General features: G+C 46.9%; 3 protein-coding genes across 3 annotated transcripts; 2 read left to right on the plus strand and 1 right to left on the minus strand.

Moving 5' to 3' along the window:
* Window positions 1–20,380: 20,380 nt before the first annotated feature.
* On the plus strand, window positions 20,381–21,226 carry LOC141027398 (uncharacterized). Its single transcript, XM_073504406.1, has one exon. The coding sequence runs from the start codon at window positions 20,381–20,383 to the stop codon at window positions 21,224–21,226; it is 846 nt and encodes a 281-aa protein (XP_073360507.1).
* A 2,018-nt stretch (window positions 21,227–23,244) lies between these two features.
* LOC109778202 (protein FAR1-RELATED SEQUENCE 5-like) lies at window positions 23,245–28,614 on the plus strand. Its single transcript, XM_040396158.2, has 4 exons — window positions 23,245–23,356; window positions 25,579–25,692; window positions 25,788–25,850; window positions 26,918–28,614. The coding sequence occupies exons 1-4, from the start codon at window positions 23,245–23,247 to the stop codon at window positions 28,612–28,614; spliced, it is 1,986 nt and encodes a 661-aa protein (XP_040252092.2).
* Window positions 28,615–38,094: 9,480 nt separating this feature from the next.
* On the minus strand, window positions 38,095–41,419 carry LOC141027399 (uncharacterized). Its single transcript, XM_073504407.1, has 7 exons — window positions 41,110–41,419; window positions 40,836–40,951; window positions 40,638–40,748; window positions 40,126–40,287; window positions 39,141–39,634; window positions 38,809–38,997; window positions 38,095–38,371 (listed from the first exon to the last, which is right to left on the minus strand). The coding sequence occupies exons 1-7, from the start codon at window positions 41,417–41,419 to the stop codon at window positions 38,095–38,097; spliced, it is 1,659 nt and encodes a 552-aa protein (XP_073360508.1).
* Between the last annotated feature and the right edge of the window lie 30,670 nt (window positions 41,420–72,089).

Here is a 72,089-nt window from a genome sequence, read left to right on the forward strand (position 1 = left end):
CTCCTGGAGCGCGCCGGCATACTTAACTGCAAGCCCGCCGCTACACCTGTTGATACGAAGGCTAAGCTTTCTACCACGGATGGTTCTCCTGCTTTGGATGCTGCTTTCTATCGGTCTATCGTTGGTGCTCTCCAGTACCTCACTTTGACTCGACTGGAGATCCAGTATGCTGTGCAACAGGTGTGTCTTCATATGCATGCTCCTCGAGACATTCACTGGGCTGCCGTCAAGCGGATTCTCTGCTATGTCTGTGGCACTATGGATCTTGGCGTCACGCTTCATGCCTCCACCGACACCGCCCTCACCTCCTATTCCGATACAGACTGGACGGGCTGCCCTGACACTCGTCGCTCCACCTCGGGCTATTGTGTCTACTTTGGACCCTCACTTATCTCGTGGTCGTCCAAGCGGCAGCCTACGGTCTCTCGTTCCAGTGCTGACGCTGAGTATCATGCGGTGGCCAACGCCGTCGCTGAGTGTTTGTGGCTTCACCACCTGCTTCAGGAGCTCCCTTGCCCTGTTGACTGTGCCACGGTGGTCTACTGCGACAACGTCTCGGCGGTCTACCTCTCCGCTAACCCGGTGCATCATCGATGGACCAAGCATATTGAGTTGGATATTCATTTTGTTCGGGAATAGGTGGCTCTTGGCCATATTCGTGTTTTACACGTCCCTACTTCCCAACAATTTGCAGATATTTTGACCACGTCCCTACCGCGTCATTTGAGGAGTTCCGGTCCAATCTTTGTGTCAGCCGCGGTGCCGCTTCGACTGCGGGGGGGGGGGGGGGGTGGGTATATGTGTTGTGCATACTTGTGTATTGGGACCACCTCCTAGTTGCCTTGTATAGTTGAGGTCGTGGCCTACTCATGTACATCATATATACGTGTGTTTGCACCTAGGGAATACAACACGTGATTCCCACATCTTACAGTACCGAGGCAGACGTACGCTTCTCCTCACCGAAGCAACCGCGTCATTCTATCTATTTAAAGTTTAAGAATATGTCACTGACGTTGCGTCTCCCTCGCCTCTGCCACCACCATTTCTCCTCACCCGGGTGTTGCTCACGCCAGCAGCAATCACTCCTCCATAATTTCCTTGTCGCCTTATTTCATGTGTCCTCGTCCTCGTCGTCCAGTGATGCTCACGCCCATTGTTTGGAAGGAAAATGTACTGAAAAAATAGAATCTCTGGGTGGAGAATAACCACAAATTCTCTCGCAGCTAAGCAAAATACATACAAGAGAACCATTACAACCACCTGCAAAAGAAAAGAAACCCATACAACAGATGGAATTTGCGAGGTGTGTGGCACATGTGTTGGGCAAATAAGCCACGGCCATGTACTGGGCATAGTCCGACTTGTGTCTAGGGTTAGTCTGGCTAGTGTCTAGGCTTAGTCCGACTAGTGTATGAGTGCGTGCGTGTGCGGTGAGTGTGCTGGACGAGAGTCCGTGGCCGCGCGCAGTCCGTGGCAAGTGTGCGTGCGTGCGTGAGTCTGTTGACTAGAGTAGCGGGAGGTTGCGTAGCGATGGGGTTGCAGCCGGCCGCGTAGCACTACCAGAATAACAGCTTGCGCCGACGGCCTCATCTATGTCGACGGCCCCCGTCGGCATAGATGGACCTATGCCGACGGCCAAGGACAGGTCGTAGGCGTAGAAAAGCCGTCGGCATACATCCATCTATGCCGACGGGGCCGTCGGGACCGCTCGAGATACGCCTATGGGGACCGTCGGCATAGCCCGGGCTCACCTACCCGGTCAGTGCTGACCTTTTGACGGCGTTGAAATTACGCTGACGGGAAAATATCCGAACATATCTATGGATGATGAATTCAGATGGGTTTCCATGGGTTTTGACCCTGCCGTCATGACATGTAAAAAGTATGATGTGAATGGGTATCACTTCCATACATAGGAGCACCAAAACAGCCGGCCCGAACCCAAAACTATAAATACCGGAGTGTACACCCCCGGTCAAAATTCAGTAGACTACTACGGAAGGGTACAAAATATATACGAGGTTAAATTCCGCCAGGGGCGTGAGACCCTAAGTCTGCCTGTGTTCAAATGCCGATGGTTCGATCCGCGGGAGGGGGTAAAACATATGCCTTCCATTGGTTTGGTCGAAGTTAAACCATCAACCGTCTATGCCGGAGCCGATCTCTTCATTGCGGCTACCCAAGCTACACAAGTATATTATCTGCCTTACCCATGCCAGAAAGAGTATCTAAAGGGTTGGGAAGTTGTGTTCAAGGTGTCGCCACATGGTAAGCTACCGGACCCGAATGAAGACGATTAGTACAACATTAACCCCATGACATACGAGGGAGTGTTCTATCAAGAGCAACCTGATGATGATGATGATGTGGTTAGAAACGATGACGCTAGACCATTGGGTGATGATGATGTGGATCCAAACGTCGACGATGCACGGAATGATATACTTATGCTAGAAAAGTTAAACGAAGACGCTGACGACGAGGAAGAGCCTCCACCTCCGTCAGACAATGAAGATGATATGATTGATAGTGATGATGAGACGGACCAAGAAAGAGGTTACAACAGTGATGATTCATATGGATTCTAGCAGATGCACGTTTCAAGTCTTTTTTTCTATAGTTTTGGAATATGCCTTTTTATGCATTTTTATTAATGTGTTTATTATCATGCCTTTTCCTTCATTTCATTAATTTAGTAATTTCTTATTCTCTTTTCAATGTAGGTTCGTGGAACATGGGCAAGGGGAAGGCCGACGACGTGGGTTTCCTACGCAAGGTCGTCGGCCTGCCTAGTCGGAGTGGTCGAGCACGTAATCCTCCCCCTCGGCTACTTGACGATGACTCCTCACAGGGAGGTCGAGGGAGAGGTTCTCCTAGAGGAGGAGGGGGCGGGGGAGAGCCCCTAGAGGGCGAGGTGGTGGGGGGAGAGCCACTACAGGGGGTCGCGGCCAGAAAGAGCGCACCGTCACCGACTTAGGGGTGTTGTCTTCGAGGCCCTCCTCTAGTGAGGTACCCTCCACTATGTAAGTGCATCTAGTGCTCCTTAGTTATTTTGGTGTATTGAAGACTTATAGGTTAAGGGACTAATGTGTTTTATGAGTGTACACAGGTCTATAAGTCTATGAGGAGTTTGATATTTACAGAGAAAGTCGACCCCTAAAAATGAAGTTCTTCAACTGAAGACTTTGGATTTCTGAAGACTTTTTGAATACTTTGAAAGTGAAGAAATTGGTGTGACCTTGAAGACTTGGTATTCATTTGAGGAACATGAAGCGTGAAGCCTTTTGTTTTCATAGTTTCATTTTCCCTTTCTTGAGTCATAGGAAACACCATACTGTTAAAGGGGGTCGAGGAAATACTAAGGAAAAATTTCCATGTGATGCTCAACTCAAAATCCTACACCTACCAATCCCTTCGAGTGAAGCCATTGGAAATCTCATACAGTTCAGTCATATTCTTCAGTGACCGAGACGAAGTTCTTCTGGTCTCTGAGGAATTTGTTCTGACTGAGGAGTTAGGAATTCGCTAGTGCGAATTGCCTACACAGTGAGGAACATGATAGCCCTGAGGAATTTGATACTCAAATTTCTGACCGTTGCTGTGCTATGCGCCAGCTGTCCCAAAATATCTACTCACCTAACGGTCATATCATTGAAGGGCATTTATGTCTTATCATGACGGGCTGCTCCCTAGGCTATAAATAGCCGCCCCCTACAACCACTAGCTGGTTGGCTGCTCTGAGAGAAACTGACACTTGTCACATGAGAGCATCCCATCCTCCGAGGACTTTGAGCGAAAATCATCAAGTGAGGAAAACCCAAACCCAAACACCTACAAACCCCAAGTGATTGAGCATCACTGAAGAGATTGATCCTGCGTGGATCCGACCCTTGTTACCTTTGAAGACTGTGCTTCTATCAGACGGTTAGGCGTCATGGTCTAGAGCATCCAAGAGGAAATTGTGGATCGCCGAGTGACCGAGTTTGTGAAGGTTTGGAAGTCACCTGAAGACTTACCACGAGTGATTGGGCGAGGTCTGTGTGACCTTAGCTCAAGGAGAATACGGTGAGGACTGTGTGTCCGGGACTGTGTGTCCTCAGGTTTAAATACCCAGCCGCTCCAACCAGACGTACAACTGAGAGAACAGTTGGGACTGATCTACCAAATCATTATCTTCACCAAGCTTACTGGTTCTATTTCCTCAACTCTTTCATTTCCTTATTACTGTTTTGTATGCTTGTTCATATCTGTGTTTGAAGACTTTGACTGAAGACTTTCTCAATTTCCTCAGTTCAATTTCTTTAGTCTGTTTGTCTTCATCCTGTGTTATCCTGTGTTTACGCTTTCTGTACTCTGTGCTTGTCTTCATTTCATCATGATGACCATGCTTGTGTTCTGCTATGCATACTTTTGAGTACTTATTCCGCTGCAAGTAGTTCTTCGCTAAGGAATTTCCTCACCCACAAATTCCTCAGTGAAGATTTCAGAAAAATCGCCTATTCACCCCCCCCCGCTCTAGTCGATATAATGCACTTTCAATTGGTATCAGAGGAAGGTACTCCCTTGTTCTGTGTGATTTTGGTTTAACTGCCTGGAGTTTTAGTTATGTCGACCGCATGTATGATCAAGGTCTCTGCTGGGTGTCCTACCTTCAATGGGACAGACTACCCCTATTGGAAGAACAAGATGTGAATGCATCTTGAGGCAATTGATAACGATCTCTGGTATGTTGTGGAAAATGGTGTTCCCTCTGTCTCACCCTCACTGAACGCTACCGATGTGAAGAGATTCAAGCAACTCGATTCTCAAGCGAAGAATATCATATGTGGCCATCTGAGCAAAGGACAGTATGGAAGAGTGAGTGCTTTGGAAACTGCTAAGGTTATTTGGGATAGGCTGTCCAAAGTAAATGAAGGAGTCTCAACTCAGCGTGACTCTCGAGTTGATGTTCTTCGCAATCTCTTCAACCGCTTCAAAAGATTCGACAATGAAAATGTTAAACAAACCTTCGATCGCCTCACTGACATCTCAAATGAGCTTCAAGCGCTTGGTGCCACTGACATCACCGACCATGAGGTGGTGAAGAAATTGTTGAGATCGCTTGATTCCTCATTTGATACTCTGGCATTGATGATACAAGAACGTGCTGATTACAAGTCACTTGATCCCGCTGATATCCTCGAGAGGCTAAATACTCATGAGTTCCAGCTTGCTGAAAAGAGAGATCTCTATGGTTCGAGCTATGGCAGATCACGTGCACTGAAGGCCAAGGCAGTTTCTGAGTCTGAAGATGAAGACTCTGATAGCAGCCTTGGTGATCCTGAAGAGCTGAGCCATGATCTAGCGCTGCTCGTGAAGAAATTCCAGAAGTTCTCAAGACGTGGTCGCTTTGGAAGACCCTCAAGGAGCAATGATTCCTCATCCAGTGACTACAAGAAGAGGCTTTGTCACAAATGGAAGAAACCCGGACACTACATTCAAGATTGTCCTCAGTGGGAATAGGAATCAAGGAAGAAGAAATACAAGGATTACAGTTCTGATGATGCGAAGAAAAAGACGAAATCCTCAAAATTGTCGTCATCAAAATCCTCAAAGTCTTTATCTCACAAGAAGAGCAGCTCCAAGAAGGCTCGGGCATTCATTGGCAAGGAAATGGACTCTGAGGCTGAATCACAAGAAAATGAGGAAGAGGAGGCATCTGAAGATTATGAATCCGGTGTGGCGAGCCTAGCCCTCGCTACTACATTCGTCAGCAAGTCTATCTTCAACACTGAAGAAAATGAACTCACCAACAATGCTGATGAAGGCAATGATGACTACACTCCCACCTATTGCTTCATGGCAAAGGATGCCAAGGTACTCAAATATACCTCCTCTGAATCAAGTGAGAATGAATCTGATGAAAACCTCAAGCCCAGCTACTCTAAACTTGCTAAGATTGATGTGAAACAACAAAGGGCTTTTGAAAAGGTTCAAAACATGCTAGACAAAAGTGATGATATGTTGGGTGAAGAAATGGATCGCACTAAAACCTTGACTGAAAATCTTCAGACACTTCAGACTAGGTTTGACAACCTTCAAGTTCATCATAACACTCTCTTATCTGATCATGAGAAGCTTTCTTATGAATTTCTTCAAAGAAAGCAAGATCTTGAAAAGCTAAGAGTGAGTTATGAAGATCTTTAGAAGGAGCACGATTCATTACTTGCTCAACAAATCAGTGCTGCTCAGGAAGAATTTGTTCCTCCATGTTTGAAATGCATTGAACGTGAATCTGCTAATTCTTCACCTGAATGTTCAAATGCTTCTAATGCTACAAATTCTTCAACTGTCTCTGCTATCACTAATTCCTCATCTGAGGACATTGCTAGTATCACTGACGATGCAGGGCTGAAGGAATTGTACATGACAGGCATGTACAAAAGCCTCAAAGGGCATCAGACTCTTTGTAATGTGCTTAAAAAGCAGATTCTCAGCAGGAACCCTAGGAAAGAGGGTATTGCCTTTGAGAGGAAACTCAATGCTGATGGTACATATTGGAAGCCTGAGCAGTACCCCAAAACCTCATGGGTTGCTGCAAAGGGACCTCTAGTTGATCCATCTAATTTATCTGGCTTTACATGTGAATCTTGTCATTCTTCTGATGAGTCATTTGACTCCAACTATAAACTGTTTAAGAATCAGAATGGTGAATTATTTGCTAGATATGTTGGCACTAACTGCAGGAACGGTTCTCCTATGAAGAAAATCTGGGTTCCCAAAAGGTGCCTTGAAAGTCTTCCGGTGAATGTCCTCATGACACCACCTGTGAAGAATAGGAACCCAGATCAAATTCTTCATATGGACCAAATTCTTCATATGGATCCAAGTCCTCAAACGGACCAAATTCCTCACAAGGATCAAAATCCTCATATGAACATCATTGTGCTAACAACTCTGTTTCGCAGGGAAGAGCTAAGGGCTATGGATATTAGCATTATTCTTCTAATCATTATGTTCATAAGTCCTCGAAGAATTTCTCTGCTTATTCATATGCTTACCCTAACTTCTCTTATGTGAAACGAAATGGATTGGCTTCTATGCCACCTTTTTCGCATGGACCTCGTAGAGTGATGAATTCTTTGCCACCCCTTCAGATGTGGGTGGTGAAGAAAAAGAACTAATCTTTTATGCAGGGTCAGGTCTCCAGACGTACTTAAACGTCTGAAGAATTTGCTGGAGACCTGAAAAGTGCCTGAAAGGACGCAGGCTAATCATGAAGAAATGAACTTTCATTTCACACGTCCTCATACTGTTTTAACTGTTGCACTGCTTGATGAAATTGGTCTGATGAATTGTGCTGTCATATTCTTCACTGATGAAGTATATGAAGTTCGCAAGCTGCACTAATTCATCTGCAGGATGATCAACCCAAAGCCACTGAGTGGGTCCTCGATAGTGGATGTACAAATCACATGACTAGTGACAAGAATCTATTGATAGATGCACCCTTATCACCATCGCATCTGAAGCATATCATCTTCGCTGACAAAGGCAAAAGTTAGGTATTGGGTCTAGGTAAGGTTGCAACCACAAAGGATCGACACATGGACAAAGTCATGCTTGTCGAGTCCTTAGGATACAACCTCATGTCTGTCTCAATGCTTTGTGATCTTGATATCGTAGTTGTCTTTGGAAAGTATCGTTGTGTTGTGGTTACGGAAGCTGACAATTCCAAAGTCTTCGAAGGCTTTAGGAGAGGAGACTTGTATATTGTTGATTTCTCTACAGAACCGCAACCAGTCGTGTGCCTACTTGCAAAAGCTTCAGAAGGGTGGCTATGGCATCGACGACTTGGTCATGCAGGCATGAGGAATTTGCACACGCTTGCAAAGAAGAAGCATGTCATTGGCATTGAGAATGTCAAATTCCTCAAGGATCACATGTGTGGAGCTTGTGAAGCTGGAAACATGACCAAGGCTAAGCATCCAGCGAAGACCATCATGACCACTACTCAACCATTCGAATTGCTTCACATGGACCTCTTTGGTCCTAACCATTACTCAGCTAACAAATGTTGCATCTCTCTATGGCTTTGTTATTGTTGATGATTACTCTCGATACACATGGGTACACATTGTTACTTACAAACATGAAGTGCAGGAAGTCTTGAAATGATTTTCCTCAAGGGCTTCGACCAACTTTGGTGTGAAGATCAAGCACCTCAGAAGTGACAATGGAACTGAGTTCAAGAATTCTGGTCTTGATGACTATCTTGATGAACTTGGTATTACTCATGAGTTATCTGCTCCTTACACTCCTCAGCAGAATGGCGTCGTGGAGCGCAAGAACAGAACTCTTGTTGAGATGGCTCGCACTATGCTTGATGAGTACAAGACGCCTCCTCACTTCTGGATTGAGGCAATTTATACTGCGTGCCACATCATCAACAGGGTATATCTTCACAAATTCTTCAAGAAGACTGCCTATGAACTCCTCACTGACAAGAAACCCAATGTGAGTTATTTCAAAGTATTCGCTGCTAAATGTTGGATTAGAGATCCTCATCACAATGCTAAGTTTGCACCGAAAGCACATGAAGGTTTTATGTTTGGTTACGGAAAGGACTCGCACACCTACAGAGTCTTCAACAACGTTCTTCACAAGGTTGTTGAAACTGTAGATGTGCGGTTCGATGAAACTAATGGCTCGCAAAGAGAGCACCTACCCTCGGTGATAGATGAACCAGCACCTGAGGAAACTATCAAGTTCAAGGCTACTGGGGATGTCATTCCTACCAAAGAATCTGCTGAGGAATTCATTCCAGAACGTGAAGAACGTGGAGCTAATGCACCTGAAGAAAATGCTGAAGAAAATGGTGCTAAAGAAAATGCTGATCAAATTCCTCGACGACAACCAACTCATCCTCGCGTTGCAAAAGAAGTGCAAGTTGAAAAGATCATCGGTGACATTGAAGCACCAGGTCCTCCCATACGCTCAAAAGCTTCACATTTATCTAACTTTTGTGGGCACTATGCTTTTGTCTCTATCACAGAGCCCACTAAGGTAGATGAAGCATTTCTGGAGCCTGAGTGGATTCAGGCCATGCAAGAAGAGTTACATCAGTTCGAGCTCAACAACGTCTGGGAACTGGTCAATCGTCCAGATCCTCGCAAACACAATATCATTGGCACAAAGTGGATCTACCGCAACAAGCAAGATGAAAATGGCCTTGTGGTGTGGAATAAGGCACGGCTTGTAGCTCAAGGCTACACACAGGTTGAAGGAATTGATTTCGACGAAACTTTTGCACCTGTTGCTAGACTTGAAGCTATTCGCATATTACTTGCTTATGCTAACCATCATGATATCACTTTATATCAAATGGATGTGAAAAGTGCATTCCTCAATGGTAAGCTTGAGGAAGAAGTATATGTTGCTCAACCCCCAGGTTTTGAAGATCCTAAGCATCCTGACAAAGTCTTCAGACTCAATAAGGCCCTCTATGGCCTCAAGCAGGCCCCTCGGGCGTGGTATGATACTTTGAAGGAATTCCTCATGAAGAAATGCTTCAAACCCGGTTCACTCGACCCTACTCTTTTCACTAAATCATATGATGATGAATTGTTTGCGTGCCAAATATATGTTGATGATACATCTTTGGCTGTACTGACCAACGTTATAGTGATGAATTTGCCTATATGATGAGTGAAGAATATCAAATGTCTATGATGGGAGAGTTGAAATTCTTCTTAGGTCTTCAAATTCGTCAACAGCGCAATGGCATATTCATATCTCAGGAGAAATACCTCAAGGATGTACTGAGGAAATTCGGCATGCAAGATTGCAAAGGCATCAAAATTCCTATGCCCACAAATGGCCATCAGTACACTGATGAAAATGGTATTGACTTCGATCAAAAGGTATACCGCTCCATGATTGGTTCTTTATTGTATTTATGTGCATCTAGGCCAGATATTATGCTTAGTGTTTGCATGTGTGCCCAATTTCAAGCTACACCGAAGGAATCACACCATAATGCTGTGAAACATATTCTTCGATATCTAGCTCACACACCAACACTTGGATTATGGTACCCCAAGGGCTCGGCTTTTGATCTCATTGGATATTCTGACTCTGACTATGCTGGTGATCGTGTGGACCGCAAGTCAACATCTGGTACATGTCATTTCCTCGGACGATCTTTGGTCTGTTGGTCCTCGAAGAAACAGAACTGTGTATCACTGTCCACTGCTGAAGCTGAGTACATTGCTGCTGGTTCTTGCTGTGCTCAATTACTGTGGATGAAGCAAACTCTCAAGGACTACGACGTCAACGTGAAGAATGTGCCTCTCTTCTGTGACAATGAGAGTGCCATCAAGATTGCTCACAACCCAGTTCAGCACTCGAAGACAAAGCACATTCAGATTCGTCATCATTTTCTTCGCGATCATGTGTTGAAGGGCGACATTTCTATTGAGCATGTGAAGACTGAAGAACAACTAGCCGATATCTTCACAAAGCCCTTGGATGAGAAGAGATTTAGCAAGTTGCGGTGTGAGCTAAATATCTTAGAATCTTCGAATGTTCTTTGAAAAGGACACTCATCCTAACACTTATGCAAAATTGATGACTTAGATGTGCAACACATGAAGAAACGTTTTTCTTCAATCAATGAAGAATAACACTCTAAGTGTGAAGAAATTAATGAAGAATTTGATTCTCAGAACCCTACGACAATTGTATGCGGTGTCTGAAATCATCATTCTTATATGGTGGGACACGCCACCACAAAAGTTGAAAATCTTCAATTTGAGTTTTTCCTCAGTTTTTGAAATTCCTCAGTTGTTCATGTTCTTCAACTTTGCATTGTCTTCACTGTTTCCATCGTTTTTCTTCATTGGCTATATATATATATATATATATATATATATATATATATGTGTGTGTGTGTGTGTGTGTGTGTGTGTGTTTATGTCCTCTACAGCATTCACTTATGGCTAATTCTTCAAGTTGGTTTTTCTGCTAAGTGAATGTGATCGGACCCTTCCCCCTCTATGCTATACTCAACCCAGTTTATTCACAAATTCTTCATGTGCGTTCTATTTGAAACTCGTTCAAAATCTTCACTGTGTCCTTGTCAGCTGAAGAATTTGCGAACGGAACTTTTAACTTATCTTATCCAATTTTTCGGCTTTGCCGCTCAAACCGTTCCGCATCCCATGATATACTTATCTATTCACCCACGATCTAACACGATCTCCATTTCTCAGTACGTGGGTGACACATGTCAAGCGAATGAGAAGGGTCAGGGGCACGTTCGTCCAATTTCTTTGGGCGAACAGTTTTTCACCGTGGCTATAAATACCCCCTCTCCCCTTCCTCACTTCTTTTACTCCGCTCGACCTCTCTCCAGCTCGATCTTCTCAAACCCTAGCGCCGCCGCTACTTCATCGTCGCCGTTGAGGAAGAGCTTCACTGCGTCGACCTCGTCGCCGCCGTACTCGCGCCGGCCGCGGAAATCTTCACTCCGCCGCAGCCGTAGCCGTCTTCCTCCGCCAAGTTAGGGCGTGGAAGATCTGCACAGACCAACTTCACTTCTCCACATCCCAGTTCGTCGTGTTCTTCGTCCAGGGTAATTAAAAGTTACTTTTACTGCCATCTTTGATTCAAATGATTCCTACAAAATCTTCAAAGGTGTTTATTCCTCAAATTTTTCACACACTGAACACCTCACATGTCATCTGTTCTTGATTCGTTTCTCTAAGCATCATTTTTCTTCAACATTCCTCAATTGTGTGGATCTTAGATCTATACGACTCTGGAACCTAAGACAAAGAACGCTTAGTGAAATTCTTCAAGACTCATCTGGTCAAATTCCTAAAACTTGTTCTTTTTGAAAAACCTTCTGAGAACGCATATGACCTCTCCAAATTCCTCGCAACTATACTCTGTTCAGAGGTACTCATGTCCGCTGCTGAATCACTAGGTTCTCATCAACTTAACTCATTTGCAGCGTTCCTCGAAGAAAAGTTGCATACTTCTTCAGAGAGTTCAATTGTTCAAATTCCTCAACTGAAGAAAATGGCTGATGGAAAGAAGCCACAGAAAGGAGGAATGAGGCTTGAAATCAATACTGCCTTTGAAATCCCTGAGGACATTTATGCTGGGTACTGCACACCCCTGAGGAAGATAAGAATCAGCGCAAGGTGCGCATTCAGAGGATAGAAAGGAGATGGGCAAAAGAGTGGAGGGAGTACAGGTATGTGACTCCAAAATACATGAAGAAATTCGCTGTTACTCCTCCATGCTCAAGACCACCATTGGCACCTGGCCAAGAAGCAGAACCCACTAGCATCAAGCGCGGTGAGGATTTTCCTGAAAAATGAGCCAAGCGCCAGGCCAAGTTGGCCAAACAGGTAAAAGATGCAGTGAAGAAATTCAACGAAGACTCTACTGCTGCTGCTGCTGAGGCCTCTATAAGGCCGAAGAAATCCATGGCAAAGAAGCCTGCGCAGAAGCCAAGTGCCTCTTCTTCAATGCCCTCATGGCCAATTTCCTCATCTAAGCCCTCACGGCCAATTCCTCAAGCCGCTCCTGCTCCTCCAAAGTCCTCAGCTGCTCCAACCAAATCCTCAGCACCTGTGCATCTTGCCACGTGCCAAAGGACAACAGGCATCTCTATTGCCTCAGGAGCTTCAGCTAGTTCCTCAGCTGCACCTAATTCTTCAACAGGACCCTCTCTACTGAAGACAAAAACCACTGCTGGACGAGGCTCTCGCCCAAGTCCTCACAAGAGGCAGGTCACCTTCCAAGTGTCATCTGAGGAAGACGAAGCTGATGAGGAAGAACTTGCTAAAATCATCAGAGATAGGCAAGTCAGGGCCGCTAGAGCCAAGGGCACAAATGTGCCTCTGCTTTTGGATCCAAAGTTGATCCTCGACTACATTGACCTCTGGCACAAGGACCCAAACACTCCTATGCCTGACTTCAAGCTGACCCCTGGTCAAAGTCATATGCTCACTGCTTTCATCCAAGAAGAAAAATTGAAATTTGAGAAGGCCAGGCAGCTAAAGAAAGCACAGTACAGGAAGGAGAAATTCCTGAAGAACAATGTTGTCTCTATGACAATTGATGAACTTGTGAAGATCCAGTCTGAAATCAAAGTCCTCAGCGATGATTTCAATGCTTACTATGCTGATTGGAAAGGAGCCAAGGTCAGGTTTGTCAAACTGACTAAGATGTTCACCTCAAATGTTGCAGCCCCATCGCAACATGAAATTCCTCAGGCTGAAGCATCTGCTTAGCCAACTGAAGAACATGCCAGCACCGCTAATGACAATCAGGCTGCTGAAGAAAATTTAAGTTCCAGGGCTGATGATTGCATTCCAGCCGCTGATGAAATTGCCAGGGCACCCACTAGTGGTGCGCCTGAAGAAAATGAAGAGGTCAGGGCAACTGCATCAGTTGTGCCTGAAGTAAATCAACCACATTCCTCTGCTCCTTCTGCGCCTACCCCAACTCAAATCCTTCCATCTGCATCAGATGTGAAGAAGACCAAGGCTGCAGAGCGTGCAGCAGTGAAGAAAAGGAAAGCATCAGCTCCTTCAGATTCTTCAGCACCGAAGAAGATGAAGAAATTGACAAGCTCATTTGCTAATCCAATTGATGTTGCTCCAGTTTCCTCCATGCCATCAAAGGAAATTGTCCCTTTTGATGAAGAATATGTGATCCCTAGCGGATCTGATGAAGAAAATCCTTCTGCTGCTTCGTCAGAGCAGATGGATGAAGAAATTGAAGTGGACAAAATCCCTTCAACCCCCACAGTTTCCTCACCTATGCCTCAGTTTACTGCTGAAGAGGCTGGCGTTGAAGAAATGGAAGATGAAGATGTGGACATTGGCTGTACCACACCGGTGATGAATGATGACTTTTGGGAAAGTCAGCACCCCAATTCTCCACTCTTCACTCCATTGCAACAAATTCCTCAGTCCCCAGCAACTACAGTTCAAATGGGATCTGATGAAGCTCATGAAGACATTCTAGCCGCTAGTGCTGAAGAAAATGAAAATGAAAATTTGAAGAACTAGGCTGCCACTGAAGAGGAACCAGAAATTCCTCAGCCTGAAGAACCTGAGATTGCGATTCCTGAGGTCATCATGGAAATGACTAACACTCCACTGCCCAAGCCAAAGGATCCATTCTCAAGGAAGCAAAAATTCAAGGCTGATGATTTCTTCGGCGAGCACGTATTCTTTACTGATTACAACCCCTATGACTCTGCTCGCATTAGGAAGAGGCGTTTCTGGACTGCCAGCCAGGCAAATTTTTATTCCTCAGTGCTGTTCAACAAAGACAAATTCTTCGATCATGAGCACATTCTTCACGTGGATATGGAATCTTGGCCGTGCTTCGGGCCATTCCTCAGTGTTCTTTACGATGCTGGACTGTTAAATTTTTGCACTGATATCTGTGATTGGAATGAGGAGCTCATTCTTCAATTTTATGCAACTCTGCACATCACCGGAGACTCTTAAGATATGAATTCATGGGTGCTGGACTGGATGTCTGAAAACACTCACTACAAGGCACCAGCTACTGAATTGCTTCCTGCTTTGCATCTCAGTCCTCCCCTTGAAGGTGCTTGTTGCATCTACAATGAACCTGAGCTTACAGAACACTATATGCAAGTGCTAATGAAGCCATTGAAGCCAGGTCAGGCCCCAAGAACAAAATTCCTTGTGAAGGAATTGTTGTATGTGCCTCAGACTGTCTATCGCATTCTGACGAAGACATTGAGTCCTATCAAGGGCCACGACTCAAATGAAGAAGAAGTCGTTGGCATCATGAAGAATCTGCTTTTCAATATCATTCATGGCGTTCCCGTTAACTTCCATGATTTCTTCATGAGGACTCTGGCCAATGTCGCAATGTCACCATTTGAGTTGAAGCCTTATGCACCGTGGATTATGAGATTCATCAGAACAAGGTCTTCACTCAACTACAAAGCTGACGCTCCTTCATCACCTTGATATTCTTCAGGGGCGTTAGTCCTCATTTTCGACCCTTTTGGTCATTTGATGACAAAGGGGGAGAAATTTGAGTTAGTCTTCAAGCGGGTCTATCTTATATGGGCATTTTTTTTAAAGTTACAACTCTCGTTCTTCTGATGACTTTGTTGGATCGATTTGTAAACTTAAACTCTATGGTGGCCTGATACTTTTGCTGTTTCTTCTGCATGCTTATTCCTCGTTAATGTTATTGCACGCATGCTGAATTACATCAGTCACCATATTTCATCATGCATTTCAAATTCTTCATATATTATGTCAAATGCGTGTATGAATTACAAGATATAGGGGGAGATCTCCATGATTCAACTCTTCAAGTGTGCATTGCTTCAAAAGCAAATTCCTCACAATGCACATCTTCAGGGGGAGTTCTTCTATATCATGCAATCAAATTCCTCAATATCTGTATTTACACTTCATATGTTTATCCCCGTTGAAAACTTAACCTATATTGTCATCAATCACCAAAAAGGGGGAGATTGTAAGTGCCTCTAGTGCCCCTTAGTGATTTTGGTGTATTGAAGACTTATAGGTTAAGGGACTAATGTGTTTATGAATGTACACAGGCCTATAAGTCTATGAGGAGTTTGATATTTACAGAGAAAGTTGACCCCTAAAAATGAAGTTCTTCAACTGAAGACTTTGAATTTCTGAAGACTTTCTGAAGACTTTGAAAGTGAAGAAATTGGTGTGACCTTGAAGACTTGGTATTCATTTGAGGAACATGAAGCGTGAAGACTTTTGTTTTCGTAGTTTCATTTTCCCTTTCTTGAGTCATAGGAAACACCGTACTGTTAAAGGGGGTAGAGGAAATACTAAGGAAAAATTTCCATGTGATGCTCAACTCAAAATCCTACACCTACCAATCCCTTCGAGTGAAGCCATTGGAAATCTCATACAGTTCAGTCATATTCTTCAGTGATAGAGATGAAGTTCTTCTGGTCTCTGAGGAATTTGTTCTGACTGAGGAGTTAGGAATTCGCAAGTGCGAATTGCCTACACAGTGAGGAACATGATAGCCCTGAGGAATTTGATACTCAAATTTCCGACCGTTGCTGTGCTATGCGACAGCTGTCCCAAAATATCTACCCACCTAACGGTCATATCATTGAAGGTCATTTATGTCTTATCATGACGAGCTGCTCCCTAGGCTATAAATAGCCTCCCCCCTACAACCACTAGCTGGTTGGCTGCTCCGAGAGAAACTAACACTTGTCATTTGAGAGCATCCCATCCTCCGAGGACTTTGAGCGAAAATCATCAAGTGAGGAAAACCCAAACCCAAACCCCTACAAACCCCAAGTGATTGAGCATCACTGAAGAGATTGATCCTGCGTGGATCCGACCCTTGTTACCTTTGAAGACTGTGCTTCTTCCAGACGGTTAGGCGTCATGGTCTAGAGCATCCAAGAGGAAATTGTGTATCGCCGAGTGACCGAGTTTGTGAAGGTTTGGAAGTCACCTGAAGACTTACCACGAGTGATTGGGCGAGGTCTGTGTGACCTTAGCTCAAGGAGAATACGGTGAGGACTGTGTGTCCTCAGGTTTAAATACCTAGCCGCTCCAACTAGACGTACAACTGAGACAGCAGTTGGAAATGGTCTACCAAATCATTGTCTTCACCAAGCTTACTGGTTCTATTTCCTCAACTCTTTCATTTCCTCATTACTGTGTTGTATGCTTGTTCATATCTGTGTTTGAAGACTTTGACTGAAGACTTTCTCATTTTCCTCAGTTCAATTTCTTTAGTCTGTTTGTCTTCATCCTGTGTTATCCTGTGTTTACGCTTTCTGTACTCTGTGCTTGTCTTCATTTCATCATGATGACCACGCTTGTGTTCTGCTATGCATACTTTTGAGTACTTATTCCGCTGCAAGTAGTTCTTCGCTAAGGAATTTCCTCACCCACAAATTCCTCAGTGAAGAATTCATAAAAATCGCCTATTCACCCCCCCTCTAGTCGATATAACGCACTTTCACTCTAGTGAGGTACCCTCCGGCGAGGAGGAGGACGAGGAGGAGGAGGTTCGGGATGGGGCCGAGGAGGAGGTGGAGGAGGAGGCAGGCGAGGAGGAGGAGGACGAGGAGGAGGAGGAGGAGGTTGGGGAGGGGGAGGCAGGCAAGGAGGAGGGTGGTGGCGGGGATGATGGTGGTGAAGGGAAGGGGGTTGACAACAAGGGATGGCTGCATGGTAACGCAAAGCTACCAAAGCAGGTCCTGCTACTGAGGAGCAGAAGTGGCTCATTGAGCCCACGTGGAAAGAGTAAGTGCCACTTTATAATAATTTCATTATTTTGCTTGTCACATGCTTATTCCGGTTGTTATTTATTTTGCTTGTCACATGCTAATAGTTCATTCTTTTGCAGCAACTGGATATATTCTAAAGGGGTCCGTATTCCCAACGGCCTCATCACCGTCTTGCTGAAGTTATACTGGCCGGGGTTGTACTGTCCGGATCCAGTCAGGCACCCGGACCGTCGGGTTTTGGCCACGAGCTGGGACCACTGGGAAGCGGCCCTCCACGCGGACCGTGAGACCCATGCCAAGGCCGTGATCACTACTTTCTGGGTGAGTTCTCTTCAGAAACACAAGTCCATTCTAGTTTCATGAATGATTTAACTCATGGCTTCTTCCAATCTTGTTTCATGCATGATTGTAGAAATTCTATCGAGTTCTTCCGGAGCACAGGGCCAGAGCGGACCAGATCGTTCTGCGCCAATGCAAGAAGAAGGCCCGCCAGATGCAGTACGAGGTGCGCTATGTGGCCATCTCGACATACTACCACGACTATCTTAGTGTGAAGATGACCAAGGAAGAAGCGCGGAGGATGGGCATTACCTTGGAGAGGGACGAGTTCTTGGCGGCAAGTATAAAAGATTTTTCATTATGCTTTCATTATGCTTTCATTACCTTGTGGTACATTTCACCGTTTCGTGTTGACATGCCATTATGCTTTTATTATGTAGGTGTGTCCAAATTGGTGTTATGGAAAAGACGAGTCCTAGGCGGCATTGGTGGATCTTTGGTGTGATGAGGCTGGAGCCTGGGCGGCTATGAGAATAAAAAACAAGGCTAACCGAGGGAAGGAGGGAGTACATGCTCAGGAAAACCGAAACCACTATCTCCACATGGCAGTTAATGTATGACTAACCCCATTAAACATCCTTCTTCTTCTATTTACCATCACTTTCTTATGTATGACTAACCTCTGTTTGGTGGTGCAGGAGGAGAAACTGAAGCGGTCGCTCTCAGACATGCAGGCGTGGGAGATCGCCCATACGCGGAAGGACCCCAAGCCTGGCGAGCCCAAGTACTACGGCAAGAAGACCACGGGGAGGAAGAAGGCCTACTCCGAAGGGTATTTGAAGTTACATCCTGACACACCTGACCCCATTGCGGCGGATCTGGACGAGAGGGTGGTGGTGGGCATGGGGCCCAAGGAGCATGGTCGGGAGGCGGTTCTCGATGCTGTGATCACTCCTACTATCTCCTACACACAGCTCCGTCGGATCGACCCGAGCCTGAGCCAGCGCACGAGCCAGCCAGTGACCAGTGCACAGTCACAGTCCCTCTTTCAGGAGCAACAATCTGTAAGTATTTTCCCTCTTATCTTCATTGCTAACTTTATTTCCGCATTTAGTAGTTTTATGAGTTCCATCATGTCATACCATAGGCCTACCTGGAGTACACACGCCAGGAGACCATGGCATGGCATGAGAGGCTTTATGAACACCAGGTGCAGAGGGATCGCCAGATGTAGCAGGCTTTTCAGGAAATGGCGGCCGGCAGATGTCCTCAGTTGCAGCCAGCACAATGTCCTCCAGCACAACCAGTGCTGCTGACCTTTGAGGAGTTTGTGGCACAGAACGCTGGCCCATCGCCGGTTAGTTCATCCCCAATCTATTCACCCAAAGCATGTCATGCCTTTCAACACAGTCATATATCTCGTTAATATGTATTTTCAACATCCAGGGAACAGGTGGATCTACCGTTGGCGGTGGTCTTCGCAGCACTCCCGAGACACGGAGCCCGACCACTCCGATCCACGGAGGCGGAGGCGGAGGTGGAGGTGGTCTTGGCGGTAGCGCTGCCGCTAGCAGTGACGACCTGGGCTTCGGCGGTCTTGGCGCTGACGACCTCCGCGGTGCTCGACGTCCCGGCGCTTAAGCCTTTGGGTCACATTGTGGCGGTCTTGGTGGTGATGATACTTATATGCTAGTGATGTTTCTTATTGTTGTTTGTGAGATTCTTATATGCTTTGGTGGTGATGATACTTATATGTTTATGCTTTGCGATGCTTCTTATGATGTGTGATGATGAATTTGTTGTGTGATGCTGCTCCTTATTGTTATGTGATGCATATATTGCTGTATGATCCTTATATATGCTGTATATATTCAAATGAATTGAGCTGAAACAAAACAGAAAAAAGAAAAAAAAAACAGTCAGAAACTATGCCGACGGCTAGGCCGTCGGCATAGAGCTGGCGTGAGCTCCCAGTGGGTGACACGTGGCAGGTCTATGCTGACAGCCTAGCCGTCGGCACAGTTTCAAACTAAGCCGACGGCCAGGCCGTCGGCATAGCCCTGACCCAGGAGAGCCCAGTTGCTGCCACGTGGCAGGCCTATGCCGACGGCCTGGCCGTCGGCTTAGTTTGAAACTGTGCCGACGGCTAGGCCATCGGCATAGGCCTGCCACGTGGCGAGCAGGGCCGACGGCCAGGCCGTCGGCATAGGCCTGCCACGTGGTGAGCAGGCGTTGGTCAGCACTTGACGGCGACCGCCGTTAGGAGGTAACGTTGCCGACGGCCAGGGCCGTCGGCATAGATGTACGGACACCATCGGGATAGGTCCTATGCCGACGGCCTTTATAGGCCGACGGCCACCCGGGCTACGCCGACGGATATGTTGCCGGCGGCCCTATGCCGACGAGGGCCGTCAGCATAGGCCTGTCCCGACGGCCAGTTAGGGCTATGCCGACGGCCCTGGCCGTCGGCATTGGGTGCGATTTTGGTAGTGTAGGACGCGTTCGTGCGCGTCATGGGCCGAGCTTGAGGATCGTGGCCATTGGAGAGTGGAGCGCGGCGTCATACGTGCGCGTACGCGTATAAGACTCCCTCCTGTGTACTGGTTCAGCTGTGGGTGCAGTTCGTGCTGCGGGAGAAAAATTTGCCGTTCGTGCGGCGGGCGTTCGAGCACCGAGAAAACCACCACTGTGTCCACTGCAGCTTCTTCTTCCTCCTTTCTTCTTCAGTCTCTGTGAAACAGAGAAGTACAGACAGCTCCGGCGAGCAAGAGAGAAGTATTCAGAGCTTCGGTTCAGGCGACCATGGCGCTCGTCCCACACGGCGTTGGCGCGGGCGGATCGGTGCTGATGGCGATGCCGATGCTCACGCCGGATAACTACACGGTGTGGGTGATCAAGGCGCAGGCGATCCTCGACGCCCACACTCTATGGGAGGCGGTCGCGCCCGGCGACGCGGCGGTGAACGGGAAAAAGTGCAAGACGGCGCGCGTGATGATCCTCGGCGGGCTACCGGAGGACGTGCTGCTGCAGGTGGCAACGAAGCTCACCGCCAGGGAGGTATGGGACTCCCTGAAGGTGAGGTTCGTTGGCGCCGACCTGGTGCGCGCGGCGAGGCGGGCGACGCTGCGCGGGGAGTTCGATCGCCTGAAGATGGCGGACGGCGAGGCGCTAGATGCGTACGCCGGAAGGCTGGCAGGGATGACGGCGCGGTTTGCGAACCTTGAGGAGACGCTGGGCGACGCGGTGCTCGTGAAGAAGCTCCTAGACACGGTGCCCGATCGGTTGTTCCCCGTCGTCGCCGGGATCGAGCAGTTTTGCGTCATCGAGGAGATGGCCTTCGATGAGGTGCTCGGGCGGCTGCGCGCGTTCAACGAGCGGGTTCGGCGCCGTGGACAAGACAGCGGCGAGCGTGGCGGGGAGCAGCTTCTCATGATGGCGGCACAGTGGGCAGCGCGGGAGCGGCGGCACGGCGGAAATCAGGACGACGACAACTACCGGAGCGTGGCGTCGGGCAACCGGCGCGGTCACTGCTACGGCTGCGGCGAGCGCGGCCACTTCAAGAGGGAATGCCCCAAGCTGCGGAGGGCGCCGGCGGCGGAGCAGGCAATGTTGGCGGACGTCGGCATCGAGGACGGCGGACTCCTTTAAGCCGTGGCTTAGGAGGAGTGTGTTGGGCAAATAAGCCACGGCCATGTACTGGTCATAGTCCGACTTGTGTCTAGGGATAGTCTGACTAGTGTCTAGGCTTAGTCCGGCTAGTGTATGCATGCGTGCGTGTGCGGTGAGTGTGTTGGACGCCAGTCCGTGGCCGCGCGCAGTCTGTGGCAAGTGTGTGTGCATGCGTGAGTCTGTTGACTAGAGTAGCGGGAGGTTGCGTAGCGATGGGGTTGCAGCCGGCCGTGTAGGACGCGTTCGTGCGCGTCATGGGCCGAGCTTGTGGATCGTTGCCATTGGAGAGTGGAGCGCGGCATCGTACGTGCGCGTACGCGTATAAGTCTCCCTCCTGTGTACTGGTTCAGTTGTGGGTGCAGTTCGTGCTGCGGGAGAAAAATTTGTCGTTCGTGCGGCGGGCATTCGAGCGCTGGGAAAACCACCACCGTGTCGACTGCAGCTTCTTCTTCCTCCTTTCTTCTTCAGTCTCTGTGAGAGAGAGAAGTACAGAGAGCTCCGGCGAGCGAGGGAGAAGGCCACGGCAACAACAAGGAAACGAGAACAAGTACCATGCCGTGATGAATGCACTAAGAGCGGAGCACTATGTCAAACTATGGGATTCTTCCGACAAAACGAGATTGAATTTAGGTACACAAGGGAGGATTGGTTACACATTCTACTATGCAACAACCCAAAAGAAATGAGAAGTAAATTTGCATTACTCCTGTGGAGATATTGGTTTCTCAAAGACGATTGCGTGGATGAGAATGGAAATGAGTCAATCTCAAGGTCTGTAGCTTTCCTGAACCGGTATATGGAAGAAATAAAGGGCATGTCGGCTGTCTCAAGTGAAGCGAGCGTAGCCTCGACGAATATCCTACTATATTGTGAACCCTTTATGGTCCGCGGGTAGATTTCAAAAAACATAAGGGTCTTTTCTGCAAAATAATGTGACCAACCAAGCATACCTATTTAGTAGGTATATAGATGGGAAACACTACCTTTCAACCGGTTGATGACTCGTGCGTATCCGCCACCACTATAGCCATCCGATATGGTTTGAATGATACATTGTGTAGCGTTGTGCGAGACAGACCAGCAAGTTTGCAACATTGAGCATGTTGCCAACTCAAATGTGTAACACGGGCTATGTTGCAAACTTATGAAGCCCCAATGAGTAACCAACGTATATAGCTTGGTCATTTTTTTCATTGAAAATTTCTGCAACACCATCCTTGTTGCAAAAAATTCCGCAACATCATCCTTGTTGCAAAATGGTGAAAGATAAAAAAAGTTTATGTAACACAACCTATGTTGCGAGTATTTTTTTGCAACATGACCTTTGTTGCAAAAATAACACAAGAAAATAATGCATCACGCTAAAAAAACGCATTTGGGTGGCTTTGCAACGAAATCGTGTTGCAGAGTGAACACAAAAGAACCAGCTTGTTGCAATTCACGGTGCATACATTTGGGGGAGATCCGATAGCTCCTTTTCATCAATGGGTTGGCCCTAGGTGGGGGGGGGGGGCAGAAAAAAATCTGGTACGACCGGGTCGTACGAAGCCGATCGGGAGACCCAGTCCCGCGTGCGCCATCTGGCAGTACGAATCTCAGCACAGCGTCACCTTATCCCAAACTTAATCGAGCGTGTTTTCAAATCCCTAGCGCAGGTCAATGCCCAACCTCTCCAACGACCCTAACTCCTGCCGCCGGTGTGTCGCTCCGGCTGGTCACCACATCGTCGTCAGTGTGCTCCTCGACGCGGGGGCGAAACTCTTCTGCTCGGCTGCGTTCATTGGCGGCCTTGGTCGTGGCACCGTCGCATCTGCTCGTTGGCCTGCTCCTCGACGCCGGCCAAGTCACGGCACCGTCGCATCTGCTCGCCGGCCTGCTCGCGGCTCTTTGTCCCCGCTGGCACCCGCCATGTTTTCCGGCGACACAACTCGCGGCACCCAACTCATCTTTGCTTGTCCTACCGCCGTCCATGGCGATGCTCCTCGGCCACACTCGCGATGTGCCTCGTTGTTGTTATCGGGCTGCGCCATCTTGCCACGTCGTCGCCGGCGAGATGCAAGAGACAGAGATTAGAAACTAAGGACGGGGCGTGGGCCATTGGAAACAGGGGTGAGTTGAAGTCTGGCGAGCACCGCGTTGAGATTCGTACGCCAGATGGCGCACGTGGGACTGGGTCTCCCGATCGGCTTCGTACGACCCGGTCGTAGGGGTGGGGGCGGCGGCAATGTTTCCGTTTTACCAGCCGGCGGACGCGCAACATCACCCTATATAGATTAGGTACAACTCCACACTAGTTCCACCCTGCCCCACCTGTGACCTTTTTTTTGACGAGACCACCTGTGACCTTGGAGCTACTACTTTTTTTGCATGGCTTGGAGCTTTTTTTTGAGAAATTTTTCATTCAAATCACGAATCAGTACAAAGTAGTTGACCCTTTCAAGCACACTGAAACGCAAACACAAAGGACCATGAACACCTAAAGAACCCTAAGACAACCATAACACAAGAAGATCTCCGGAGCCCTGTGTCATCATCCCTGAATCTTGAGAGAAGACCCCTGCAGAAGAAGGATCTGGAACCAGTCGCAAACAAGTCATCATCTTCGACCACGGTACAATTGCCGCCACGCTGCTTCCTCCTTTCTTGACACCAGCGCTGAGAGGGCATGGACATCAATCCAACACACCTGGAACAGTCGTCGCCATCTTTCGCTTTGAGTACCACGAAAAGTGTCCCTTCCGGAAGGAAGAGAACTCGAGTCATCCGACCGGTCCAGCACCGCGGCCGGGCCATCCGCCCGGACAAAGCAGGATCTCCCACCAGCATCAGCGCAGAGGAAGGAGAAGAACACCAGCAGCAAATCATACCAACAAGGGAGAAGAAAGGTCTTCGTCTCCCTGCCTCCATCGCCCATCTGAGGATCCAAACGGCCAGTGCCGATGGACCTCTAACCACCATAGCCTGCGACCTCGACGAGATCCGGGGATCCTCAACACCGCTGGCTAGTATCCGTTTCCTACAATTACTGATCTTGGTATCGATACAGCCAACTCTCCTTTGCAACACATAACTTTTTTTTAGTTGTGCAAAAAAACATAAATTTAGGACACCGATAACTGCCACACGTGTGGTGTATGGGGTGGTTGTGTCGCACGCCTCGTGTGGCATGGAGAAGAACCCGCCCGCACGACCGCGTCCGGGCGCGCGCAGCCACAGCCCGCACGTCCGGTATGTGGCAAAACCGCCCACACGTCCGGGCCAAACGACCGCGCTGCCCGCACGACCCAGCACGCCAGCCATCCCGGGCTCCTTCCGATCCCTAGTCCGCCCTGCCGCCGTTGTCTCGCACCTCTCGATCCCCTACCTCCGTCGCCTTCCTTCTCTGGTTGCCATGGCAACCAGAGCAGATCCTTAGCGCCTTTCCCGTAGCTAACCACCCACCCCACCCTCCTACCCCCTCCCACCCCAACCCCGCCCTCCCAAGACGACGAGCTAAAATAGGTGGATCCCCGATCTCCTTCTATTTCTCGACCTTCTTTTGTCCAGAAATCTGAATTTGCAAAATTTGCCAACGGAGATGGTGACTGGATCCACGCTACCAGGGCAAACACCCCACGAATTGGTGTGTCTTTGCATTTGCCCACCAACATACGCCAGATCTGCCATATACTATGCTAGACTTGTGCCAAGCTTCTGGGTTGGCTTGATGCGAGTAGTTGGTAGCGTAGTAATCACTATAAAATAGGGAGAGAAAGGAGGAATTTGGCATGGGGAGGGAGGAAAAATAATTGCCACTTGTATCTAACGTCAGTTGCCATCTATCGTTGTCCGTAGTTGCCACCATGTTATATTATTGCTTGCCATCCTATTTTATTTTCTGTTGCCATCGCTTCAAAATGATAGATGGCATCCAGAATTCAGAAAAGAAAAATGGATGTGCATGTCCTACTTGCCATGAGGTGTTGGTTGCCTACGCAAGAAATGTTATGAGATTGCCGTGTTATCTCCTACGTGCAAGCAGCAAGAACGCTTTTTGCGGATTGTTGATGCGTTCTTGTTCATGCAGTGGCTAAAAGCACAGTTGCAGAAAAGAAAAAGAAGAAGAATGAATCACGAAGATGGCACTGATCCTTGGCTTTCTCAAAGGCCGGAAACGCCACATTGGGATGCAGCAGAGTACAATCAACTCATTTCTTCAGGGTCATTGCTGCCACTACTAGAGCACTACGCGGGCATCGGTACGATGCATGATAAACAAAGAAGAAAAGTTGCCATGTTCGTGACGATGAAGATGTCATTCTACTTGTGTCCTACAACCTATTTTTTCGCAGGTTCTTATGACCAAACCACAATCAGGGGGGCAGCATGGAAAGTTTCGTCACAGGGCGCTAACGCTGACAAATGTACGGGCAACCAACTTCAGCTAGCTAATGTGGCAAATCAAGGTAACGCATACGAAAAAGGAACTTATTGTTGTGGACATGAAATTAAACTTGCAAGGATGGCAAAAGACTCACGAGTTATATCGGAAAAAATGTAGGACCTTCATGCAGCACGTGGCATCAGGCAGCAACCATGTACCTGCCATCAACGTCGTACACAGGTGAGCGCATGAAAGTGAAGTTGTGGAAAGTGAGTTAGGAGAAAGGAACATATACGACAGCTGCAGTTGCCATGCCTGGACAGCTGCGGTTGCCATGGCTGGACAAACTGCAGTTGCCATGCCTGGACAACTGCAGTTGCCATGTATAATCAAATGTGACTGCAATATCTAAACAACCGTGGATGACAAGTGTGAACAAATCTGTGTGGCATGGTTGGACCACTACATGTGCCATGTTGAACAAACTACAGTTGCCATGCAATGACCAGCTGCTACCATGATCGCAGGTTGTTACGGTGGAACCACATCGGCAAACATCTCATGGCAAGCTTCACAGTTGCAGGAAAGCGCTATTGCAGATAGAGCACATCAAATTGGAATGACAGACCACACAAGATCGGCACATGCGGCACAACAAGGTAAAAAAAAGTGAAAACAGAAAACAGTACTGCATTTGCTTTTGTGGGGAATAGCATGTGAAGAAAAGTAGATTTGTAACGGTGGTGGTGGAAAAAACAAAAAATAATGCTACCAAGTGGTCATGTGCAAAAGAGACGTATATTGTCTTCGGGATTTGCCAATTGCTATAAGAGTGTGTGCAACATTCATGATTGTTCACATTTGCATATTGAGCTCAAGCCTAGAATACAATGTTTTGATGCTAGAGTATACTGGTTGCCATGTGTTGGAAACAGTAGTTGCCATGTATTCTGGATTGTATATGCCATTGCTATGTGCTGCAAGTTCTGATGCTGAAAGAAGCTGGTTTCCATGTGTGGGCAACAGTAGTTACCATGTGTGTTGGACTATTTCTGCCATTGCTATATGCTACAAGTTCTCAAGCTAAAAGACGCTGGTTGCCATGTGTTGGCAACGGTAGTTGCCATGTGGTTGGACTTTAGCTGCCATTACTGGAGAATTATAGTTGCCATGCATGGCCATATGCAGATTCACGGCTTGCTGTGTGAAATGATGTCATGCAAAATCACATGCAGTTGATGTACTCCGTTACGATACACATGACATTCAAGCAAAATCTTACGCTCGTACCTGATTTTTTAATGCAGGACCTTCAACTACAATTAACAGCGGCGCAGGGACATCTACTACGGAAGACACGTTCCACCAGCCAGCCAACACTCATGCCAGAAACAATGCCGAGTCAGTGTCGGAAATGGCAATCGTGCCAGCAATGCCGACAAGCACACATGTGCACACCAGCACAAGCAACACTCAAGCAGGTGAAACAGCCGCCGATACTGAAGTGAATGATGAAACCGATGACGAAGCACAAGGGGATGAAGATGGCGGGCAATCAGAAATCATGGTACCCCAGCCACCGTATCTTGGGCAGAGATTTGATTCGTTTGCAGATGCAAAGGAATTCCATCAGACATATGCAAAGTTCCATGGGTTTGCGGTCAACACCGAATACCATAGGAAAATTAAAAAAACTAACGAGTACAACAGAGGTGAGATGAGGTGCTACAAGGCACGGAGAAACAAGAAGGGCGAAGGTGATGCGCCTGTCGTTCCCGAACGAAAGAGAGGTATAATTGTCAAGACGGAATGCCCTGTCCGGTGTAAGCTGAACGTAGATGGAGCACAGTGGGTGGTCACTGAGTATTTTGACGAGCACAACCACGAGCTAATAAAGAAGTTTGACCTGGTAAAATTTTTGACCGCCCACAGAGGATTCACCCCCCTCGAGAAGAAATTCATAAAGCTGCTACATGATTGTAACGTCGGTCCATCAAGAATGGTGCAGATACTCTCCCTCATCCACAGCAAAAACGGGTCTCTGAGTAGCATGCCCTACCTACCAGCAGATGTCAAAAACCTAAAGGCAAATTACCGTAGAGAAAGCAAGTTGCCTGACATAGAAGCCACGATAGCCTACTTCGATGAGAAAGCGGAAGAAGATCAAGATTTCTTCTACAGGATAAGATTGGACGATGAGGACTGTGTCAGGAACATGTATTGGGTGGATGGTGCTGCAAGAAGAGCCTACAAACATTTCCGAGACTGCATTTCTTTCGACGCGACATATCTCACTAATATGTACAAGATGCCATGCGCTCCATTCATAGGAATAAATAACCACAATCAGTCATTGCAGTTCGGATGCGGGCTCGTTTGGAACGAAGACACGGATGGGTACGTTTGGCTGTTCAAGACCTTCTTGGAGTGCATGGGTGGACTTGCTCCGATGAACATAATAACAGACCAGGATTTTAGCATGCGTGCAGGCATAGAGGAGGTCTTTCCGTTGGCAGTGCACAGGCACTGCATGTGGCACATTGTAAAGAAGGCTGAGGAGACACTAGGACCGTTCTTTGCTGACCGTCCAGACCTGCACAAGGCATTCGAGCTGTGCGTGGACCACAGCTTGACGGTGGAGGAGTTTGAAAGGAGCTGGTTGGCTATGATTGAAACATATCAAGTCCAAGACCACGAGACGCTTGCTAGCTTGTGGGAGAAGCGAATGTACTTGGTGCCGGCCTACTTCATGCAGTGCTTCTTCCCGTTTCTGCAGACTACACAGCGTAGTGAGGGGTTCAATGCTGTTTTGAAGCGGTACGTGAGCCCTGGCAACTCATTGCTAAAGTTTGCCAAGCAGTACACCGCTTTGCAACAAAAAATACTGGGATCCGAGCTACAGCAAGAAGCAAACACCGCGCTCAAGCAGCCAAAATTGCTAACGTATTTACCAATGGAGAGGCAGATGAGCAAGATATACACCAACACGATTTTTAACAAGTAAGTCAGTTGTGTTACAATCTTATTTGCACAAATCATGAAGGTACCAGGTGCCATGTAGAATGCAATGCAATTGAAATGCTTATTTGAAAATGATGATTTTGTTGAAAAGTAGCCATTAGGTACAGATTAAACATGATATGTAGTTGCCGTGCTTAATGAACTACAGTTTGCCATGCTTAATGAACTATAGTTTGCCACGTTCACTCAACTGCAGTTACCATGTTTGCGTAACTGCAGTTGCCATGTTTGATGAACTGCAGTTGCCATGATTAATGAACTGCAGTTGCCATATTTAATGAAATGTAAATTCGAATGGCCATGATGGTATGGAATGCAAATGCCAAATTTAATTTGTTATGTAGTTGCCATGTTTAAATGAAATGCAGTTGCCATGTTTAATGAACTGTAGTTGCCATGTTTACTCAACTGCAGTTGCCATGTTTAATGAACTGTAGTTGCCATGTTTGAATGAATTGTAATTCCATTGGCCACAACAAACAAAAGGTGCTACAAAAAACTTCACACAAGAGTTTAACAAAAACCACACAAAACTTGCAGATTCCAGGAAGAAATAAAGCGTGCCAGCATGTACACGGCTTTCCAGGTGGACGAACATACGTTCTAGGTGTGTTCTATCATGGGCATGTCGGATTCAGAACCTGAAGACCCAGACAAGGGAAGGAACTACTTTGTGAAGGCATCGATAAGCGAAGGCGAATACTACTACCAATGCTGCAAATTCGAACGGGGCGGCATTGTGTGCTGTCACATTCTAAAAGTAATGGACTTGAACGCGGTGACACGAATGCCCCGCCATTTCATAAGGCGGCGATGGACTTGGGACGCTGACGACGCATTGGCGCCGCAAACATCAAACGTGTAACACCCCAAAATTTTGACCTGGTTTTATTAATTAAAATTTTGCTAGGAAATTAAATTTTTATTTTTCCTAGATTTATCTTTTGATTTCAGAACCCCTCTTCTCTTTAATATTGTGGGTTTTTACCTCAAGTGGAAACTTTCCAAAAGTATTATTGGACTTGTATGCTCTCTCAATAAAACAATTCTTTTTCAATGGATTTATTTGCATAATTGTTTTTCCTGAGCTTTATTCTTTTAAAATGATTTTTCATAAATTTGGAGCCTCTTGTGCACTGCAACCATTTGATAAATGCATTTAAAATTTTCACCAAAATTTGGGGATGTCATGTGATGTTTCCACATCACTTTTATGCAAAAATATCTTTTGGTTATTGGAGATTTTGAGCTCTACATCAACTTTTCAAATCTGGTCCAGTAGGTATTTTGGCACTACAACCTATTTAAATATTCCTTTAAAAATTCTTCCAAGTGTTTGGAGATGTCAGTAGATGCACATAATTCAACTTTATGCAAAAACCCATTGGTGTTCTTTGAAAAGTTGAGAAAATCATCCTCATATTCATTCTGCTCCAGTTTGGTGATTTGTACCGCAACCCTAATTTATTTTGCTCTACTGCCCATGAGCTTTTTCCTGCTTGTAGTCCTCCCTACAAAACCCTTAAGCCCAGGAGAGTGGACCCATTGGAGGATTTTTAGTGCATGCAATGAAGCTTTGTTCTTGCTGCCCAAAACTGAAGTTTTGCAAAACTTGCACTAGCAAGTTTCTGGTTTTGTCCAAATGATCTTGCCATCATCACCTACATCTAGGGAGACTCTGATCTGGAGCTTTTGGCCACTCCATGAGTTGCCTAGATGCACTTAGCAATCTGCCGAGCACCTTGTGTGCATGGTCAGTTTTGACATGATTTTTGCCTTTGCACCGTGACCTTGCGCCTCTGGACAAAATAGCATGTCCACTAAGCTCCTAGAAGACTCTAACCTAAACCTGCTACTTGCCAGCCTCACCCAAGCCCTGTGGCATGCATTGGCATTTCGTCGAGCAGCTAGCGTGCGTGCTCTGGGCGCGCCCAGAGCGCACGTTTTGCACGCGCGCGCACCGAGTCGCCGCGTACCTCTGTCGTCGCCTCGCGCTCGTTCTGGCCCTTGACACCCGCAGCCAGCACGCCCGCCCCTTCCCTCGCCGCAGAGCCGCCCCTGGAGCCCCACAGTGTCCCCGTCAGGTCGGCCACGGCGGCTAGCGGCCGGCCACAGCAGGCTCTGCCATGGACGGCGCCGCCCGAGCCGCAGCAACGCGCCAGTTGCCCCCTTGTATAGCCCGAGCCTATCCTCAAGCCCTGGCCACGTCGCCCCTTGTTCTGCTAGTGCTCGTCGCCGCCACGTCGCCCTGGCCACTACAGAATGGCGATTCGCCGTCGTTCTTATCCACCACCGTGGAACCAGCCTCGTTGCGCTATAAAAGGAGGCCCCCGAGCTCCTCCGAGCACTCAGGCGACCCCAGGCCACCCCCATAGAACTCCCTCAGCCAGCAATCGGCGGTTGGTAGCCGTCTTCCTCGACTCCGGCCCTCCGGTCCCACTCGTCGCGAACAGAGCCTCCCCCATCCTTCCAGCGCCACCGTTCGACTCCCCATGATCTTGCGGAGCTGCCCAGCGCCTCAGCCTCGATCGGAAACCACCACAGCCCAAATCCCCAATCATGCCCGAAGCCTCCGCCGGCGCAAAGCTCGCCGCCGACGATCCCCTCCGTCCCCGGGGCCCTTTCGACTACCAGAAGGATCATCCTGGAGCGGCGGATCCTTCCCCACCCTCGGATGGCTCCTAGGAGCCGTCGTTCGCCGGCGTCGGACGCCGGAGTCCCCGCCTCGGCTCGGACAGAGGAGGAAGAAGGCGGGGGACTAGTCAAACCTGACCAGTGGGCCCGCTGGACCCACTGTCAGTGACCCAGCCCCGCCACCACGTGGTTAAGTGGACGCGTAAACCCCTGAAGTACGTCTCCTCTGCTTCGAAAACGTGTTTCCCCCGAAGCGTTTTCTTTTTCTGGTTTTTATTAAAAACAGAATTTGACTGAAACTTTGACTGGCTGTAACTTTTTAAATATAACTCCAAATGAATTAATTCTTTTTCCTACCTCTCTCAAATTCCACCTAGTTTATTTTAAGATTTATTTCAAAAATATCTAGGACAACTTTTTGCGCTGTTTTTAAAAGTATGTATTATTTGAATATGTTTGAAAATAGGAATTTGGAGGGGAGATTATAACTTTCAAAAGTTTTGGAGTGCACCTCACCCCTCCACACCTTGAAGGCAAGCATTCTGAACCCCGGCATAATATTTTTGTGTGTTGTTTGATTACGGTTACAACACCACCTTGACTTGGAGCATTCGTTATTTTATGTGACGATACGATCATACGCGTGAGTGCATAATGAGATTCGTTGCTGTTAGAAATGGATATGCTGGTGATAGTAATCTTCCTCGTGAGCTTTTTACCCTGGTGCTGTTAGAAATGGATTCGTTGCTGCATACCGGAAGGAAGCCGGGAAAGTCGCTGTCTTGGGTAGACACGAGCTTGTCCCTAGTTCCTCGTCGAGACGAGTGTGTCCGGTATGGCATGATGAGGTATGATGAGCGGTGATTCTGTCTGTTATTTGAAATATATTTGTTATGCTAATCATACAGGGAATACTTGGACCCCCTGAGTCGGCCGTAGAATCGAGTCTTGTTCCAGTAACCCCCATACTTGTTTCGTACTACCACTTGCCCCTGCCACAGGTAGGGTACGGTTCAGTAAGTTGTCAACCCCTGTCTAGCACACACCGTACAGAGAGGCCATGGTGGAAGATGCCGGAGGCCTCCGGGAGGCATGCCACCTGGTCCGGGGGCATGGGTGTTTCCGGTTGGGACCGAGAGGGGGGCACCCCTTAGAGCGCGCGATATAAATTTGATCCCATGCTAAGTCGAGGTTGTAGCCTCCCCACTTAGAGTTTTGCTTGACAGGTGTCGTGGGTGATTCCAGACGCCGGTAAGTTAAGCTGGTGTGTGCGGGTCAGGTGTGTTTTCAATTAAAAGACCGTAGGCGGAATTTGTCCCGATGGATTAAATAAATCCGTTACTCGTGGGTGAAGAGTACACCCTCTGCAGAGGTTAAATCTATTCGGATAGCCATGTCCATGGGTAAGGACTACAGTCTGAGATGGGTCTAGTGACGGTCTTCGGAGGAGAAACGGCTAAACTAGAACATTGATTATGACCTGTGACATATGAGGATTATGATTATTATTATTGCGGACTAACCATTTACATTATTTGAATTATTGAGTATCCCTAGGATGGTTCTACCTCCTGGATACTCACTGCGACTATTCTCTTATAAGCCCTTTATGTGGTGTCGCATAGACGCCCGACTGTGGCATACTTGTTATTTCTTTTATATTATAAGCCCTTTATGTGGTGTCGCTCAGACGCCCGACTGTGGCATGCCTGTTATTTCTATTATTTATAAGCCCTTTATGTGGTGTCGCTCAGACGCCTGACTGTGGCATGCTTGTTATTTCTATTATTTATAAGCCCTTTATGTGGTGTCGCATAGACGCCCGACTGCGGCATGCTTGTTATTTATTTATTTTATAAGCCCTTTATGTGGTGTCGCTCAGACGCCCGACTGAGGCATGATTTATCCTTTATCCTTTCGAGGCGTCGCTTCAGACACTCGATCGGTGCATTCTAGTTTCTACTCCCGTATTGCATATTCATATTTGACCCGCATGCGTGCATCATGGATTTCGTTTATTTCATGACAGACATTATGATCATAGAATATGTCGGAGCATGATTATCCCTTGTTATATTATACCCGTGTTCATAATGTTTGCGAGTACATTCAAAAGTACTCACTGGCTTGTCCCTGGCTATTGTCTTGGCCAGATTTCTTGCATGGAGAGAAGCATTGCGATGACAGCCCCGGAACCTACGCAATAATGATAGCAGCCTCGCGAAGATAGGAGTTATCCTGGTCAGCTATTCCTGTGGGAAATGGAGTCCCATAGACGCAGATGAACCACAAACCGCTTCCGCCATCAACCACTAGAAACCAAGTGTTGTACTCATAGGCCACATTGGTCTTGTACTACATATTTTTGTACTTTGCTTTGAATTTCTGTATCAAGTTGGTGCCTCATCAGCTAACAGTAATCCTGGGGCTGGTGAGCACAAGGGACATTTTCTGGAAAATTAATATCCCAAAAAACCGGTCCTGACAAAACGCAGTTTTGGCCGTGCATGACGAGAGACCATAGTCAACCATGGAAGCCGTGAGGCACGTTGTGTTGACAAAGAACTATGCTGAACTAATTGATGAAGCATGCAAGAGTGATGAGACAGCAAGGGTCGCAGAAAAACACAGGAAGGCCCTCAAAAGAGAGCTTGATGAGATCAAGAAGAGGAAAGCTGAGGAAGCCTTACACAGGTTCCCCCGCACATCAAGTGTGCCTTCGTCCACAGGGCCATCATCTGAAAACTCAGAGGTAGGATCTGGAACAGCAAGCACACAAACACAGGTTAGGAACCCGCCCCGTTCCATCACAAAAGGGCGTCCAAAAGAGATATGATACAAATCGGGATTGGAGATTCAAGAAAAACACAAGAAACCAAAGAAAGGGACGGGTAATTCGTAAACAACATTGGAGCACTTTGACTTGGTCCATGGTGACATTTTTTTGTAATCTAGATGTTCTAAATTTTGTAAAACAGGAGAATGACTCTTCAGGTGCATCAGAATCTGAAGTAAAAATGCCATGAAGGAATAGCTGCAGTTGCCACGTGTATGGCACTGAATTTGCCATGTTACTTGAACTGAATCTGCAATGCAATTTCTACTGAATTTGCCATGCCATTTCTACTGAATCTGCCATGCCATTTCTACTGAATTTGCCATGTTACTTTTACTGAATTTTCCATCTTATTTTTTACTAAATCTGCCATATTAGTTGTACTGAACATGCCATGTTAGTTGTACTGAATCTTCACCGCGTAGATTTCCATGTTCAGTCAGCGCATTTTAGTCACACATATTGTATTCTGGTGCAAACTATGGGAAACAAGCTGAAACGGTCTCGTGCAGCAACCACACAGAGTACTGCTCCGTGATCAAACTACCATGCTAGCCGGTACAGTTAGCAGTGCAAAAAGCCCAAAAAGCCAAACAAGAAAGAACGATAACTTTCACTAACCATGACTGATCAACTACATTTGCCATGTTTTTTGACATCAAGGACGCATTCAAAACACCATGCTGGTACTACCAACCCACAAGCACATAATAATACTAAAAACACATAAACGTATCTGATGTCAAACCTAAGTAGGTTCACATCCACACATATATTACAAACTATGCAAATGTCACTCACACGCCACCACTGTATACTAGGCTACCGGGAGATGCAGTCATAGCATATTACACGAACATAGTTTTGAAAAAACAAGGTAATACCTTACATTCCTCGGCAACAGAATGTAAGGTAGGCGTACGGTCAGGAGCACCACGTGATCACTTGTACTTCTTGGCGGCTTTCTTCACAGCTTCTTCTATGAACTCACGTGCGTTGGACCGCGTGTTGAAATCTTCATTCATCAACCAGTTCCATGTGTAAATTTTGCGGAGCTCGACGACCATTGCAGCTGTGACGACAGTAACCCGTCGACCTTCCCACTTCACAAGGTATTCCAACGTGTGGAAGCCGTAGTCGTTCCTAAACAAGAAAAGAGTCAGGTTAACTCACAAGAACATATAGAAAAAAAATCATAAACTTCAATTCAGAGGTGACAAAAAGAGAGGGTGAGCATTGGTTTGGAGGACACATGAAGAAAAGATGGGAAAATACCGGTTTCCTTGCTTCGTAGTCGCCACGTACTCAATTGGAAAATGTCTGATCTGGACCTTTGAGTTTTCATAGTGACGGTTCCATGTCTCTTTGAGGTTGTTGATGAAGTATTCAGCATGCGTAGTAAGGTCTGCATCAGCTTCTAAACGCATTGAATCAAGTACCTCAAAATGTTGGTTCTTTAGGTCAAGGCAGATCGCGTAGTGGTGACCACACTTGTCGTGTGGGTCATGTGGTGCAAGCTCCTGGAACATGGGAAACAAGACCTGTAAACAAAAATGAAGGAAAGAAAAGAAGCAGAGCTCACATTAAGAACATAAATGATGTAGTTGGGAAAATGACATGTAAAGATATCACCGGTTACACTAACAGGCACATGAGTGACTACGAAAGCATCAAGGGTCCAAGAAAAGTGGACCAACATATAATGTTTAGTTGTAGTGGGTAATTAAAAGAAGTTGCCGTCCATGTATGAACAAAGTTGCCATTTATTTTAGTTTGAAGTTGCCACATAGGTTGTATTAGGAAAGCAAATCAGAAGTCATTTTACATGGCAGCTGTTGCCACATGAAACAGCTGTCACAAAACAGGGTGTAGCCCACATCTGAAGCATAGCTACTGGCAAAAAAATAACATGGGAGGAAAAAAATGTGCAAAAAGGAAGGAGTACTCACACATTTGTTTTCATTGTGAGCTTGAAATCACCATGCGCAGCAAAATGCTTCCTCAGGATTTTGTGGTGGAAGTCACCATCCCATATTTTTCACGTCACAATGTACTGCATGATTGTTTTGTCGGGAGACATATCCATATGCCTGTTGATGAAGTCAATCCCACATGCAACTACATTCTTCGACATTTTACCGAGTGGCCTCACAGACTCGGCAAGATCACCCAGGTCAACGTACGTCGCATCACATTGTATGATCTTGGTTCTGTCCAAACATGAGCTGTATGAAAATGATATAACATGAAAGAATCATGTCTACTAAGTGAAAAAAGAAATAAAACATAAACGAAGCATATCTAGAAATATCAAAAGGATGAATAGTAAAAAGAGCAAAGCAAATGAGAGGTTTATGTGGGTGTGGTCATTACGCTTTCAGCTCCTTCATGTGATTGCTGTTGGACCTCGCATTTCCAAAGCGCTTGACAATATCGTACAGCTGGTTCTGATCCTTTGTGGCCTTGACTTCCAGCTCATAATTATCCACGGGTGGCGCGTGAACTACCCTACGGTGCCTCACAGAACCAGTGGTGGCACTTCTAATGGTATCCTCAGATACGGACTCAGCAGGCACGTTGGAACTTGATTGGCCCTGACCTCATGAGGACTTCCTCTGCAATGCTTCCTCCTCAATCATGCGGTAAGCTTCATCAAGTGACGGCGTAATCTCCTCAGGGGTGGCTGCACGGATCAAAAAAGTGGGTTAGGAATCCTTGGAAAACAAAACAAATCTAGTTTGAAATGAAGGTTGCAGAAATATGAGATGTAGGCACAGAAAGTAGGGAGTTGCCATGTGCAGGCAACTCCAGTTGCCATGTGCAATGCATTGTAGTTGCCATGTGACAACAACTACAGTTGCCATGATCTATCAACTGCAGTTGCCATGTGCTTGCAGAATGGAAAAATGGAGTATGGCAACAGAAAAATGTAGGTGACAGCGTGCAAGCAAATCCAGTTGCCATGTCCATCAGATAACATTTGCCATCACAAGTGAGAACCCAAAAAAATGCTTGGAACAAAAGTTAGACTAAAAAGATGTATACACGAATATGATAAACGCATAAAGAAATGTACCTTGCACAACCGGCTCTGCGAACTTCACAGCCTTCTTGCCCTCGACCATTGGCTGCGCCATCATTGGGGCCATGCCTGCCGGGAAAGCAAAGGCAACTGGTGAAGGATCTTGCAACACTGGTTCATCTTGACTGCGATCAATGTCAAGGCTACAGCACGGTGGGGTGAAGGCCATTGGGGCCTCTCCTGCCTACTGGCCGGACCGCGAACAGCTTGCTGGGTAGAATCCAAGGGTGAAAGTTCAACAAACATTTCTGCATCGGCTGCTGCAGAATCATCAGGCTTATTCGTAGGACGGGGCGTGCTGTCAGCGGTATCAGTCGCAGCTTTCTTGACAATCTTCTTGTTTGGGCTGTACGGGACACCGATGTTGACTGGGAGCTTAGAAGTGCGCAGATTTAAGCTGGGGTTATCCACTGCGGGTAAAGACGCAGTCTGCTCCGCACGTTCAGCTCCGTCAGTCGTGCCCGGCTTGCCACCTGGGTCGGTTGTACTCCGGTCTTCCGTTCTGTCCATAACATTGCTTCTGGCAGGTGGTGGGAATAGTGTGGACGCAGGCACATAACCAGAGTCACCTCTGCTGCTCCTAGCTACAGCAGGCACGTTGGGTGTGTCTGCAGATTGCTTGCGGGGGCTACGACGCCTAGGTGGAAGACCAGCTCGCGCAACGGTCACCTTGGCAACCTCTGGAGCACCAGAAGCTAGAGCTGTTGTGCCAAGAGTCTCACCTATGGATGGCATATCATTATGAATTGTCGCCTCAACCCCTTCTTTCATGGACGAAGAAGTGCCACCACCCACGCACTTGGAATCCGTGTCAGATGAGCGGGAATCTTCCTTGCTTAGGTTGATCTCGGGGGCGTCCACTTCAACACTTGTTGATCGGGTCGCATGGCTCACAGCAGCATCCTTCATTGCTAGCACAGTGGCAATATTTCAGCAGTCCTGGCAGATACCGACTCGTCACTCCCAGATGTACGGATGCCTGCTGTCGTAGCCTGCACATCTGCAACCGACGGAGATGTTCGGCCGCTTGCATCAGAGCTAGTGGGAACAGTGGATGGTGCAACAGCAGGTTTGTGCACTGGCGCCTCATGAACGTCTGAGTTGCCACCTGTCGACAGCTTTGAGTGTATGCGTTCGAGTGGGTCTCTGGGGTTCTGCTTCGTCACGCGTGTGGTAGTCTTCTTCACCCTGAAAAAAACACACGAACATTGTTAGATGAACAGATGATAGTTGCCATGTAGGTAGAATAAGAGTTGCCATGTGGACCAGTTAGCAGTTGCCATGCGTAACAAGCAGCAGTTGCCATGGTAGACATCTTAAAAATGTAAGAAATGTGTGATGTGCCAGGAATGCCATTTCAAAACTAGGTGTGGATGAGTGCACAAACAGATGGAAAAGTTGGTAGTTGCCATGTAGGTGGAATAAGAGTTGCCATTTTGCCTGGTTAGCAGTTGCCATGCAAAAACAGGCAGGAGTTGCCATGTAGTAAGAAGAAATAGAGCATGGGAGAAACATCAGTTGCGATGTGGGACTGATGGTAGTAGCCCATGTGGCAAGCTGAACAACAGCATTGAAAGGCAAAAATATAGCAATATGGCAATGAAGAAAGAACATGGATAACCTACTTCTTGACTGTCTTCCTCAAATCTGGCAACACGACAGGATCACCGGTGTTGGACGTCGACGTACGAGGAGATGACCTAGTCGAATGCGTGTCACCAGCAATAGGGGAACCCTTGTTCAATCGAGCAGAAACACGGGTTGGCGTTGGTGCTTGTTTCTTCGTAACTACTCGTTCACCAGTTGTCGCCTTGCTGCACGTATAAGAAAGAGGCAAAAAAGGTGCCAAGTGTCAGACACGAAAAATCGTTGCCACGCTTAGCAAAAACAAATGGAAAAAGGGGGTCAGTCTGTTCGAAAGGATAGACAAAACAAAACACTAAAAAAGAAGTCGAACCTCCTCCTAGCAGCTAAGGGATCGGTCCTAGGTCTCTTGACAGGAGAGCCCTGCCCAACCTCCTCTGGATCCCTCCCCCTCTTTGAGGGCGACACCCCCTTGCCTCTCGCAGTTGTCTGTTCTTTGACCTTCTCCGATGAGGGGACATCTGGTACACCCTTGCCCTTCTTACCACCTGCACGAACGTCGACATGTTCATCATCGTCGGTGTCATGTTGCACGTTCTCCATGTCATCGTCGTCGTCCTTGTCGAGAGCAGCATCTCCATCTAGTTCATCTTGTGTGTCGGGAAGCTCCTGCGAGCTGTTGTAGTCGTACCGACCACGGCAACCAGTTGGCTGATGTGTCCGTTCTGCAACAAATGGAGTGAACTGTCTCGCAACTGCGTCGCTGTCAAAGCCATTAAGGGACGTCCAACCCTCAACCAACTTCCCGAGCAAGCTGGTCATTCCGGATGCAAACTGCCCAATTAGATGCTCAACAGGTGCCCTCGCCTGTGCACGAAACAAGAAGCATCAGTAACCACCCGTATTAAAGTCACGTGCACAAGATCAAAATAAACCAAACACAACCATAGATATATATCCTTGATTACCTCAACAGGACAAGACGGAGCTGAGTGCACGTCCATCCACTTTCCAAAGTTGAGGCCCACCAAACACGTTGTAGTCTATAGCATGCTTGGCCATCAGCTGGAAAAAACCAAAAAAACAGCTAGCATGTAAAGAGAGAAAACAATGAACACTAACTAACAATTCATGTATTGCAAAAATAAAAATAAAAAAGAGGAAGAGGATAGAAGTTTCAAAATGGATGGCAGAGTTGCCATGTGGCGTAATACATGGATACCATGCGTAGACAGCCATGGCTAACAAGGTAGTCATCTCTTGTTAGCCACATACGGTGGCCGTATGGGGATTTTTTCATATGTTATGCAGCGTCAAAATTAAAACAATGTCATGCAAAGAAAGAAGCCAGAACTAACCTTCAGTTTCCCATATTTCGTATCAGTTATCTTGTCCGCGGCAAGCACATCCTTGACAGCATCATAAGTCCACGCAGAAACAGCAAACTTGTGTGGAGGCGGCGGGCCTCCTATCCCAGTAAAGTCCACAGTGGACAGATCAAGACGATCGACGTACATGAGCTGATGTACAACAATTTGAAGAAAAAAAATCAGTTGCCATCATGGTATTTTGCAAAAAAGAAGCTAACGTATGTTCCTTCAATCATCAAGTTGGAGGGCATGAAGAAGGAAAGAGTTGCCATGTATTTCTGTTAATTGCCATCTATATGTGTTAGTTGCCATCTAGTTATGTTGGCAATTGCCATCTAGTTATGTTGGCAGTTGCCATCTAGTTATGTTGGCAGTTGCCATTCTAGTTATGTTGGCAGTTGCCATCTTATTATGATGGTAGTTGCCACAATGTCACCATCATGGTTGCCATGCATGCTCAAGGAGCTAGGAGTGTTTGCAAAAGAGTAGTACAAAAATACCATTAAATGGAGTCGACAACCCTTCTCGTACATCTTGTTTGAGAATGCATCATGCAGGAAGTCCGCAATGAACTTACACCAATTCATGTTCTTCACTTCTTTCAGTTTTGCCTGCACGACACAAATTTCAGGACAAGAAGTTGCTGCATCAGAAAGCAAAATGGGAAAACATCAAAAAACTGGCAGTGACTAGCTTACAGATGACATAGGAGTCAAAAGATTGAAGGAAAAATGAAGGAGTACAGATAGAGCATTCACCAGGATGGGGAAGCATTTGTTGCTTGGGCGAAGAGATGTGGTCGGCGCAAAAACAGCTGAGATCAGGTACATGAGTAGCTTCATCTTAAAAACTTCGCCATGGGTTTTCATGCCCTCCAGCGAATTTGCCAGCACGGTCGTGTTCGGCATGGATGTCATCCCAGGAAACAAACGGGCAAACAACGTTTCCTCAATCGTATTATTGACCTCATACGGGACTTTGATTTCTCCACGGGCACACCCAACGTGCAGAACACGGGTTCCTCGTCTAACGGCAGTCTTCCACGTCCCGGAATCACAAATTCCCTGGAGGCGGGCTCGTAAATCTCACCGAGCCAGTCGCATACAGGGTTCACTAGATTCTTGCACCGAACATCCATCAGAGCCTGCATCCCCAACTCAGCAGCAGCTCCCTTCTGGTCGTCGGTGAATCCCTCGGTCAATATAGTCAGGCGTTCCTGTGAAGCCCTATTGCGATTACGTTTCTTCTTCTGCAAAACAGAGAAATGATCATTTGTTGCCATGTTTCACTATCATGAAGGTTTAGACCCTATCAGACGATTGCAAACTCAACATGACATTCAAAACATATGGGGGAAGGGGGCTGGGGGGTGGACAGTTACCTCATCGTCGTCTGTTGTCCGTCTAGTTGCGCGATTCTGCCGCGGTAACTCCATGAAATCATCATCATCGTCTTGATGATCGCCGCGAGCCATTCTGCTGAGGTAAGAACAAAGCAAAATGTCAGGGTGAAAATGAAAGTATGAAGTAAGCAGTTGCCACCTAACAGAATGTACTTGCCACATGGGCTCAATTGAAAGTGGCAAAAAGTTTAGGCAATATCGTATGAACACCCACACCCCCTATGATTGTCCAACAATAAATATGGCAACAAAACACATTGGCTTCATTTGAAAAATGTATAGATCATAAGGCACTTGAAACAAAATGCTGAAGTTGCCATGTTAGCACGAGATAGTACGAAAGAAAGGCACAAATCTTCGGCTGCACAAACATATAATGTGGCAACTCACACTCTGTCCTCATACAAAAAATGAGTTGTCGTATATTCAAAGGCAAATGTACTAGGTTGAAATTGCCATGTTAAAATGCAAGACAATTCAGAAATTGTTGAAAACATCTACTGAACAACCTGTAATGTGGCAACTCACACACTGACCTCATATTAAAAATGAGTTGCCATGTAGTACGGCCAAATATGTTCAGATATCACAAGTTTTCATGGCAAAACACAAAATTGAGTATATGGTATAGTGAATTTGCCACATTATCCTGCCTACATCATAGCAACAGCCTTAGTGTGTTAACAGAAATACTTGCCGCATGGAAATCATATTGTGTGGCAACTGACACATTTGATCAGGAAATTAGTTGCCATCCAGTGCACATAGTTGCTGAAACTGCCATGACTACCTATTTACTACACTTTATCATGCCTATAGCATGGCAACAGCCATAGTGTGTGCACAAAATAGTTGCCACATGGAAAACAAATTTGTGGCAACTGACACAGTTGATCAGGGAATTAGTTGCCATCCAGTAAAGATAGTTACTGAAACTATCATGTCTACCTTCATACTGCACTTTGAAATACAACTACCTAGATCTAGTGCTCATTGGCAACTATCATAACCTAAAATTCGTCAACAAAAAACTTCCTACACTGATTGCAAATAGCATTTTGAGACAAATATATAACTAATGGATAGAAAAACGTTGGCTCAGTCCCAAGGCAGAACCAGGATGTGGCTGCGGGCAGGCCGAGCCACACCGGCATGACAGCCGCCGCCGCGGCGGCCAAACTGTGCAATGCCACCAAAAACGACCAGCACAGGAGTCCGCCGCCGGCGGGAATGCCGGAGCATCGCGAATCCGCCTGAATCTCGATGAATCTCGAGCGGAACATTGACCACACAGGAGAGGGGAGAAATGCAAGGAAGGAACGTGACCGTGGGAAGGAGCATTATCTTCACTCTGTAGGCACTCCGGCGAATACGCTCCGGTCTGGCGAGTCCCACCGACGGCCGCGAATGTCGTCGACTCTTCCGCCTCCGCCGTCGCCTTCTCCTCTCGCCTTCTCTTCCAATCGAATGAACTGCGGGGTGGGTTGGGTGAGTAATGAAGTGGAACGTAAATGGAACCGTGAGGGGAGGAGGGGCGAAGTGCGCGACGTGGTTGACGGCAACCGCAGTTCGGGCGTGGCGTGCGGGCGCAGAGCAGTTCCACCGCACGCCTCCGAGTGCCAACCGTTGACCGCGTGGGGGGGGGGGCAACCGGCGTGTGGGCGAACACTCTCACACACCACACACGCGACTTGTCCTACGTGGCACACAAAATCAGCCAAAACGTGCCAAGATTCGTGCAGAAACTGTTGAACGGCGATGGAGGCGTATGATTGAGTTGGCTAACGCCCACACGTGTGGGCGTTATCTTTTTCTTAACTTTAAACCGTACGTGTTGTAAGTTTTTCAGGATAACATACAATTCCTAGCGCCATACGTATGCGCGTCCGTTGTCTTTGTGTGCACGCACAGGGTAAGTTGTTGTTATTTAAGCGAACGATGAAGAATCGATGGTTACCTACCAATTGGCAACTAGAACCCTTTGGTATGCACATAGCTCGAGAGCCATGGGGAACAAGATGACCCAGGTCCTGTCCTACTACCACACGGAGAGGGGGCTGGTGAAGACGCGGATGGAGGAGGGCGGGTGCCTCAGGAAGTTCGACAGCGCGCGGTATTGGTGCGAGAAGAGGCAGTCGACGGGCGCCGGCTCCGACGTGCGGACGTGCATGGGCAAGACGGCGAGGCTGCGCGAGTGCATGCAGTGCAACGAGGCGCACTTCAGGACCTGCATCCGCGACATGGACAAGGGGCTCAAGCACGACGACAATGCCCTGAGGATAGGCTGGTTGTACACCACACCGCCGCCCGAGGACCAGCGCTGGAAGTGGAGGTGGTGGACCGGCATGATTATTAGGCCATAGATCATACATCCATCCATGTTTATTAGACTACTCACAATGGGAGTAACATATATAGTAACATCACATTTATCTAGGCAAAATAGATGACGTGGTGTGTAATTAATGAAGAAAGAGAGTCATGTGATAACATAACTATTTACTGTAACATCACACATACCAAGAAAAGATGAGTCTACAACATAATAAATAAAATGATGCATGACACAACACATATGTTACTAACCACAGTGAAGGTAGTAACATGGACTAGAAACATATGCATGTTACTACTCTAAGTTACTTCCCACTGTGACTAGTCTTAGTACTACTTGATTACGTCGGTACAAGCAGCTATAGCAGTTAATATTATTTTTGCGATGAACTAGGGACACATAGATCTAGTACTTGTATTAATTTGTTCGAGCAAACGATATTTTGAGCTTATAATTACTTATGTTTTTAAGATCTTGACTATTTAGACGATACATTTGCTTCTCTTGTTATACTTAGTGTATATCTCGCCCGATCGACGTAGATTGATGACTATATTACTCCCTCCGTCTCACAATATAAGACGTTTTTGCAAGCATATTGCAAAAACGTCTTATATTACGATACGGAGGAAGTATAATTCATCATAATGGTAAAATTTAACGCACATGGACAACAAAAAATTATGATGAAACTAAAAGCTACATCTAAGTATCTCCAAGTGGTTGCCTCTTTTGCTTCCCTTTTTTTTCTTAATTATGATGAAACTAAAAAGCTAGTACATCTTTCACATCTCAATTATTATTATTTTGTGAAAATATTAGATCTATTATAAAGATTCATCAGAAGTATAAAATGCTCCAAACATAATAAAAATTACATCGAGGTCCATGAACAACCGAATGACCATTGCCGCGGTCAGAACGAGCTACCGCTGTCGGCGCTCCATGCACGTGCCCCTAAGGACCAACGTTCGGGAGACACAGTCGTTGGCATTGAATCCTTGAATTGATCTGAAGAACATGACATCAAATATCGCCGTTACGTACGCACGACAAGAAACCCTAACCTCGCCGCTCTGAGGAGCTGGCAGGAATCTATGCTGGAGCTCCGTCTAATTCATCCCGGCGAACAAACTTGAGGAGGATCGGAGCCTAGAAGACTGACTCAAAGAAGAGCGTCGCCAACCGTCTTAGCGCCGCCCTTGCAAAAACTAAAACCCTACCTATGTAAGTCGAGGCACCAGGAATACCCTCCCCACCATCGGCTGCCGGAGCGGCAAGCGGAGGGTAGGCGAATTCACGGGCTTGCCAGCGAAGATCGAAGGAAATAAGACTTTCCCTAGTCGCCTTGCGAGAGAGGAAAGAAAAAGCCCTTGAATTTTCCTCAAGCGTACCATGAAGAAATTGAAGATGACACTAAACGGGACAACCTCATAAGTTATGAAAAGTTGCACGAGCCGCCCATATCAATGGGCGAGAACACTAAAGGTGTTGAACACACTCCAGTTTAAAAACAACGTTACAAGGCAGGTTGTGGCACCGCTCATTTGTTGCCGTACAATCTGGATGAACGAAAAAGTAACATAGGCCATTGTGACAAAACATGCCTATATTAACACATCTCATAGCACTGCGTTCATATGCGAACCAACATATGGTTGGATGGTTAGAAGGACACTCATACCCCTAAACCACCATGGTTCAAATCTTGATGCACGCATTTATCCTGAATTTATTTCGGGATTTCCGGCGATACGCTTTCAGTGGGAGGAGGCGTCCCTGTCGACCACGAGGCGTCTACTGTGATTTGGCTAAAGCTCAAGATGACATGCCGGTTCGATCTTTCGGAGATGCTTATAGAGATAGTGTGTGTGCGCGCGCGTTCATAGGGGTGAGTGTATGTGCGTATATATGAGTGCTTGCGTCTGTCATGTGTTAACAAAGAGCACTGCGGTGAGATGGAGTGGGCCAGCTTATTTGCTACCCGCCTTCAGGTGCTCGCAGACTATCCTAACACTGTTTTTGTGGCGGCTGTCCTCTTTGAGGGTTTTCTTGATTGGCTCGGGCTACCATACTTTATGTTCTGGACCATCTTTACCACGGATCCTTCCGTTATGGAAGACTTCCCTGCCTCTCAAGATTAAAATCTTTGTTTGACAGCTTTTACGTGACCGCCTTTTATCTGGGACAGAGGTGATCAAGCGGCATGGCCCTAGGACTGGAATATACCTCCTTTGTCGGGCTCTAGAGACTGGTTCTCACAACTTTTTCTCTTGCATGCGGCGAGATTTCTTAGGAGCATTGTCAGTGAGGCTCCGGGTCCAACTGAGAGGCCCTGGACCTGATTGGGTTCCTCCAAATCCATGCATACCAAACCCGAAGGAGGAGACACCTCTTCCGGTTAGTCTTTACAGTGCTGACTTGGACTATGTGCGTAACAAGATAGTTATTGAGCAGGTTTTCTTGAGGCGGGCCTCTGACCTTGTCTTCAAACTCTTTGTGTTCTTGCAGCACTAACACCCGTTCTCTAAGCAGCGGAATTACGATTGGCCTGGCCTTATGATGGACACGAGGATTACTGCCGCACGTCAGCTGGCGTTGACTCAACACCCTTGAGCTTCTCACCATTTTGTGGTATTTTTTTCCTATTTTTTTTATGCTTTCGTTTGGGCGTGGTTGTGCTGATGCCCTAGCAAACTGCTTTGATTTTCGTTCAGACTCTTGTTCTACTTGTATGGACATGGTAACTGATGTATTGATAAAGCGGGACGAAGCCTAATTCAAAGGAGCACCTACACCTCCGTTCTTTTTCTATCGCGAGGAGATGGCTGGTCGTTCAGGTTTACATCTCCGCATACACAAATTGCTACCGAATATTGAGCATAATTATAGTTTTTTTAGATGGGAAAAATTATTATTTTTTAACGGAGGCAAAAAATTTGCCTCATCCATTAATTAAGCAGAAGAGAATTGCCCGGTTGATTAACAAAAAACGGACAAAAACCGTCACAATCTGCTGAGCGGCACACAAAAGATACCCTACACACTCCTTAACATAGAGTGCCTCACCGAGCTAGCACACATACGTCATCGTCATCACTTCTCCCCAAGCAGGCGTCCTCGCCATCCCTAATCCCTGAGCAAGCGACTCCAACTTCGCTGTTGACGAGCATCGACCCAACACTCGCTGCAGAGGCCGTGCAGAACACATGAAGATCCGTACCAGAACTCAGTCACCCGCGCCGAGGGCAGTGCAGCTCCGACTCTGAAGAATAGATCTGAAGAGGAACTAAGCAAGGCTGGCCGCGAAAGATTACCGAACAGACCACCTGCTGCATGTCATCATTGCCACAGGGGCCTCGCCGCCACAGCTTCGACTTCACCGCAACAAACAAACCCGTGGTAATCCCATGGACACGCCGAATAATAGGCGACTACCACAACCACGGTCACGCCTCCAAATTCACTCGCCCCCTTCATCGTTGACACAGAAGCCTCGACGCCACACCGACGCCTTCCACCACCCAACCTCCCAGCACACCCACTGGTCTCACTAACTGGATTAAACTCCAAAATCAATGCCCGCAAGAGGGGAACGACGCCAACGCACCGCCAACATCCGACCCTCCGGGTCAGGGGTTTCCCCCGGAGTTGTACCTCACATAGGAAGAGAGAGCATGCTATCGATATTGGGGAACGAACACGCAAGATCCATCTAGGTAATGCATAGCAACGAGATGGGAGAGTGTTGTCCACGTACCCTCGTAGACCGAAAGCGGAAGCGTTATGACAACGCGGTTGATATAGTCGTACGTCTTCACGATCCGACCGATCCTAGAACCGAAAGTACGGCACCTCCGTGATCTGCGCATGTTCAGCTCGGTGACGTCTCACGAACTCTAGATCCAGCTGAGTGTCGAGGGAGAGCTTCGTCAGCACGACGGCGTGATGACGGTGATGATGAAGTTACCGACGCAGGGCTTCGCCTAAGCACTACAATGATATGATCGAGGTGGAAATCTGTGGAGGGGGGCACCACACACGGCTAAACAATCAACTTGTGTGTCTATGGGGCGCCCCCTCCCCCGTATATAAAGGAGTGGAGGAGGGGACGGCCGGCCCTCTCTATGGCGCGCCCTAGGGGGAGTCCTACTCCCACCGGGAGTAGGATTCCCCCCCTTCCGTAGTTGGAGTACGAGAGGAAGGAAGAAGGAGAGAAGGAGAAGGAAAGGGAGGGGGCGCCCCCCTCCCAATTCGGATTGGGCTTGGGGGCCCACCTTGGCCGCCTCCTCCTATCTCCCACTAAGGCCCATTAAGGCCCATGTACTCCCCGGGGGGTTCCGGTAACCCCCCCCCCCCCCGGTACTCCGGTAAATGCCCGAACTCACCCGGAACCCTTCCGATGTCCAAACATAGCATTCCAATATATCGATCTGTATGTCTCAACCATTTCGAGACTCCTCGTCATGTCCGTGGTCTCATCCGGGACTCCGAGCAACCTTCGGTACATCAAAACACATAAACTCATAATACGGATCGTCATCGAACGTTAAGCATGCGGACCCTATGGGTTTCAGTACTATGTAGACATGACCGAGACTCGTCTCTGGTCAATAACCAATAGCGGAACCTGGATGCTCATATTGGTTCCTACATATTCTACGAAGATCTTTATCGGTCAAACCGCATAACAACATAAGTTGTTCCCTTTGTTATCGGTATGTTACTTGCCCGAGATTTGATCGTTGGTATCTCAATACTTAGTTCAATCTCGTTACCGGCAAGTCTCTTTACTCGTTCCGTAATGCATCATCCCGCAACTAACTCATTAGTCACATTGCTTGCAAGGCTTATAGTGATGTGCGTTACCGAGAGGGCCTATAGATACCTCTTCGACAATCGGAGTGACAAATCCTAATCTCGATATATGCCAACTCAACAAACACCATTGGAGACACCTATAGAGCATCTTTATAATCACCCAGTTACGTTGTAACGTTTGATAGCACACAAAGTGTTCCTCCGGTATTCGGGAGTTGCATATTCTCATAGTCATAGGAACATGTATAAGTTATGAAGAAAGCAATAGCAACACCTAAACGATCATCGTGCTAAGCTAACGGAATGGGTCAAGTCAATCACATCATTCTCTAATGATGTGATCCCGTTAATCAAATGACAACTCATGTCTATGGCTAGGAAACTTAACCATCTTTGTTTCAACGAGCTAGTCAAGTAGAGGCATACTAGTGACACTTTGTTTGTCTATGTATTCACACATGTACTAAGTTACCGGTTAATACAATTCTAGCATGAATAATAAACATTTATCATGATATAAGGAAATATAAATAACAACTTTACTATTGCCTCTAGGGCACATTTCCTTCAGTCTCCCACTTGCACTAGAGTCAATAATCTAGATTACACTGTAATGATTCTAACACCCATGGAGTCTTGGTGTTGATCATGTTTTGCTGGTCAGAGAGGCTTAGTCAACGGGTCTGCAACATTCAGATCCGTATGTATCTTGCAAATCTCTATGTCTCCCTCCTCGACTTGATCGCGGATGGAATTGAAGCGGCTCTTGATGTGCTTGGTTCTCTTGTGAAATCTGGATTCCTTTGCCAAGGTAATTGCACCTGTATTGTCACAAAAGATTTTCATTGGACCCGATGCACTAGGTATGACACCTAGATCGGATATGAACTCCTTCATCCAGACTCCTTCATTTGCTGCTTCCGAAGCAGCTATGTACTCCGCTTCACATGTAGATCCCGCCATGACGCTTTGCTTGGAACTGCACCAACTTACAGCTCCATCGTTCAATATAAATACATATCCGGTTTGTGACTTTGAGTCATCCGGATCAGTGTCAAAGCTTGCATCGACGTAACCATTTACGACGAGCTCTTTGTCACCTCCATAAACGAGAAACATATCCTAAGTCCTTTTCAGGTATTTCATGATGTTCTTGACCGCTGTCCAGTGATCCACCCTGGATTACTTTGGTACCTCCCTGCTAAACTAATAGCAAGGCACACATCAAGTCTGGTACACAGCATTGCATACATGATAGAACCTATGGCTGAAGCATAGGGAATTGAGTCTGACTCAACTTCACACCTTGTAACACAGGCAACAACCCTTTCTTTGCTTGATCCTTTTTGAACTTCTTCAAAACTTTGTCAAGGTATGTGCTTTGTGAAAGTCCAATTAAGCATCTTGATCTATCTCTATAGATCTTGATGCCCAATATATAAGCAGCTTCACCGAGGTCTTTCATTGAAAAACTCTTATTCAAGTATCCTTTTATGCTATCCAGAAATTCTCTATCATTTCCAATCAACAATATGTCATCCACATATAATATTAGAAATGCTACAGAGCTCCCACTCACTTTCGTGTAAATACGGGCTTCTCCAAAAGTCTGTATAAAACCATATGCTTTGATCACACTATCAAAACGTTTATTCCAACTCCGAGATGCTTGCACCAGTCCATAAATGGATCCCTGGAGCTTGCACACTTTGTTAGCATCCTTTGGATTGATAAAACCTTCGGGTTGCATCATATACAACTCTTCTTCCAGAAAACCATTCAGGAATGCAATCTTTACATCCATTTGCCAAATTTCATAATCATAAAATGCAGCAATTGCTAACATGATTCGGACGGACTTAAGCAGCGCTACGGGTCAGAAGGTCTCATCGTAGTCAACTCCTTGAACTTGTCGAAAACCTTTCGCAACAAGTCGAGCTTTGTAGTCAGTAGCATTACCGTCATCGTCAGTCTTCTTCTTGAAGATCCACTTATTCTCGATGGCTTGCCGATCATCGGGCAAGTCAACCAAAGTCCACACTTTGTTCTCATACATGGATCTCATCTAAGATTTCATGGCCTCAAGCCATTTCGCGGAATCTGGGCTCATCATCGCTTCCTCATAGTTCGTAGGTTCGTCATGGTCAAGTAACATGACCTCTAGAACCGGATTACCGTACCACTCTGGTGCGGATCTTACTCTGGTTGACCTACGAGGTTCAGTAGTAACTTGATTTGAAGTTACATGATCATCATCATTAGCTTCCTCACTAATTGGTGTAGTAGTCACAGGAACTGATTTCTGTGATGAACTACTTTCTAATTCCAGAGAAGGTACAGTTACCTCATCAAGTTCTACTTTCCTCCCACTCACTTCTTTCGAGAGAAACTCCTTCTCTAGAAAGAATCCATTTTTAGCAACAAATGTCTTGTCTTCGGATATGTGATAGAAGGTGTACCCAACAGTCTCCTTTGGGTATCCTATGAAGACACATTTCTCCGATTTGGGTTCGAGCTTATCAGGTTGAAGCTTTTTCACATAAGCATCGAAGCTCCAAACTTTAAGTAACAACAACTTGGGTTTCTTGCCAAACCACAGTTCATAAGGTGTCATCTCAACAGATTTAGATGGTGCCCTATTTAACATGAATGCAGCCGTCTCTAAAGCGTAACCCCAAAACGATAGTGGTAAATCAGTAAGAGACATCATAGATTGCACCATATCTAATAAAGTGCGGTTACGACGTTCGGACACACCATTACGCTGTGGTGTTCCGGGTGGCGTGAGTTGCGAAACTATTCCGCATTGTTTCAAATGAAGACCAAACTCGTAACTCAAATATTCTCCTCCACGATCAGATCGTAGAAACTTTATTTTCTTGTTACGATGATTTTCCACTTCACTCTGAAATTCTTTGAACTTTTCAAATGTTTCAGACTTATGTTTCATCAAGTAGATATATCCATATCTGCTCATATCATCTGTGAAGGTCAGAAAATAACAATACCCGCCGCGAGCCTCAATATTCATCGGACCACATACATCTGTATGTATGATTTCCAACAAATCTGTTGCTTGCTCCATTGTTTCGGAGAACAGAGGTTTAGTTATCTTGCCCATGAGGCATGGTTCGCAAGTACCAAGTGATTCATAATCAAGTGATTCCAAAAGTCCATCAGAATGGAGTTTTTTCATGTGCTTTACACCAATATGACACAAACGGCAGTGCCACAAATAAGTTGCACTATCATTATCAACTCTGCATCTTTTGGCTTCAATATTATGAATATGTGTGTCACTACTATCGAGATTCAACAAAAATAGACCACTCTTCAAGGGTGCATGACCATAAAAGATATTACTCATATAAATAGAACAACCATTATTCTCGGATTTAAATGAATAGCCGTCTCGCATCAAACAAGATCCAGATATAATGTTCATGCTTAACGCTGGCACCAAATAACAATTATTCAGGTGTAAAACTAATCCCGAATGTAGATGTAGAGATAGCGTGCCGACGATGATCACATCGACTTTGGAACCATTTCCCACGCGTATCGTCAACTCGTCCTTAGCCAATCTTTTCTTACTCCGTAGTCCCTATTTCGAGTTGCAAATATTAGCAACAGAACCAGTATCAAATACCCGGGTACTACTGCGAGCATTAGTAAGGTACACATCAATAACATGTAACATATACCTTTGTTCACCTTGCCATCCTTCTTATCCGCCAAATACTTGGGGCAGTTCCGCTTCCAGTGACCAGTCCCTTTGCAGTAGAAGCACTCAGTCTCAGGCTTAGGTCCAGACTTGGGCTTCTTCACTTGAGCAGCAACTTGCTTGCCATTCTTCTTGAAGTTCCCCTTCTTGCCTTTACCCTTTTTCTTGAAACTGGTGGTCTTGTTGACCATCAACACTTGATGCTCCTTCTTGATTTCTACCTCTGCAACCTTTAGCATTGCGAAGAGCTCGGGAATCGTCTTATCCATCCCTTGCATGTTATAGTCCATCACGAAGTTTTTGTAGCTTGATGGCAGTGATTGAAGAACTCTGTCAATGACACTATCAACCGGAAGATTAACTCCCAGCTGAGTCAAGTGATTATGATACCCAGACATTTTGAGTATATGCTCACTGACAGAACTATTCTCCTCCATTTTGCAGCTATAGAACTTATTGGAGACTTCATATCTCTCAATCCGGACATTTGCTTGAAATATTAACTTCAACTCCTGGAACATCTCATATGCTCCAGGACGTTCAAAACGTCGTTGAAGTCCTGGTTCTAAGCCGTAAAGCATGGCACACTGAACTATCGAGTAGTCATCAGCTTTGCTCTGCCAGGCATTCACAATGTCCGGCGTTGCTCCTGCAGCGGGTCTTGCACCTAGCGGTGCTTCTAGGACGTAATTCTTCTGTGCAGCAATGAGGATAATCCTCAAGTTATGGACCCAGTCCGTGTAGTTGCTACCATCATCTTTCAACTTAGCTTTATCTACGAACGCATTAAAATTCAAAGGAACAGTAGCACGGGCCATTGATCTGCAACAACATAGATATGTAAAATACTATCAGGTACTAAGTTCATGATAAATTAAAGTTCAATTAATCATATTACTTAAGAACTCCCACTTAGATAGACATCCCTCTAATCATCTAAGTGATCACGTGATCCAAATCAACTAAACCATGTCTGATCATCACGTGAGATGGAGTAGTTTTCATTGGTGAACATCACTATGTTGATCATATCTACTATATGATTCATGCTCAACCTTTCGGTCTCAGTGTTCCGAGGCCATATCTGCATATGCTAGGCTCGTCAAGTTTAACCCGAGTATTCTGCGTGTGCAAAACTGGCTTGCACCCGTCGTATGTGAACGTAGAGCTTATCACACCCGATCATCACGAGGTGTCTCGGCACGACGAACTTTCGCAACGGTGCATACTCAGGGAGAACACTTGTACCTTGAAATTTAGTGAGAGATCATCTTATAATGCTACCGCCGAACTAAGCAAGATAAGATGCATAAAGGATAAACATCACATGCAATCAATATAAATGATATGATATGGCCATCATCATCTTGTGCCTTTGATCTCCATCTCCAAAGCACCGTCATGATCACCATCGTCACCGGCGCGACACCTTGATCTCCATCGCAGTATCGTTGTTGTCTCGCCAACTATTGCTTCTACGACTATCGCTACCGCTTAGTGATAAAGTAAAAACAATTACAGGGCGATTGCATTGCATACAATAAAGCGACAACCATATGGCTCCTGCCAGTTGACGATAACTCTGTTACAAAACATGATCATCTCATACAATAAAATTTAGCATCATGTCTTGACCATATCACATCACAACATGCTCTGCAAAAACAAGTTAGACGTCCTCTACTTTGTTGTTGCAAGTTTTACGTGGCTGCTATGGGCTGAGCAAGAACCGTTCTTACCTACGCATCAAAACCACAACGATTTTTCGTCAAGTGTGTTGTTTTAACCTTCAACAAGGACCGGGCGTAGCCACACTCGATTCAACTAAAGTTGGAGAAACTGACACCCGCCAGCCACCTGTGTGCAAAGCACGTCGGTAGAACCAGTCTCGCGTAAGCGTACGCGTAATGTCGGTCCGGGCCGCTTCATCCAACAATACCGCCGAATCAAAGTATTGCATGCTGGTAAGCACTATGACTATTATCGCCCACAATCTTTGTGTTCTACTCGTGCATATAACATCTACGCATAGACCTGGCTCTGATACCACTATTGGGGAACGCAGTAATTTCAAAAAAAAAAATCTTACGCACACGCAAGATCCATCTAGGTGATGCATAGCAATGAGATGGGAGAGTGTTGTCCACGTACCCTCGTAGACCGAAAGCGGAAGCATTATGACAACGCGGTTGATATAGTCGTACGTCTTCACGGTCCGACCGAACCTAGTACCGAAAGTACGGCACCTCCGCGATCTGCACACGTTCAACTCGGTGACGTCCCACGAACTCTTGATCCAGCTGAGTGTCGAGGGAGAGCTTCGTCCGCACGACAGCATGATGACGGTGACGATGACATTACCGACGCAGGGCTTTGCCTAAGCACTACAACGATATGACCGAGGTGTAAATCTGTGGAGGGGGGCACCGCACACGGCTAAACAATCAACTTGTGTGCCTATGGGGTGCCCCCTCCCCCATATATAAAGGAGTGGAGGAGGGGAGGGCCGGCCCTCTCTATGGCGCGCCCTAGGCGGAGTCCTACTCCCACCGGGAGTAGGATTCCCCCCTTCCCTAGTTGGAGTAGGAGAAGAAGGAAGGAGGAGAGAAGGAGAAGGAAAGGGGGGCAGCCCCCATCCCAATTCGGATTGGGCTTGGGGGGCCTCCACCTTGGCCGCCTCCTCCTCTCTCCCACTAAGGCCCATTAAGGCCCATGTACTCCCCGGGGGGTTCCGGTAACCCCCGGGTACTCCGGTAAATGCCCGAACTCACCCGGAACCCTTCCGATGTCCAAGCATAGCATTCCAATATATCGATCTTTATGTCTCAACCATTTCGAGACTCCTCGTCATCTCCGTGATCTCATATGGGACTCCGAACAACCTTCGGTACATCAAAACACATAAACTCATAATACGGATCGTCACCGAACGTTAAGCGTGCCGACCCTACGGGTTCGAGAACTATGTAGACATGACCAGGACTCGTCTTCGATCAATAACCAGTAGCGGAACCTGGATGCTCATATTGGTTCCTACATATTCTACGAAGATCTTTATCGGTCAAACCGCATAACAACATACGTTGTTCCCTTTGTCATCGGTATGTTACTTGCCCGAGATTTGATCGCTGGAATCTCAATACCTAGTTCAATCTCGTTACCAGCAAGTCACTTTACTCGTTCCGTAATGCATCATCCCGCAACTAACTCATTAGTCACATTGCTTGCAAGGCTTATAGTGATGTGCATTACCGAGAGGGCCCAGAGATACCTCTCCGTCAATCGGAGTGACAAATCCTAATCTCGATCTATGCCAACCCAACAAACACCTTCGGAGACACCTGTAGAGCATCTTTACAATCACCCAGTTACTTGTGACGTTTGATAGCACACAAGGTATTCCTCCGGTATCCGGGAGTTGCATAATCTCATAGTCGAAGGAATATGTATTTGACATGAAGAAAGCAATAGGAATAAAACTTAACGATCATCGTGCTAAGCTAACGGAATGGGTCAAGTCAATCACATCATTCTCTAATGATGTGATCCCATTAATCAAATGACAACTCATGTCTATGGCTAGGAAACTTAACCATCTTTGATTCAACGAGCTAGTCAAGTAGAGGCATACTAGTGACACTCTGTTTGTCTATGTATTCACACATGTACTAAGTTGCTGGTTAATACAATTCTAGCATGAATAATAAACATTTATCATGATATAAGGAAATATAAATAACAACTTTATTATTGCCTCTAGGGCATATTTCCTTCAATCGATGCCTTCAGGAAGGTTATGGCATCCACGGACGCCGCCGTCACAGACCCCAGCCATGGCCACAAACGGGTTTTCACCCGCCCTCAAAATCCTCTGGTCGACAACCAATACAGCCAGCCCACCTGCCCTCGCGGCATCTACACGCATCCACCAACCCGACAGTTGATACGTCTCCGAAGTATCTATAATTTTTTATTGTTCCATGCTATATTATATTCTTTTTTGGACATTAATGGGCTTTATTATACACTTTAATATTATTTTTGGGACTAACCTATTAACTGGAGGCCCAGCCCTGAATTGCTGTTTTTTGCCTATTTCAGAGTTTCGCAGAAGAAGAATATCAAACGGAGTCCAAACGGAATGAAACCTTCGGGAACGTGATTTTCGCAACGAACGTGATCCGAAGGACATGGACCCTACGTCAAGACATATAGGGAGGAAGTTTGATTGGAATAAATATAAATTCTTTTCTTATTTCTATTTTATGATTGACCAATATAAACATCAACAACTTCAACGATGTAGGGGGGCGCGCCTACCCCCCTAGGCACGCCCTCTGAGGGAATCCTGGATTAGGGGGTCCTCGGACAGCCAGACTATATCCGTTGGCCAGACTGTTGGACTATGAAGATACAAGACTCAAGACTTCATCCCGTGTCCGGATGGGACTCTCCTTGGCGTGGAAGGCAAGCTTGGCAATACGGATATGTAGATCTCCTCCCTTGTAACCAACCCTGTGTAACCCTAGCCCCCTCCGGTGTCTATATAAACCGGGGGGTTTAGTCCATAGGACAACAACAATCATACCATAGGCTAGCTTCTAGGGTTTATCCTCTACGATCTCGTGGTAGATCAACTCTTGTAATACTCATATCATCAAGATCAATCAAGCAGGAAGTAGGGTATTACCTCCATCGAGAGGGCCCGAACCTAGGTAAACATTGTGTCCCCCGCCTCCTGTTACCATCCGCCTTAGACACACAGTTCGGGACCCCCTACCCGAGATCCGCCGGTTTTGACACCGACATTGGTGCTTTCATTGAGAGTTCCACTGTGTCGTCACCATAAGGCTCGATGGCTCCTTCGATCATTGGCAACGATGCGATCCAGGGTGAGGTTTATCTGCCCGGACAGATCTTCGTATTCGGCGGCTTCGTACTGCGGGCCAACTCGCTTGGCCATCTGGAGCAGATCGAGAGCTACGCCCCTGGCCATCAGGTTAGGTTTGGAAACTTGAACTACACTGCCGACATCCGCGGAGACTTGATCTTCGACGGATTCGAGCCCATGTCAGGTGCGCCGCACAATCACGACGAGCATGATTTAGCTCTGCCGTCGGACAGTGTTCGGGAGATCACACCTGCAACCACTCCGGCCCTCAACCCGGAACAGATTGCGCCATCTGAGGACGGGTGGATGGACCCCACCACGGAGGCCGCACACTCAGTGGTGATAGAGCTGAATACTGACTTCACCTCCTACGAGACCCGTGTTGCCGAACCATTTGGATTCGTCCCCGGCCACGGACTCCGAGCCGCCTACGTCCGTGCCCATCAAATCCGATTGGGCACCGATCATGGAGTTTACCTCCGCAGATATCTTTCAGCACTCGCCTTTTGGCGACGTACTAAACTCGTTGAAGTCTCTCTCCCTGTCAGGAGACCCTTGGCACTATGTCCGGCTAGAATGGGATGCGTACGACGAAGAAATTCGCGCCCCACCCACCACCCACTTAGTAGCCACTGTCGACGATTTAACCAACATGCTCGACTTCGGCTCCGTAGACATCGACGGTATGGACGACGATGCAGGAGACGAACAAGAACCACCGCCCACAGGGCGCTAGACTGCCACCTCATCGTATGATATATACATGGTGGACACCCCCAAAGAAGGTGATGGCGATAAGGCAACGGAGGATAATCCCTCCAAGAAGCAATCCAAGCACCGACATCAGCGGCGCCGCTCTAAGTCCCGCCATAGCAAAAGCAGCGATATCGGCACAAGAGACAATAACGCTCTAGATAGTGCCGAAGACGACGACAATCCCCTCCAGCCAGACCTTGAGCGGGAGGATGAACAAGCTAGCCCTTCGGAACAGGCAGCAAACGGAGAATCAGAGGATGACAATTACATGCCTCTCTCTGAAGACGAAGTGAGCCTCGGCGACGAAGAATTTGTCGTGCCTGAGGATCCCGTCGAATAGGAGTGCTTCAAGCGCCGGCTTATAGCCACAGCAAACAGCCTGAAGAAAAAGCAACAACAGCTTCGAGCTGATCAAGATCTGCTAGCGGACAGATGGACTGAAGTCCTGGCAACCGAGGAATACGAACCCGAGCGCCCAACCAAGAGTTACCCAAAGCGCAGGTTGCTACCTCAACTCGAGGAGGAAGCATTGAAATCAACATCACCAGCGTATGATGTGGCTGATCGGCCACCTCGTGGCCGAGACAGAGAGGCATATCAGCCCGAAGTCCAGCCCGCACCCCGCCGCCATTCAAACAGAAATACCAAGGCCCGGGGCAACACGCGGGACCTGCGAGACATATTGGAAAACAAAGCAAAACATGCAAGATCGATCTACGGATCACGGGATCGCGCCCCAACGCGTGACGATGATCGTCACGCCGGATACACTAAAAGAAAATCCAGCCGGGCCGAATACAGCACACAAGACTCGTATGAACTGCGTCGTGATATAGCCCGGCACTAAGGCGCCGCACACCCCCTATGATTCACTAATGAAGTAATGGATCACGAATTCCCAGAGGGTTTTAAACCCGTAAACATTGAATCATATGGTGGTACAACAGATCCCGCGGTATGGATCGAGGATTTCCTCCTCCACATCTACATGGCTCACGGTGATGATCTACATGCCATCAAGTACCTCCCACTAAAACTCAAAGGACCAGCTCGGCATTGGCTGAATAGCTTGCCAGCAGACTCCATTGGCAGTTGGAAGGATTTGGAAGATGCATTCCTTGACAACTTCCAGGGCACTTATGTGCGACCACCGGATGCTGATGACTTGAGCCATATAACTCAGCAGCCAGGGGAATCGGCCAGGCAATTCTGGACCAGGTTCCTAACTAAGAAAAACCAAATTGTCGACTGTCCGGATGCAGAGGCCTTAGCGGCATTTAAGCATAACATCCGTGACGAGTGGCTCGCCCGGCACCTCGGCCAGGAGAAGCCGAAGTCTATGGCAGCCCTCACGACGCTCATGACCCGCTTTTACGCGGGCGAAGACAGCTGGCTGGCTCGCAGCAACAACACATCAAGAAGTCATGGCACTTCAGATACAAAGGATACTAACGGCAGACCACGTCGTAACAGACACAAGCGCCGCAACAATGGCGACAACGCCGAAGACACGGCAATCAATGCCGGATTCAGCGGCTCTAAATCCGGTCAGCGGAAAAAGCCGTTCAAAAGAAGCAATCCGGGCCCGTCCAGTTTGGATCGCATACTCGATCGCTCGTGTCGAATTCACGGCACCCCCGATAAGCCAGCCAATCACACCAACAGAGAATGCTGGGTGTTCAAGCAGGCCGGCAAGCTGAATGCCGAAAACAGGGACAAGGGGCTGCATAGCGACGACGAGGAGGAGCCTCGGCCGCCGAACACGGGAGGACAGAAGAGGTTCCCTCCACAAGTGAAAACGGTGAACATGATATACGCAACCCACATTCCCAAGAGGGAACGGAAGCGTGCACTAAGGGACGTCTATGTGATGGAGCCAGTCGCCCCCAAGTTCAACCCATGGTCCTCTTGTCCGATCACCTTCGATCGCAGGGACCACCCCACTAGTATCCGTCATGGCGGATCTGCCGCATTGGTCCTTGACCCCATCATCGACAGATTTCACCTCACTCGAGTCCTTATGGACGGCGGCAGCAGCCTGAACCTGCTCTATCAGGATACAGTGCGCAAAATGGGCATAGACCCCTCGAGGATCAAACCCACTAAAACCACCTTTAAAGGTTTCATCCCAGGTGGAGAGGCCCATTGCACGGGCTCAATCACACTGGAAGTGGTCTTCGGATCTCCGGACAACTTCCGAAGCGAGGAGTTAATCTTCGATATCGTCCCGTTCTGCAGTGGCTATCACGCACTGCTCGGGTGAACCGCATTTGCCAGATTCAATGCGGTACCGCACTATGCATACCTCAAGCTCAAAATGCCAGGACCTCGTGGGGTTATAACAGTCAATGGAAACACAGAACGCTCGCTCCGCACGGAGGAGCACACTGCAGCCCTCACAGCTGAGGCACAAAGCAGCCTTTTAAGGCAAACTGTGAATTCGGCGATAAAGCCCCCGGATACCTTCAAGCGAGTTCGGAGTAACCTGCAACAGGATCGCCTGGCACGTTCAGAGCTCGCCTAGCAATTCGGCCCCCGTCCTAGTCCCAGTCAAGCGACGAAATATGTGCCGCGAGTACATAATTACGCACTAAAAATACCATGGGCATAGGTGGGGGCACGACCAGGGCACGTCCCACAATGCGGCTCAACCGCCTCAGGGGCTATATATCTTTATCATTTTTTCTCTTTCAGGACCTTACTCTCTGGAAACCCCTCTTCGGCAGTCTGATTGTTGGACACATTACGGGAAGGAAAAACCAAGGAGGCAAGAAGCTAAGACGTACAAGGGAATCCCCAGGTGGTCTCTAATAACGATCGAAGTACCTGTTTTTAATACCCATACGCAACTTACCCTTGGATAGGACATGTCAAATAGTCCTATTTTTTGCTTATTGCACTACTTGTATCAGTACGCTTCAACGTATTATTTAAATAACAATGCATAGCATTAGTCTATTATTGCATTACCCTTCCCTTTTTCCTTGTCTATTTATTTACGACTAATTGCACCCGTACATTCTGGTATCACTAGTACGCCAGGGGCTTCAGTATACCCCATAATACGGCGTGAGAAGTCCGAACACTTTCGACAGTGCGGCACCCCGAACTTATAGCATTATATGCATCAGCACCGAATCATGTCTTGGGTCAATAGTTGGATTTGCCTGGCTCCCATGTTTTGGTACCTTACGTTCCGCAATATCGGCTAAGGTAGCGCTGGGAGAACTACTGCGATTGTGTCCCAGTTCTTCCGGACGAGCACCTAAGTAGAGAAAGCCGAAAACCGACTGTCATGATAAGGCGAGAGCTGGTCGCTGTTCGAGAGGTCTCAAGTCCTTAAAGACTTTTCCCGCTTCGGCCGAGGAGTCGGCCTTGCCCGACTTAGGCGTATATAGCGCCCCAAATTCGGCCTTCCGAATACTAGGGGCTTCGCCAAAATTTAAAATTCTAGACTTCTATGGCTAAGTGAGAGCGATAAAGCCTTATAGTCCGATTGCCTGGTTCGTTGTGCTGAACACCTCCCTCGAAGGACCCAAAATTGGGATAAAGAGTGCTCAGGTTTATCCCGAACACCTCAGTACTAGTTACATGGGGGCAGAAGCCGACGACTGGCCAACTCTTAGATTTTATAAACTGCCGCACAGAAGGTAATATTTTAAATTCACAAGCGTTGCATAGCGCAAACGAACTCGTTTCATATTACAGGATCACATGAGTACATTCATTCCAATATTACATCCTTAGCACATTCCTCCGCCACAAGGCGAGAACCCTTCAGGACACTGTTATAATACATTTCGGGGTGGCGATGCTCCTTGCCCTCCGGCGGCCCCTCCTTCACCAGCTTCTCGGTGTCCAGCTTCGCCCAGTGCAGCTTTGCCCGGGCAAAAGCCCTGCGCGCACCCTCGATGCAGACAGACCGCTTTATGACTTCAAGCCATGGGAAGGCATTCACAAGCTGCCTCACCAGGCCGAAGTAGCTATCAGGCAGGGGATCGCCAGGCCACATCCGTACTATAAGACCCTTCATGGCCTGTTCGGCCGCCTTGTGGAGCTCGACCAGTTGCTTCAGCTGGTCGCTCAAGGGCGTGGGGTGTTCGGTCCCAGTATACTGAGACCAGAACAACTTCTCCGTCGAGCTCCCATCCTCGGCCCGGTAGAACTCTGCGGCATCTGACACACTGCGGGGTAGATCTGCGAACGCTCCTGGAGAGCTCCGAACTCGGGTAAGTAAAAGGAAATTTTCTTTCACATGCTTGCTTTGCATAATGAATGCCTTACCCGCCGCTATCCTCTTAACCGCCTCAATTTCCTGGAGGGCCTTTTGGGCTTCGGCCTTGGCATGTTGTGCGCTTTCGAGGGCCTTCGCAAGCTCGGACTCTCGCGTCTTAGAGTCAAGCTCCAAGGACTCGTGTTTTTTGACGAGAGCCTGGAGCTCTTGCTGCACCTCGCCCACCCGGGCCTCTTGCTTTTCTCGCTCAATGCGCTCCTTGGCCGCTTTGTCTTCGGCCTCGGATAGCGCCTTCCGCAGGGTCGCCACTTCGGTCGTGGCCCCTAGCAAAATTCATGACGATCCTATTATTCTAAAACCAAATTTTTTATAATATACAGACGGCGTATAACTTACCTTTGTTCTCTTCAAGCTGCCTTTTGGCAAGGCCGAGCTCTTCCTTGGACCACTCAAGGTCCCGCTTCAGTGCGGCGACCTCCGCAGTACGTGCGGCAGCGGCTAGCAGTGAAGCCTGCATATGCACATAGACATATTTCGATTAGGCTCCTGCGGTTATTATTTGATACTCTATTCGGCCTTTCTTCGCAAACGCCAAACAGAGCACCAGGGGCTAGTGTCTATGCGGTAACATTCTCTTATAATCTGGTTACTTATCTCAAAACCTGTTAGGAGGCTGGCACAGGCTTCAGTCAGTCCGTTCTTGGCGGACTGAACCTTCTTGACCACCGCACTCATGATAGTGCGGTGTTCTTCATCGATGGAAGCGCCGCGAAGTGCTTCCAGCAAGTTGTCCGATGCCTCTGGATGGACAGAGGCCATCGGCACAGGCGGCTTGCCCCTCTTAGCGAGGGGTTGCGGGACAGAGTCCGGAACCACTGGAGGTTCCGGCGCAGTATTCGGCTGGGGGCCGAATTTGCTGCCCCCATCATCAGAGCCCATGAGAGTCTTGCTCCCCTTGCGCCTAGCATCCGAAAGGTCGCCTTGAGGCGCCTCCAGGACTACCTCCCCTCGGCTCGGTGCCCTTTGAGACAACACTTCAACGTTGTCCGTAGGGCGAGGGGAGGAGGCTGTTGGAAGTGAATCACTGTTCAGATCCGACGGGTCCAAAGAACCATCCGATGAGGATACGCCAATATGGGCTCGGGACGGACTGCATAATCATGTTTGGTGTGATGAGAAGCAATTCAATAAAACATACCAAGAATTATTATGGTATCTGGATACTTACGACTTCGCCAGGGGCTTGTGCCTGGGCAACCACTCGTCGTCGCTATAGGCGGCCGTCGTGGAGCAGTCCGGAAGGAGAGTCCTTCCCTTCTTGGACCCTTCGGCGTCCCAGATGGGGCGGCCTTCCTTTTCTTCCCCCCCCCCCCCCCGGCAGGGGGGGAGAACTTTCCTCTTCCTCCTCCTCGTTTTCGTGGGAGGAGTGCGTCTTGGTGTTTTCAGACGATGAGTCCGATATAACCTTGTGCCGGAGACCCTTCCTGGTCCCCGTGGCCTTCTTCGCTGGCACCTCATAAGGCGCCGGAACCAGCATCCCCGTTAGGAGAGCGTCTGCTGGATCTTCGGGCAGGGGGGCTGGACAATCTATCTGCTCCGCTGTCTCTACCCAGTCCTATTAAATAGTGTGGAAGCTTATATCCCGCACATGGTTAAGCAGGGGAAAATGAACATCTTATGAGATATCAACGACTTACCGGATTGGCAGGGCGCTTTGCGCTGAGTCCGCGCTCCTCGGTAAGGGGAGGAGGTACCTCGGCGCCCTTGAATAGCACCTTCCAGACGTCCTAGCTTGTGCGTCGTGTCAAAGAGCTCTCGCAGCGTCTGGTGCTTTGCCGGGTCGAACTCCCACAAATTGAACGCCCGCCTTTGACACGGGAGGATCCGGCGGAAGAGCATGACTTGGACCACGTTGACGAGCTTGATTTTCTTGCTCATCATGTTCTTGATGCATGTCTGGAGTCCGGGCAGCTCTACCGGGGAACCCCAGGACAGGCCCTTCTCTTTCCAGGAGGTGAGCCGCATGGGGATTCCGGATCGAAATTTGGGGGCTGCCACCCAGTTGGTGTCGCGCGGCTCGGTGATGTAGAACCATCCCGATTGCCACCCCTTTCTGTTCTCCACATAGGAGCCTTCGAGCCAGGTGACGTTGGGCATTTTGCCCACCATGGCACCTCCGCACTCCGCTTGCTGGCCAACCACCACCTTCGGTTTAACATTGAAGGTCTTCAGCCACAGGCCGAAGTGAGGCTTGATGCGGAGGAAGGCCTCACACACGACGATAAACGCCGAGATGTTGAGGATGAAATTGGGGGCCAGATCGTGAAAATCCAGCCCGTAGTAGAACATGAGCCCGCGGACAAACGGGTGGAGGGGAAATCCCAGTAAGCGGACGAAGTGGGTAAGGAAAACCACCCTCTCATGGGGTTCTGGAGTAGGGATGATCTGCCCCGCATCTGGCAGCCAGTGTGCGATATCCGCGGCCAGATATCCGGCTCCCCGCAGCTTTGTGATGTTCTCCTCCGTAATGGAGGAGACCATCCACTTGCCACCCGCTCTGGACATGCTTGGATTGGTTTGAGGAGAAAAACGCGAACTTGGGCGTTGGAGCTCGAGTGCGCAAGAAGGATGAGCAAGGAGGAAGAAGGCGTGGGTGAAAAGGGAGAATCCTTGTCCCTTTTTAAGGGCGGAAGAAGCTATGCGCCTCCCCACCTACCTGGTAAACTCGCTTATTCCCCAAGCGACATAATTGATGGCGCAGTTGGGTTACCCACACCCATATTGATGAGAATCCCGTGATAAGGGGACACGATCTCTGCTTCGACAAGACGTGCCAAGGAAACCGCCTCGCGATATGTGCAGTGGCTGGTTGTGAAAAACGGTTCGAATAATGACCGGGCCGTGGTGTGATATAATGCTGCGAAATACATCAGCAGATTAGATTTGTGGAGATATTATTCTCTCTACGGTGGTATGTGGAATTTGTTTTGCAGAGCCGGACACTATCCTTGTGTTCAAAATCTTCTATGGAGTATTCGGAGGAGGAACCCGCCTTGCAATGCCGAAGACAATTTGTGCGCCGGACTCATCGTCATTGAAGCTTGGTTTAGGGGCTACTGAGGGAGTCCTGGATTAGGGGGTCCTCGGACAGCCGGACTATATCCGTTGGCCAGACTGTTGGACTATGAAGATACAAGACTCAAGACTTCGTCCCGTGTCCGGATGGGACTCTCCTTGGCGTGGAAGGCAAGCTTGGCAATACGGATATGTAGATCTCCTCCCTTGTAACCGACTCTGTGTAACCCTAGCCCCCTCCGGTGTCTATATAAACCGGAGGGTTTAGTCCGTAGGACAACAACAATCATACCATAGGGTAGCTTCTAGGGTTTAGCCTCTACGATCTCGTGGTAAATCAACTCTTGTAATACTCATATCATCAAGATCAATCAAGCAGGAAGTAGGGTATTACCTCCATCGAGAGCGCCCGAACCTGGGTAAACATTGTGTCCCCCGCCTCCTATTACCATCTGCCTTAGACGCACAGTTCGGGACCCCCTACCCGAGATCCGTCGGTTTTGACACCGACACCCTCCACCCTCGTGGGCCCCATGTTGCTCCACTGACGTACTTCTTCCTCCTATATATACCTACATACCCTCAAACTACTAGATAGGGAGCCAAAAACCTAATTCCACCGCCGCAACCTTCTGTACCCGTGAGACCCCATCTTGGGGCCTTTTCCGGAGCTCCGCCGGAGGGGGCATCGATCACGGAGGGCTTCTACATCAACACCATGGCCTCTCCGATGATGTGTGAGTAGTTTACCTCAGACCTTCGGGTCCATAGTTATTAGCTTGATGGCTTCTTCTCTCTTTTTGGATCTCAATACAATGTTCTCCCCCTCTCTTGTGGAGATCTATTCGATGTAATCTTCTTTTGCGGTGTGTTTGTTGAGACCGATGAATTGTGAGTTTATGATCATGTTTATCTATGAACAATATTTGAATCTTCTCTGAATCCTTTTATGTATGATTGGTTATCTTTGCAAGTCTCTTTGAATTATCAGTTTGGTTTGGCCTACTAGATTGATCTTTCTTGCAATGGGAGAAGTGCTTAGCTTTGGGTTCAATCTTGCGGTGTCCTTTCCCAGTGACAGTAGGGGCAGCAAGGCACGTATTGTATTGTTGCCATCGAGGATAACAAGATGGGGTTTATATCATATTGCATGAGTTTATCCCTCTACATCATGTCATCTTACTTAAAGCGTTACTCTGTTCTTATGAACTTAATACTCTAGATGCATGATGGATAGCGGTCGACGTGTGGGGTAATAGTAGTAGATGCAGGCAAGAGTCGGTCTACTTGTCTCGGACGTGATGCCTATATACATGATCATACCTAGATATTCTCATAACTATGCTCCATTTTGTCAATTGCTCAACAGTAATTTGTTCACCCACCGGAATACTTATGCTCTCGAGAGAAGCCACTAGTGAAACCTATGGCCCCCGGGTCTATCTTCCATCATATTAATCTTCCAACACTTAGCTATTTTTATTGCCTTTTATTTTACTTTGCATCTTTATCATAAAAATACCAAAAATATTATCTTATCATATCCATCAGATCTCACTCTCATAAGTGACCGTGAAGGGATTAACAACCCCTTTATTGCGTTGGTTGCGAGGATTTATTTGTTTGTGTAGATGCGAGGGACTCGTGCGTGGCCTCCTACTGGATTGATACCTTGGTTCTCAAAAACTAAGGGAAATACTTACGCTGCTTTACTGCATCACCCTTTCCTCTTCAAGGGAAAACCAACGCAGTGCTCAAGAGGTAGCAAGAAGGATTTCTGGCGCCGTTGCCGGGGAGTCTACGCAAAAGTCAACATACCAAGTACCAATCACAAACCCTTATCTCCCGCATTACATTATTTGCCATTTGCCTCTCGTTTTCCTCTCCCCCACTTCACCCTTGATGTTTTATTCGCCCTCTCTTTTTCGCTCGCCTTCCTTTCGCCATGTCAGAATCAAAAAGGGTTGGGGTTTCTCTCCCGAGTTTTAGCACTTTAGACAATCCTGCTATTTTATCTAAACTCATAAATAGAGATACTATGGAAAAACCTGCCGGAGTTATCAATGAGAATCTTAATAATTTTGATGAAGATGATTCTGGAATTTTTCGTTATTTACTCGATGAATCTTTGAAAGATGCTTGGGATAGGCTGTTAAGGATCCGGGCTAGCTATGTACCCCAATATCAAATTGAGGTTTACTTAAAAAGCTTTTATGTTGGGTTGCCCGCTTCGTTCAAACAAGTTTTAGATTCTATTTTTGAAGAGGGTTTTCTTGAAGGGGACCCCATAGATACCTATGAAAAGATGAAAACTATATTTGGGCACCACATGAATGAGAAAGTTGAATCCACATCTCTTTTGCCCTCTTACCAAAACGAATCTATCAAAGAAATAAAAGCTAGCCTAGATGCCAATTTCCGCAACATGCTTAATCTTTCTTCTACCATTAATAGCCACGTGCTTTATGAAAATAGAAAGATTAAATCCATAGATAACAAGTTTGCTTTTTTCTTCCTTAAAACCAAAGATGGCAATACCTAGATCTATCCTTGCTTTTATGCCTAGCTAGGGGCGTTAAACGATAGCGCTTGTTGGGAGGCAACCCAATTTTATTTTTAGTTTATTGCTTTTTGCTTCTGTTTAGGAATAAATATTTGATCTAGCCTCTGGTTAGATTTGTTTTTATGTTTTAATTAGTGTTTGTGCCAAGTTTAACCTATAGGATCTTCTTGGATGATAGTTATTTGATCTTGCTAAAAATTTCAGAAACTTTCTGTTCACGAAAATAATTGTTACAAATCATCAGAAAGTGATAAAATATTGATACCAATTGCTGCTGATCAATAAACAAATTTCCTAGGTCGTCCTATTTTTTCTCAATTTTGGGAGTTCCAGAAGTTTGCGTTAGTTACAGATTACTACAGACTGTTCTGTTTTTGACAGATTCTGTTTTTCGTGTGTTGTTTGCTTATTTTGATGAATCTATGGCTAGTAAAATAGTTTATAAACCATAGAGAAGTTGGAATACAGTAGTTTTAACACCAATATAGATAAAGAATGAGCTCATTACAGTACCTTGAAGTGGTGTTTTGTTTTCTTTCGCTAACGGAGATCACGAGATTTTCTGTTAAGTTTTGTGTTGAGAAGTTTTCAAGTTTTGGTAAAAGATCTGATGGATTATGGAGCAAGGAGTGGCAAGAGCCTAAGCTTGGGGATGCCCATGGCACCCCAAGATAATCTAAGGACACCAAAAAGCCAAAGCTTGGGGATGCCCCGGAAGGCATCCCCTCTTTCGTGTACTTCCATCGGTAACTTTACTTGCAGCTATATTTTTATTCACCACATGATATCTGTTTTGCTTGGAGCGTCTTGTATGATATGAGTCTTTCTTTTTAGATTACCACAATCATCTTTTCTGTACACACCTTTTGAGAGAGACACACATGGTTCCGAATTTATTAGAATACTCTATGCGCTTCACTTATATCTTTTGAGCTATATAGTTTTTGCTCTAGTGCTTCACTTATATCTTTTAGAGCACGGCGGTGGTTTTGTTTTATAGAAACTATTATTCTCTCATGCTTCACTTATATTATTTTGAGAGTCTTAAACAGCATGGTAATTTGCTTAAATTGGGAAATTAATCCTAATATGTTAGGTATTCAAGACTAGTAAAAAACTTTCTTATGAGTGTGCTGAATGCTAAGAGAAGTTTGATGCTTGATGATTGTTTTGAGATATGGAGGTAGTGATATTAAAGTTGTGCTAGTTGAGTAGTTGTGAATTTGAGAAATACTTGTGTTGAAGTTGGAAAGTCCCATAGCATGCACGTATGGTAAACATTATGTAACAAATTTGAAACATGAGGTGTTCTTTGATTGTCCTCCTTATGAGTGGCGGTCGGGGACGAGCGATGGTCTTTTCCTACCAATATATCCCCCTAGGAGCATGCACGTAGTGCTTGGTTTTTGATGACTTGTAGAGTTTTGCAATAATTATGTGAGTTCTTTATGACTAATGTTGAATCCATGGATTATACGCACTCTTACCCTTCAATCGTTGCTAGCCTCTTTGGTACCGTGCATTGCCCTTTCTCACATTGAGAATTGGTGCAAACTTCGCCGGTGCATCCAAACCCCGTGATATGATACGCTCTTTCACACATCAACCTCCTTATATCTTCCTCAAAACAGTCACCATACCTACCTATTATGGCATTTCCATAGCCATTCCGAGATATATTGCCATGCAACTTTCCACCGTTCCGTTTATTATGACACGCTCATCATTGTCATATTGCTTTGCATGATCATGTAGTTGACATCGTATTTGTGGCAAAGCCACCGTTCATAATTTTTCATACATGTCACTCTTGATTCATTGCTATCCCGGTATACCGCCGGAGGCATTCAAATAGAGTCATACTTTGTTCTAGTATCGAGTTGTAATCATTGAGTTGTAAATAAATAGAAGTGTGATGATCATCACTCATAGAACATTGTCCCAAAAAAAAAGAGAAAGGCCAAATAAAAAAAGAAGGCCCAAAAAAAGAGAATAAAAAGGGATAATGCTACTATCCTTTTTTCCACACTTGTGCTTCAAAGTAGCACCATGATCTTCAAAGTAGCACCAAAGTCTCTTGTTTTGTCACTTTCATATACTAGTGGGAATTTTTCATTATAGAACTTGGCTTGTATATTCCAACAATGGGCTTCCTCAAATGCCCTAGGTCTTCGTGATCAAGCAAGTTGGATGCACACCCACTTAGTTTCTTTTGTTGAGCTTTCATGCATTTATAGCTCTAGTGCATCTGTTGCATGGCAATCCCTACTCCTTGCATTGATTAGCCGCGTTGATGTGCGACTTTCTCCTTTTTTGTCTTCTCCACATAACCCCCATCATTATATTCTATTACACCCATAGTGTTATATCCATGGCTCACGCTCATGTATTGCGTGAAGGTTCAAAAAAGTTTGAGATTACTAAAGTATGAAACAATTGCTTGGCTTGTCATCCGGGTTGTGCATGATGAGAGCATTCTTGTGTGACGAAAATGGAGCATGACTAAACTATATGATTTTGGAGGGATGAACTTTCTTTGGCCATGTTATTTTGAGAGGACATAATTGCTTAGTTAGTATGCTTGAAGTATTATTACTTTTATGTCAATATTAAACCTTTATCTTGAATCTTTCGGATCTAAATATTCATACCACAATTAGGAGAATTACATTGAAATTATGCCAAGTAGCATTCCACATCAAAAATTCTGTTTTTATCATTTACCTACTCGAGGACGAGCAGGAATTAAGCTTGGGGATGCTTGATACGTCTCCAACGTATCTATAATTTTTTATTGTTCCATGCTATATTATATTCTGTTTTGGACATTAATGGGCTTTATTATACACTTCTATATTATTTTTGGGACTAACCTATTAACTGGAGGCCCAGCCCAGAAATGCTGTTTTTTGCCTATTTCTGAGTTTCGCAGAAAAACAATATCAAACGGAGTCCAAATGGAATGAAACCTTCGGGAACGTGATTTTCGGAACGAACATGATCTAGAGGACTTGGACCCAACGTCAAGACATCAACCAGGAGGGCACGAGGTAGGGGCGCGCTGATACGTCTCCAACGTATCTATAATTTTGGATTGCTCCATGCTATATTATCTACTGTTTTGGACATTATTGGGCTTTATTATTCACTTTTATATTATTTTTGGGACTAACCTATTAACCGGAGGCCCAGCCCAGAATTGTTGTTTTTTGCCTATTTCTGAGTTTCGCGGAAAAGGAATATCAAACGGACTCCAAACGGAATGAAACCTTCGGGAACGTGATTTTTAGGAAGATTATGATCCAGGAGACTTGGACCCTACGTCAAGAGACAAAAGAGGAGGCCACGAGGTAGGGGGCGCGCCCCCCCCCCCCAGGGCATGCCCTCAACCCTCGTGGGCCCCCTGTTGCTCCACCGACGTACTCCTTCCTCCTATATATACCTACGTACCCCTAATCGATCAGATACGGAGCCAAAAACCTAATTCCACCGCCGCAACCTTCTGTACCCACGAGATCCCATCTTGGGGCCTGTTCCGGAGCTCTGCCGGAGGGGGCATCTATCACGGAGGGCTTCTACATCATCGTCATAGCCTCTCCGATGAAATGTGAGTAGTTTACCTCAGACCTTCGGGTCCATAGTTAGTAGCTAGATGGCTTCTTCTTCTCTCTTTTTGGATCTCAATACAATGTTCTCCCCCTCTCTCGTGGAGATCTATTCGATGTAATCTTCTTTTGCGGTGTGTTTGTTGAGACCGATGAATTGTGGGTTTGTGATCAAGATTATCCATGAACAATATTTGAATCTTCTCTGAATTCTTTTATGTATGATTGTTATCTTTGCAAGTCTCTTCGAATTATCAGTTTGGTTTGGCCTACTAGATTGATCTTTCTTACAATGGGAGAAGTGCTTAGCTTTGGGTTCAATCTTGCGGTGTCCTTTCCCAGTGACAGTAGGGGCAGCAAGGCACGTATTGTATTGTTGCCATCGAGGATAACAAGATGGGGTTTTTATCATATTGCATGAATTTATCCCTCTACATCATGTCATCTTGCTTAAGGCGTTACTCTGTTTTCATGAACTTAATACTCTAGATGCATGTTGGATAGCGGTCGATGAGTGGAGTAATAGTAGTAGATGCAGGCAGGAGT

The sequence above is a fragment of the Aegilops tauschii genome, chromosome 7 (genome assembly GCF_002575655.3).
Source record: "Aegilops tauschii subsp. strangulata cultivar AL8/78 chromosome 7, Aet v6.0, whole genome shotgun sequence".
Classification (NCBI taxonomy): domain Eukaryota; kingdom Viridiplantae; phylum Streptophyta; class Magnoliopsida; order Poales; family Poaceae; genus Aegilops; species Aegilops tauschii.

Excerpts from the sequence above, each read along its gene's own strand:
- LOC109778202 (XM_040396158.2), top strand. The coding sequence starts at position 23,245 with ATGTGCCTCGTTGTTGTTATCGGGCTGCGCCATCTTGCCACGTCGTCG. Across the intron at positions 25,693-25,787 it reads AGCTAATGTGGCAAATCAAG|GACCTTCATGCAGCACGTGG; the intron begins GTAACGCATACG and ends GAAAAAATGTAG. Across the intron at positions 25,851-26,917 it reads GCCATCAACGTCGTACACAG|GACCTTCAACTACAATTAAC; the intron begins GTGAGCGCATGA and ends TTTTTAATGCAG.
- LOC141027399 (XM_073504407.1), bottom strand. The coding sequence starts at position 41,419 with ATGGCAACAAATGATCATTTCTCTGTTTTGCAGAAGAAGAAACGTAAT. Across the intron at positions 39,635-40,125 it reads CGAAATATGGGAAACTGAAG|GCGAGGGCACCTGTTGAGCA; the intron begins GTTAGTTCTGGC and ends TTTCGTGCACAG. Across the intron at positions 38,998-39,140 it reads CCCTTAGCTGCTAGGAGGAG|CAAGGCGACAACTGGTGAAC; the intron begins GTTCGACTTCTT and ends TTATACGTGCAG.
- LOC141027398 (XM_073504406.1), top strand. The coding sequence starts at position 20,381 with ATGGCGCTCGTCCCACACGGCGTTGGCGCGGGCGGATCGGTGCTGATG.